Here is a 72,089-nt window from a genome sequence, read left to right on the forward strand (position 1 = left end):
GCAACTTTAGTAACAGGGTTTAACTTGACAAATACAATGTGCATTAAAACTTGAGAAGGAAAGGAGTTAGTTCACCTAAAAATGAAAATTATGTCATTATTACTCACCCGGAAGCTCAGACATGCTTCATAACACACAAGAATGAACCTCATTGGTTACGCAGTTTGTTCTCGTGCATCATTCATCATAAAAAAATGATTGAGTCTTTGAAAATTTTGGACTAAACGGCTCAATTCATATGGATTCGTTTTACAATCTCTTTATGAACTTTTTGAAGCATCAAATTATGTAGGCTGTCTATGGAAGGACAGATAGCTCTCAGATTTCATCAAAAAGATCTTCAATTGTGTTCCAAAGATGAACAAAAGTCTTCTTGGTTTGGAACGATATGAGGGTGAGTATTTTTGGGTGAACTGTCTTTTTAAATGAAATATGTGTGCATACCTCTCTGCTCACAATGCTGTAGAAAATGTCTAAATTATTTCATGCCATGTGTTACAATTTTATGTTTGGTATAGGAGCCTTTATTTCTTTTAAATAATATATTGGTACACCTATTGAAGTCCATTACTGAGATATGCCTTGTCATTTTAAAGCAGAAATAGCAAAGTGTTCAAACAAACAAATGTGAAACAAATGGAGTAGTCATACTATTTACCTGCGTTGATGAAGCAAGTGTCTTATCAAATCTCAGTGTTAAACAAACTTGTCCTTATTGTTTGAGGAATTGACATCATTGCTCGTTTCCTTTTTTCCTTATATGTTATCAAGTAAATCCACACCACACAGACAAGCTAAGAGTGATAAGTTTGCATTTAGCTACACTCATGAGGTGATGTGAAAAATGTTTGGAAAGGTGATAAAACCAACCTTCACATCCTAGCAGGATTTGTTTTGGCTGGGTTTAATGCAGCTGTTTGTAATATGCAGCTGCCTTTTCTCAAGACTTGCCATTTTCACTGTTGATGTACCTAGGAGTCTATTGTGGGAAGTGTTTTTGTGTCAGAAGATATCATATCTTTTATAACCACCAGACATTAATGATCAAGCACAATATGAAGAGAATCTCATTTCACATTCACCGAGGAAGGAAAAATACTCTACGTAGAACATCAGCATTTTCAAACCTCAAAAATTCATATCTAGTCACTTTTTAGACAACGTAAAAGTAATCCATAAGAATCAAGTGGTTTAATTCAAATCTTCTAAAGAGACATGATGATTTTATATGACTGACCTATTATGCTTTATTTACATGTTCAACTTTCTTCAGTGTGTAATGTTGCTGTTTAAACATGAAAAAGGTCTGAAATGACAAAGCACAAAGTCACTCCAAAGGGAGTTATTCTCTATCAGTAAGCACAGTTTCTGAACTCCCTGAAACGCCTCGATTGTAGTCTTGCCTTTTCTTCCAGGAATGTCACAATATTCCTTATTTAAATAATTCCTGCCCAAGGCATATGCAAAATAAAGGGACTAGGCCTGTTAGTAGTTCTTGTTGTCGCCATGTCCAAGAAAAGCTATTTTTTTCAGAAGCTGAAACTCGCGGTTATGATAAGGGGCGTGACATTTCTGAAACATGCAGAAAGCAGTTTACCAATCACAACACACTGGTACAGCTGAACAATCAGAGCACATTGCGTTTTTCTGAAGGAGGGACTTCATAAAGACCTCCCGATCTGAGTCGTTTGTTCTTTTTCTTCTTTTTTAGCTGAAGCTATGCAGTTTGTACCACAATTAGAAATGATTAGTTCACCTCCCGAGTCTTCGGGTCTGAATCGTTCATTCATCACGAGTTATGGAAAAAAAACATCATGACGGAAACGCATCATGTAACTGTAAGAGTAAAAAAAAAAAAACTAACTTGTTTGTTATGAAGGTTGGGAATTATTAACTAACTTCTGTATCCACTACAGCCATCACGTCACCTGACAAAATAATTCACGGCTCAGACTCAAAAACTTAAGAGGTGAACTACTCATTTTTGTTTCCTCTACAGAACCTATGGGATGTTGCACATGTGCAGTCAACACAAAATGAACGAATCACTCCCTGAGACAACTCGTTGTTCCCGAGTCATATTCAAGATTCAATTCACGGTCCCTAAGGGCCACCAAAACATTCAAAAGGGGCGGAGCCACTTTTACTAAAATGGCTATAACTCGTGAACGGAATGAGATATTTGCCCCCGTTTCTTGACTCCACCCCCACGTCAAACCAGTGCCATAAAGAGAACCGCACAGAAAAGTGCAGCGCAAAAGAAAACCGGTATCGTGAGCGCACGCTTGACTGAAACGCAGAGTAAAATGAGCGTTGCAAATGATTTAGTAGGTTTGAGCATGAAAAATATGTGGCAAAGATAAAATAGGGTTACAGCTGTCATTGATTTTTGTAATTGATTATATCTTTATTTTTGCACTACTTTATTTTATTTTGCAATTTATTATTTTTGTTTGCAAAACGTATTTTTTTCCGCTCAATACTTTATTTTTCCTTTGCAATTCTTTATTTTTGTTTGCAAAACATTTTTTTATTGCTCAATTATTTTTTGTGTTTTGCAAAACTTTATTTTTGTGCAAAACTTTAAGGCATTAATTTGACTCCATAGATATGGCGATTGGCCACTTGGTGGTGCTATGACAGGAAAAAAAAAAACATGAAAATGGCTACAACTACTTCACCATTAGCTCAATTGACTTGAAAGTTGGCATGCAATGTCTTTGTCCGAGGTGCCATGATTGTCTATGAGGACACTGACGTATCTCAAAAAATATGTCCGTTATCAGCCAATGAATTTTGAGCAGCTATCAAGGTTAACGGAGGCCAATCAGAACAAAACTCGCTGGGCCTGTTTGACTCACGGCCCTTGAAGCCTGTGAGAAATTTGAAAGAAATTATCTATTGGGAGGAGCCTTCACATTTTTTACATGCGTAAAGTATAGTGTATCGGCCGATTTTTTTGCCCACGACATTCATACCACATAGTAGAACTCCTCATTCTGAGCAACTCTAGGACTGCCTCTGTCCATCGAATCATTCCTTAAATATTGGAGATCAGGGGCGGCGCCAGCCGATTTTGAATGTTTTAAGTCAAGCCCCGAATCTTTCAGGTTTGAGGTTTCTTAACAGTGCTGTCAAAATACCATATCTCTCTATTAAAATATGTTAAACAGTTCAATACCGCTTTTCTACAGTACTATCCATACATACAGCGTTAACCGGTAGCACTTTCTCTCTCTTCTCTCCGACAGCGCGTTCACGCACACCGCAGGTTGTACAGAGCCACACCTCCTGTCACTCACTCAGAGCAGCAGCAGGCCTCGAGACTCTCTTTCGGTCCGGTTGAAGGGTTTTTGTTATGATATAACAGCTGATAATACAACTTTGGCACATTTGTCAGCTAAACGTTCATTCAGTGTTTCCCATTAATGACCAGGTGCCACCGTTTCATAATGAACCGAAAATTTAAAACATGTAAATGGTCTCTAACGTTGTATTTTGCCAACGAACTAAAATCGAAACCGTGATATGGCTTTGTGCCTTTATAAAACAGCAAAATATAGTGATTAAGTATATATACAGTCTGTCTGCGCTGCAAGTGCGCACATTTGCTCACGCGATCAAGCTGGTGATCTGGTGAATCAAAATAAAAGCTCAAGGATTTAGGCCTATCTTAGAAATTAGTACAAAAGTCTTATAATTTCTAATAAAAAGTGTAATTTATTTAAAGAGCTTTTTTTTTTTTTTTTTTTTTTTTACAATATATGGATATTAGTCATATGAATAATTATATAGGCCTAAAATATTATTATATTATTATTTCATTGTAATAATTGTTTGACATCCTAAAACACCTAAAACGATGTAGACACTATATCACAACTAAAAAGATGATACTACAGACTAAAAAGAACTAAACCCTCTTTCATGTCGAGGTACAATGCTGTTTGTTTGGTCAATTTGCACACTGTACATGGATTGAAGCTCTTAATTTTGAGCTTCCAAAGTGCCCCAGATTGATGCATTTAACCTTAAAATGTACTAAATTTTGGTTCGACCTCGATAAAACCACTGCAGCACAGTTCTCGGGACTGTCTAGGTCAATAGTTATCAAAAAAAATGTTGAACTTTGGCCTTTGAATAGCTATAAGCAGGGTCTTTTATAAAACAGGCATGGCCAATTCTACCCAAAAGCCTATAATTTCTAAATGAAAACTCAGAACTTCACAACATTAAGTGAGCACATGAGGCACATGATTCTAAAGAAGCATGCATACTTCTATGGAGAATGGCTGATAGGTGGGGCTATAACTGATTAAAAGGTGTAAAAATGATGTATTTCTACACTGTAAAAAAAATCCCAGTAAAATTTGCGTTAAAAAACCGGCAGCTGTGGTTGCCAGAACTTTACCGTAAAAAATACAGTAGCAACGTAAAAAAAAATCTGTTAAATTTACGGTAAAATAACGTATTTCATTAACTGATATAATGTTAATTTACCAACCTAATGAAGTACTAATATCTGTTTTGTACCTTTATAATACATTGACAATCACCAAACACAGTGGTGATGAGAGTCACATGATTAATCAAAGTTCATCACAAGCTGAGGAGGACAACACTAACATATTGAAGGTGCGCACAGTGTCATTCACACACACACACTAAACACCATCATGGTAACATGCATGAAATTTTAAAAATGCAATAAACATTAATTTAACAACATTAGATGTAACATTAAACCCTAATGTACATAACTGATCAGAAAAAAAAAGAGAAAAACTAAGAAGAAACAGAGTTATTTCAACAAAAATGTATCAAATGTGAAGTGTCACGCAGGGAATTGTGGGGAATGTCAATTTACGGTTTTTCACTGTAAATTTTACAATGAATTATTTTCCACTTCCAAAAACTGTGAATTTAACGGTATTTTACCGTAAAATTACATTAAATGTACCGTTAGATCTATTACAGTTATTCACCGTACATAGTACAGAAAACTTTCTGTAAACCAATTGACAGTTTTTCACCGCAGCATTTTTACAGTCTTTTACTGTTAAAATCACGGTCATTTTTTACAGTGTATGTCAAATCCCATGGAATGGCTGAAAGTGGTCCTCTTCCTGCCTGATTTGCATAGAACTTCAAGAAATTGGCTGTGCATATGCGTCACGTGATTCTAAAGAAGCGTGGAAACTTCTATGGACATCGTGTCATTGGTGGGGGTTTAACGGTTATAAAGGTGAAAAATACTCCATACGAAATTACATTTAAATGAAATCAATATCATCAAAAATCAACAAATATAGTCACATCAAGTTCTTGACCGTAAAAGTAATCCATAAGAATTGAGCATTGTAAATGTTAATTACCCTCAATTGATGAAAAAAACTGAGACAATATTAAAAATCTCTTCATTCATGTTTCAAAGATAAACAAAAGTCTTACTTGTTTTGGAACAATATGAGAGAGAGAGAATAATGACTTTTGGGGGGGGAGTTCTTACTCCCCTAGTGGAGAATGATTATTTAAACTTTATGTTTTGTCCTTCTACCCTGAGGTATGAAGAACAAACTGCTGTGATTATAAAATTATAAAATAAGAATATTCTTGGGAAGAATCTACAAATGCAATAATGCAATCTATGAATGCAATACTTCAGAAGAGTCACACAAGAAGCTCCAGTGTGCCCAAAAGACCCTTAAAAAAATGTTAGGTTGGTTTTGGGTTCACTGATCTGAAATCAGAGCACACAGAGCTTCCTACCCCCACTGGTCACGCAAACATAGAGGTAAACTGAATTTGAACTATCATGAAAGAACATCCACCGATTGCAGAAACGGATCAGGTGACCTGACCTAACAGGTCAGTTCATAAAGCTTTCTCAAAAACAAGTTCTCCATGTTCTTTCTCATGTCTACGTGCAGCCGGCTCCAACCTACACATCCAGACCTCTGCTTCCCTACTTTGTTTTCCTTCTCTGTCTCAGATGTCAGACCTCTGAAGCAGCAACCCCTCCAGTTTGTGCACCGAGTACGTCAAGTGGGCTCAACCAGTGACGTAACGGCCACACAGTTCAGTGTTTGTACATATTTTTATTTGACTGACAGCGAAGTCCGCAATGGAAAAAGTCACATTTGATCTTTAAGGATGGAAGAGGAACAGGAGACAACCAATTTCCTCTTCATCTCAAATGTGTGACGTTGGTGACAGTGCTATTAATATATCTCGGGGGGAGGCCAATTAGAGTTGTCACGATTTGCCTTTGCACAATTCATGGCATGGGAAGACGGCGTGAAATAACTGACCACTGAGCTTGAGATGTGCCACTCAGATAGGAGGAGCATTAATGTTGTGTGGGTGTATGCTGGGGGTGGTGGTCTTAACAAGCACATTCTGTGGAAATACAGACATGAGGCATGTTTTCATCAGCGGGGGGTGGATTGTGTTTGTACATGCTGATGTGTGTGTAAGTGTCAGGCGCTTTGACTAGTCTTGTTCGTGTAGTTCAGTAATAGGGCACTCGTCTGCAGTTCACGCAGTTTGGCTCACACTCTGAAACTGTGATTTCTTATCTACTGCATCAGGTAGGACCCTTTCTGATTTATATATAAATTATATTTAAATGTCATTATGAACAAGCAAAATGCGCTGAAAGCTAACCCTGATTATTGTGTTTGAAATTCACAAACATGCAGCTCAGATCTGAAACCATTATTTAGAATAGATGCTGTATTTTGTACTTATTTCTAAATATTTATAATGCTAAACTAAGAATCACTATACTCTGGTGGGTGTAGTGATTGAGTTGAAATTGTACAAAACCAGCAATTGGGTTGTTTTAGCCCAGCGGTTGGGTTAAATGTTTGCCCAACCTGCTGGGTAGTTTCTTTTAACTCAACTCTTGTTTAAAAATATTGTATTGCTTGCTTAAAATGCACCTAAAGTATTTTGGAAATTAACATTTATTAATATGTATGATAAGTTGATGGATAATAATGAATAATAATTAAACAATAAACATTTATTAAATTGCTTATTAATAAATGTTCATATTTTGGTTATTATTGTTGCCTCTAGTAATTATGTGTCTGATTTTTAATTTCCAACCTATTTTGGGTTCATTTTAAGCCAGCCATATAGTAATAAACAATAGTTGAGTTTAATAAAACTGCCCAGCACGTTGTGCAAACATTTAACCCAACCTCTGGGTTTGTCCATTTACTGCTCCTAGAGTTTGCCCTCACTCCTAAATCTTAAACTTTAAAATGTATTAATTAATAAAAAAATAAAAAAAAAATAAATGAAAGTGCCTATTTCTTTCTGCAACAGACATGAATGATACCTTAATCTTTGCAGCTTGTTGTAGATTTGTGATTTTGAGATGATTTGTGATCTCGTTTTTCACCTGGTGGATGATAAAATGACCTTTTGACTTGGGCCAGTTAGCAACCGCCGAGCAACCACCTAAAACACCTTACAAACAGACTAGCAACACCTTAGAAACCACCAAGAACATCCTACTAACCCCATAGCAATGCACTAAAAACTTCTCAGAATGGCAACCATCCAGTACATGCTAGCAGATTTGCATGAGCAAACACCACTCATATTTTCTTTAGGAAATGTAAAAATCTGCTAATTAAATATTGGTATCAAGAAATTGTATTGTAATTGGAGTTATTGTTATTGTTGTCTGTTCCAGTGAGTTATGTGAAGTTAAATGAAGTTATTTTACTAAAAGCCTGTTATGAGAGACATAGCACTTTGTTTAGTATGGTGTGTTGCTCTCATTTTGCTGCACATACTCTATAAAGTATAGCATGGCTCATTTAAGAAGACGCCATTACACACATTTACCTTGCCACAGGAACAAAATATTGTTTGTTGTTGGAAGGAAATGACTGTCTACAATGTAACTTACAGACAGGATCTTGACTGAAATAATATTGCTTTACTGTAACAAACTACATGAATGCAAAAATAGATCAGGGAAATATATAGTGTACACTGTGAATAATAAGAGCATGCTTAGTATAAAGTGACAGGTGACTGTGTAGTTTCTTTCAATAGAGTTATAGGTTAGCATGTTGCTAAGCTAATTAATAAGGCATAAAATAGTACCAGAGCGCCATTCGACAGCAACAAAGTGACCTGAACTCATTCATTTTTTTAATGAGAGCTGGAGACCCAAGTTCAAGTTCCGGCTCCTTTACAATCCCGCCCCTCTCTCTCTCACACACATTGCTTTCTGTCTGCTCTGGAAGTCCCAGTCTTAGGTTAACAGTCCAATAGTTGTATACAAATATGCCCACTTCCCTACTATATCACAGGCGAAAAACAGTATGTGAAAAGTGTAGTATCTATGAATTCACATTCATTAAACAGAAGATGAAAATGACCTACTACGTCTGCCAAGATACTGAAGTGTGCATACAATGGACACTTTACTATCCCATGAGGCCACGGGAGAGGATTTGTGAATGGCAGTGAAGTGATGCAACTGATGCTGGTGACAAACTATTTGAAAGATTTTATTCTTTCCCCAATCAAGTTAATAGGTTAATAAGTTAATTTCCCCATTCAAGTCAACCCTCTGGGATAGTAAAGTGTCCATCGTATGCACACTTCAGAATCTTGCTAGAAGTAGTAGGTCATCCAGGTACTTTAATTAGTACTGTGAATTCAGACATACATGTTTTTTCTCCTACTATATGATAGGGAAGTATGCAATTTTGGATGCAGACTTTGATAACAGATATTGATAAATTACTCTATTACTTATTACACATATTTATTTTAAAACTATAGTTTTCAGGGTTTCTGCAGGTTTCATCAAATCTGATTTAATGCTTTTTAATGCCATGTATATATACAAACCCGATTCCAAAAAAGTTGGGACACTGTACAAATTGTGAATAAAAAAGGAATGCAATAATTTACAAATCTCATAAACTATGAAGAATATAGATAACATATCAAATGTTGAAAGTGAGACATTTTGAAATGTCATGCCAAATATTGGCTCATTTTGGATTTCATGAGAGCTACACATTCCAAAAAAGTTGGGACAGGTAGCAATAAGAGGCCGGGAAAATTTAAATGTACATATAAGGAACAGCTGGAGAACCAATTTGCAATTTATTAGGTCAATTGGCAACATGATTGGGTATAAAAAGAGCCTCTCAGAGTGGCAGTGTCTCTCAGAAGTCAAGATGGGCAGAGGATCACCAATTCCCCCAATGCTGCGGCCAAAAATAGTGGAGCAATATCAGAAAGGAGTTTCTCAGAGAAAAATTGCAAAGAGTTTGAAGTTATCATCATCTACAGTGCATAATATCATCCAAAGATTCAGAGAATCTGGAACAATCTCTGTGCGTAAGGGTCAAGGCCGGAAAACCATACTGGATGCCCGTGATCTTCGGGCCCTTAGACGGCACTGCATCACATACAGGAATGCTACTGTAATGGAAATCACAACATGGGCTCAGGAATACTTCCAGAAAACATTGTCGGTGAACACAATCCACCGTGCCATTCGCCGTTGCCGACTAAAACTCTATAGGTCAAAAAAGAAGCCATATCTAAACATGATCCAGAAGCGCAGGCGTTTTCTCTGGGCCAAGGCTCGTTTAAAATGGCAAAGTGGAAAACTGTTCTGTGGTCAGACGAATCAAAATTTGAAGTCCTTTTTGGAAAACTGGGACGCCATGTCATCCGGACTAAAGAGGACAAGGACAACCCAAGTTGTTATCAGCGCTCAGTTCAGAAGCCTGCATCTCTGATGGTATGGGGTTGCATGAGTGCGTGTGGCATGGGCAGCTTACACATCTGGAAAGGAACCATCAATGCTGAAAGGTATATCCAAGTTATAGAACAACATATGCTCCCATCCAGACGTAGTCTCTTTCAGGGAAGACCTTGCATTTTCCAACATGACAGTGCCAGACCACATACTGCATCAATTACAACATCATGGCTGCGTAGAAGAAGGATCCGGGTACTGAAATGGCCAGCCTGCAGTCCAGATCTTTCACCCATAGAAAACATTTGGCACATTATAAAGAGGAAGATGCAACAAAGAAGACCTAAGACAGTTGAGCAACTAGAAGCCTGTATTACACAAGAATGGGACAACATTCCTATCCCTAAACTTGAGCAACTTGTCTCCTCAGTCCCCAGACGTTTGGAGACTGTTATAAAAAGAAGAGGGGATGCCTACACAGTGGTAAACATGGCCTTGTCCCAACTTTTTTGAGATGTGTTGATGCCATGAAATTTAAAATCAACTTATTTTTCCCTTAAAATGATACATTTTCTCAGTTTAAACATTTGATATGTCATCTATGTTGTATTCTGAATAAAATATTGAAATTTTAAACTTTCACATCATTGCATTCTGTTTTTATTCACAATTTGTACAGTGTCCCAACTTTTTTGGAATGGGGTTTGTATATATATATATATATATATATATATATATATATATATATATATATATATATGTATATGTGTGTGTGTGTGTGTCGCTAAATGTCGATAGATGACGTCATGCGGCACTTTATTTGCTTCTCTGCTGCTACCCTTTTTGCTCACATAATATATTTTAATACAGCCAAATTCCTAATAAAATTATTTCATTATATATTTTTCTGTTTTTGTTGTCAGACAATATGAAATGGTGACTGAAATGCGGCCCATTAAGACTTCATACAGGGCTCGACATTAAGCCTTGTCATTCACTTGTACGAGTAAAACAGTTGCTTGTCCGGAAAAAAAAAAAAAATAGGATTTCTTTTTGTAGTGTAAATATAAATTACAAATTTCTGAATTTTTGTCCATATTTGTGATAGATTTATGATTCATCTTTCATTTTAAATTCTTAAATTCGATCAATAAATTTAATGGAAAAAATAGGTTACCAATCAAATTAAATCATTTACAATAAAAAAAAAAAAAAAAAAAAATACAACTCATTAAATAATGTTTGGGATTGTAAGAAAGTGAGGGGAAATTATACTTTTAAAAATTAAACTAAACCACCAATAGGTGGCATCAAGAAACCGTCTTAATAAGTGAGAAACGATTCATTCCCATGGCTGATTCATTCAAGAATGAGGCATTTTTTTTTTTTTTGCATCTCAATGAACATCTATCCATTCTAAATAGTATGTAACATTATTAATATTCAATACTATTTAGGTTGGATAGTATGCACGTTGGATGCAGGGTGAGTGTTGCTACGCTATGGTTCTGCTGTGATCTTTGTTTGAAACTATTTTCGCTGCTAAAATAGAACAAAAAAAGTCAATGTTCCTTCTAAAATGTAAGTGACTTAATATTAAATATTTGTTAACTGAACTGTTGTATGAAATCAATGTCATGTTTTTAATCGTGATGGTAGCCTATTTAGGAAAACAGCAGTCTTGGCCGTGTGATATTGCTTAACTGTATCAAGTTATAAAAACTCCACATTTTGAATTTTTACCGCAGTAAGTTTAACTGAGTTTCTTTTTGTGTGTGCTTCACTCATGTTTCCATTTCTCCTCAAGATGGTGTGCGAGCCTCAACAGCGCAACCTTGTTATCATCAGTACATTACACAGCCTATTATGATCCAGTATAGATCGCAACTAACACTAAATGTAATAAAATGATTCTCGCGTTTTTTTTTTTTTTTTTTTTGTATTGAATTTTATTTTATTGTATTTTAATCAGGTCCTTGTTCGGCTGGGCAGATAAAATTCTCTTTCATTTGCCCATTCAAAAAATCCACTTATCCCAGACTAATTGAAAAGCATTAGTGTCGAGCCCTGACATGTTAAACCAGCGCTAAATCCTGATTTATAATCGAGACATTGTCTGACAAAATCACAATACAAATAAGATAAAGACAGTTGCTATGATTTACGTTATATGTACACGTAAAATGATCACTCAGGTTAGAAGCAATAGTATCTATTTTATTTGTTCTCTGACAGAGCGCACAGCCTCAACTGAATGCACTGCTCCTCTCATCCACTCACGGAACAGAGCAGACGCAGAGAGAGGTGCGCCTGCGGCAGCGAGAGGGAAGCAAGATCTTGCGCTCGTGCGGCAGTTCCGGTGGGTCTCGGAAGCTAGATCAGGTTAACAAATATATTTGTCACAATGCGCTTTCTTGCATGGAAAAAAAATCGTAAAAGGGGTCTGAAAAGTCGCTAAATTGGCAACACTGATGCAGTCTTCCGTTTCCAGGTCACAGCCCGCCGCTGTCCAAAATGATATTACGACAATTTTGAACTGGCCGGAGGCAATTACCAAACTGGTTCCGTGTGTGTATCACACCAATGTACATATTTTACAACAGCAAATCAAAGTTATAAATTATGTAGGCTATATTCAATATAAACTAGTAGTATTATTTTTCTTCAAAACTATCTAAAAAAATTGAATGCCTATAGGAATACAATTTAATGCTTTTAAATGCCATTTAAGACCTTAAAGGATTAGTCCACTTTTAAATAAAATTATCCTGATAATTTACTCACCCCCATGTCATCCAAGATGTTCATGTTTCTTTCTTCAGTTGAATAGAAATGAAGGTTTTTGATGAAAACATTCCAGGATTATTCTCCTTATAATGGACTTCAATGGCCTCCAGACGGTTGAAGGTCAAAATTACAGTTTCAGTGCAGCTTCAAAGGGCTTTAAACGATACCAGACGAGGAATAAGGGTCTTATCTAGCGAAACAATCGGTAATTTTCAAAAAAAAAATACAACTGTATATGCTTTATAAACACAAATAATCGTCTTGTGCTTCTGCTTTCCGCATTCTTCAAAAAGCTTACGCTGTATGTCCTACGCCTTCCCTATTCAACTTACGGAAAAAAAAATGAAACTGTCACCGTATTCGTTCAGTAAGTAGAATAGGGAAGGCGTAGGACAAAAAAAAAAAAAAAGTTGACCTTACGTAATCAACATAACATTATTAAGTAAACTGCACATATAAATATTATGTAACAGTGACATTCAAATGATTTGTATGTACTCAAAGAAATGTTGTCAGCTTTACTTGAATTTCTTTTGTTCATTCAACTAAATAGTTTTTTGTACAAATTACTCAATATTGTTGCGTGGAACCACTTGACACTTATTTTTTAAGTAAATCCAACAATTCTTTTTTTTTGAGTGTTGGATGATATGGGGTGAGTAAATTATCAGGAAAAATTTATTTAAAAGTGAACTAATCCTTTAATTTTCGCAAAATCTATTTAATGAATTTTAATGCTTTTTAATGCCCCGCAGATTCCCTGTGTGTATATATATATATATATATATATATATATATATATATTCTGTGCAAACTGAATGCAATGTTTTCAGAAAATTAACTGCATGTTAATTGCATTTAAATGAAAATGTATTATAATTTAAATTTATATTAAAAGCAATTTGTTTAATTTCAGAGTGCTTTTAAATAGGACTTATGAAATATGGTTAAAGTGCAGAATGCACTGACAAGCATTTATGGAACAAACAAAACAAAACATGATTTAAATATATTTGTAATTACACATTTGTAATGATAAAGTTGCAGTTTAGTACATTTAAAATATCTTAACTCTAAATGTAATATCAAATAACACTACAGTTAAAATTATAATCCAAGTACTTTACATGTGCTTTAGTATGCTAGTAACACATCAAATACTAGAGTGCACTTTTTAAGAAACAATCATAAAAGTGCACGCTACTCTCTTTAAGTACACATAAGTGGCCTTTTATTTCATTAATCTACAGGATATTTTTTTTTTTTTTAAATATACTTTTAATATTCAACTTAGTGCACTTCTTTTTCACAAGGGTTCACAGTGCATTTTGGGATTGCCTCCTCTACAAATGATCCATTTCTACCTTCAAATTTGGCAGCATAATTACACTTTTAGAACAGTCTCGGAACACACCTGTGATGCCTTAAAATGCTCCCTCTGCAGGCAGCTCTTTTGGAACAGAGTGATTGTGTAATATCACATTGTTAAAAACATTAACATCTCTTGAGACAAATCCAATGTTTTATTGAGCTGCAGCCTTAAGGCTGACTAATATTTGTTGTCCAGAACTCCCATGGTGGCAGCTTGCATCTATCTGATGAGAACTTAAACACAATAACAGAAGCTATTGCTGTGTTGGGCTAACGTTTGTGCTCTGCTAAACAAAATGTCCGACAGATGTCCATGTTATTCCATCTGCTGTTAATCCAAACAGCAGTTTGCTTTAAAAGCCCAGTCAACAGAAATATATAAACCACGTCTCTGCTGTCCCAGCGTGAGAGGAGAGATAATTGTTTTTTTAGTGGCCACACTTGTGCTGATGAGGTAAATTTCCACGTGGTACCTCTCCGAAGTGAGAGAAGAGCAGACTGAGTGAATCTTTAACTAGATCAGTGATGATTTTAGTGGCCAGTCAAACACTCTTCCAGATGGTGGCGCTCACACTACACTTCTGATTAAACAGAGTACCTGATAGATAGTTGTGTTGTTAGGGCAAGCAAACAATAGTTGAATCTCATGAAAATATATCCAGGTGACATTTCACCTCAAAATCAAGCTTAAAATTAAATAGACATTATACCTCACCACAACGATTCTTATTAGATTCTCATCATAAAAAAAAAAAAAAAAAAAAAAAAATTTTTTTTTTTTGTGTGAGCTTGATGTCACAATGGTTTTAATAGTCCTAAATGTATGTTGCTGCAATAGAAGCCACTGTATATAATAGTTTTCGTATATAATAAATGACATGCACCTCAGACGAAACACAATAAATGCTGTCATGTCATCTTGCATTCAGTTACCTGGTGTTTGTGAATGCAATCATGTGAGGAGCTTCTGGGAGGGAACTTTACTGAACCACTTTAACGACAGATTTGCTCAAGCATTACAGAATGACCAAAACAGCATTAGATGTTGTGCAATGAGATCGGTCCACTGGTTGGTCCAGTTATGCCGCCCCATCATCTTTTTTAATGTGCATCAAGGAATTTATTCAGTAAAAGTGTTTCCATCACAGTTTATGCGCAAGTTTTCATTTGAGCGCATACGTATTTATGTGCATTTTTAGAATTTTATGCGGATCTTAGCGTTTCCATCCAGCGTTTTTTTTTTTTTTTCATGCAATATCCCAAAATGCACATAAAAATAGGTGGATGGAAACATAGCTAATGATAATCCTATCATAAGTGTTTATATTTTTGACCTGACTGGATGGTTTCGGTGGGAAATGGTGTACATACATCACTCACCCGTGCATATCCGTAAATAGAGAAAAGTGGCTCTGGCTACTTTGACATGTGTCTGGTGTGGGATTAGCATAGGTTAGTCGTCACAACGAGTGAGAAAGGTTGACATGGATCAGCTAAATTTCAACCTCTGGGTTTAAATGCAAACAGAGAAAAGTCTGCTGGCAAAAAGAGACCTCGACAGAGCTCGTAATAAAATAAGAATCAACATTGGCTTGGAATAATAAAAGTTCCACTGCTCTCGAGTCGTGTGGCGCGCTCGTCTCTCATTAGCAATCACTCCAGCTGCGTTGTTTCTGCTCAGCCCTGCTTCATTCTACAGAAATGTTAAAGGGATAGTTCACCCAAAAATTAAAATTTGATGTTTATCTGCTTACCCCCAGGGCATCCAAGATGTAGGTGACTTTGTTTCTTCAGTAGAACACAAATTATGGTTTTTAACTCCAACCGTTGCACTCTGTCAGGCGTATAATGCATGTCAATGGTAACAAAATCTATGGGAGTAAAACATGCACAGACAAATCCAAATTTAACCCTGAGGCTCATGAGGACACATTGATGTCCTAAGACACGAAATGATCGGGTTGTGCGAGAAACCGAACAGTATTTATTTTTTTACCTCTAATACACCACTATGTCCAACTTTCCCCTTGAGCGCGCGCACGGCATCCGGTGCGTGAGGTGTGTACGCGCTCTGCTGTAGTTTATATGCCTGTAGTACAACAGTTGTTATATAAATGGAAATTAAACCACTAAAAAACATGTTTTTTTATTACATCAAAACTTCATTTTATTTTGTTACTTTTCGTGAGGGCAGCTTTACAAATAAAAAGGACGCATATAAAGATCTTGTTCACATACCTCAGTTGGATGTGGAAAAACTAGGCAGAGCTGATGGTTTAAAGGATTAGTTCACTTGTCATCCAAGATGTTCATGTCCTTCTTTCTTCAGTTGAAAAGAAATTAAGGATTTTGATGAAAACATTCCAGGATTATTCTCCTTATAATGGACTTCAATGGGCACCAAATGGTTGAAGGTCAAAATGACAGTTTCAGTGCAGCTTCAAAGGGCTTTAAATGACACCAGACGAGGAATAAGAGTCTTATCTAGCGAAACGATCTGTCATTTTCAAAAAAAATACAACTGTTTATGCTTTATAAACACAAATTATAGGCTTGCGAGTGCTTCCACTTTCCACATTCTTCAAAACGGTTACGCTGTATGTCCTACACCTTCCCTATTCAACTTACTGAACGAACGCAGCGTCAGTTTCATTTTTTTTCCGTAAGTAGAATAGGGAAGGCGTAGGACATATGGTGTAAGCTTTTAAAGATGCGGGAAGCAGAAGCACGTGCAAGGCGATACTGCAATACTGTATGTCTTTATAAAGCATATACAGTTGTATTTTTTTTCGAAAATGACCAATCGTTTCTCTAGATAAGACTCTTATTCCTCGTCTGGTATCGTTTAAAGCCCTTTGAAGCTGCACTGAAACTGTAATTTTGACCTTCAACCGTTTGGATCCATTGAAGTCCACTATAAGGAGAATAATCCTGGAAAGTTTTCATCAAAAACCTTCATTTCTTTTCAACTGAAGAAAGAAAGACATGAACATCTTGGATGACATGGGGGTGAGTAAATTATCAGGAACATTTTAATTTGAAAGTGAACTAATCCTTTAACTACATAATACCTGAGGAGAATGTTTTATTAATCTTGTAGTAATCATAAACATTGCAATTTGTAGTTTATTATATAATACAGAGCATAAGCCTTTAATGCATTGTTCTGATGGCCCAGTCTTTCTTATATGGGCCAGCAGTTACCTCAAGAATATTATTCTATTGTTTTTCAGAAGCTTCATTTTGCTTTTGTGATGCATATCATCATCATGTAAAGTTACTGTCTGTTTCAGATTGAGTGCTGAAGTCACTGGTAGCTCTGGCAGTGTGTGATCTGGACAGACATGGAGGCTGTTCTCATTGAGTGCCAAGGCCCTGTTTTAATCATCTCAGACACCAGACATTCACTTAATTTTGCTTTGTTAGAGTTGATGAAAAGCATATAAAAACAATCCAAATAAAACACTAAAAACGATGACACAGGCCTATTTAATCTGTTTACATGCACGTCACATTAACCAACATCAGAGAACAATGAACATGAAAGTGTTGTTGAATTATTGAAATACTAACTTTTATTAATCTCAGCGGGACTTCAAGTAAATATTTTAGTTCAACAGAGTTTGGCTAACAAAAACGTTTGGGAATCCCTGCCCTAATGTTAAAGAGATCAGAAATGGTAGAATTGTAAAATGAGAAGAAATACTTTTGAATAATAACACAACATTATGGATTATTAAATTTTGGATGATTTCACTTACCATTATAAAACACATGACCTGAAAGTAAGTTGTTTTCCAGTGCAACATATGGTCAAAGAACAGACACAATGTATGCTTTATATAAATATATATGTGTGTGTGTGTAAGAAATAATTAGTAATATAATATGTATTATTTCTCTAAATGGTATTTTACTCTTAACTAAATACAACCTGTTTTTGTTAATGAAAACGTCTCGGTTACGTATGTAACCCTCGTTCCCTGAAGGAGGGAACGGAGACGTACGTCAGTAGTGACCGACGAATTGGGATATCGCTTAGAGAGCCCTATCATCTTCGTGTAAACTAAAACAAGCCAATGGAATTGGCGTGCGATATTTGCATAATGCGCACCGCCCCCGACAGGTGTATATAAATAGGAAGCGGATGCAATCGCACTCTGTTTTTCGCTGAGGAGACAACTGGTGTCCGCACTACAGCGAGGGTACAGAAACTGTGGCGACGGGACGTACGTCTCCATTCCCTCCTTCAGGGAACGAGGGTTACATACGTAACCGAGACGTTCCCTTTCAGTCGGTCACGTTCGACGTACGTCAGTAGTGACCGACGAATTGGGATCCCAACTAAAGCGCCACAGTTACGAAACCCCTTCCAGTGCCCAGCGCAAGCTCAGCCGCCCATAGCACCGGCTGGCGGTGAAGGGGGCGAGCTTACACCGAGAGAGTCTACTGCTGTCTAACCAATACCCACTAAGTAAACTAGACTACACTGGGGAAGCGAACCCGTAAGGGACGCTGCGGAGACCACTACCTACCCAATGGGGGAGGAGTTTACGTGGGAAATACACACATATGGACTGGACCCGGGGGGCAGTACGCATATGGAGTCCCTGGGATGGCTCCACCTGGTTAGGGGGAGACTCATCTGACAGGTGACAGCAGAGCTGGCTCTGCTAAGGGAAAGACACGGACTCGGCCCGTAGGGAGTTTTAAACCGTGGAAAATACACATATGGGACCGCTCACGTAGAGGGGTCACGACATATGGGCCCCAGCCAACAGACAGCGTCAGCGACGGATGTAGGCCTGGCATCAGACACTCCGCAATGTCCGAGCCGAAGGGGGAGGCGGAGGAGCTCGACAGGGTTCGCCAAGCGGGGAACACGACTGGAGAGAAGTATGCACGTATCCGGCCAGTGGCGGGAATGGCATTGCAAGCCGACACTTAGAGTGGGTACAACACGTCTACCGACTAGTGGATGCGAGTACACGTGAAGATACCGGCTCTACACGTAGGCTATAAAACCTAGCGAACGTGTTGGGTGTCGCCCAGCCCGCAGCTCTACAAATATCTGTCAGCGAGGCGCCATGAGCCAGCGCCCAGGAAGAGGCCACCCCTCTGGTGGAGTGGGCTCTCAACCCGAGCGGGCAAGGCACACCTGGGATTCATACGCCAAGGCGATGGCATCCACTATCCAGTGGGCCATCCTCTGCTTGGAGACAGCCTTTCCCTTCTGCTGGCCTCCGTAACAGATGAAGAGCTGATCTGAGGTCCTGAAGCTTCGCGTTCTATCCACGTAAACGCGCAGAGCGCGGACGGGACAGAGCAAAGCTAGGGCTGGGTCTGCCTCCTCCGAGGGCAGCGCTTGCAGGTTCACTACCTGATCTCTGAAGGGAGTGGTAGGAACCTTGGGCACGTATCCAGGCCGGGGTCTCAGGATGACGTGAGAATCACCGGGCCCGAATTCTAGGCACGTTTCGTCGACCGAAAATGCATGCAGATCCCCTACCCTCTTCAGGGAAGCCAATGCAACCAGAAGAACCGTCTTAAGAGACATTAGTTTCAGGATCGACTGATTGCAAAGGCTCAAAGGGATGACCCCGGAGAGCTGTGAGAACCAGGGTCAAATCCCAAGAGGGTACGGAGGAAGGGCGAGGAGGATTTAATCTCCTGGCTCCCCTCAGGAATCTGACGATCAGATCGTGTCTCCCCAGGGACTTACCCTCAACTGCATGGTGATGTGCGGCAATAGCGGCAACATACACCTTGAGGGTGGAGGGAGACAGCCTTCGCTCCAACCCATCTTGCAGAAAGGAAAGCACGGATCCGACCGAACATGATCGGGGGTCCTCTCGGCGAGAGGCGCACCATTCGACGAACAGGTTCCACTTCAACGCATAGAGATTCCTAGTGGAAGGAGCTCTAGCGGAAGTGATGGTGTCTACAACCGCTTGCGGGAGATCACTCAGAACCTCCGCATCCCGTCCAGGGACCACACGTGGAGGTTCCACAGATCGGGACGCGGGTGCCACAGGGTGCCCCGTCTCTGAGTCAGGGGGTCCTTCCTCAGAGGAATCGGCCAGGGAGATGCTGTCGCGAGGAGAATGAGGTCTGAGAACCAGGTCCGAGTGGGCCAGTACGGAGCCACTAACAGAACCTGCTCCCCGTCCTCCCTGACCTTGCACATGAGTTGTGCGAGAAGGCTCACTGGGGGAGACGCATGTTTGCGCAGACCCGGGGGCCAGCTGTGTGCCAGGGCATCCGTGCCGAGCGTGCCGCCGGACAGGGAATAAAACCACTGGCAGAGGGCAGTTTCCGGGGAGGCAAACAGGACTACCTGGGCCTCGCCGAAACGCTGCCAAATCAGCTGGACCGCCTGGGGGTGGAGCCGCCACTCGCCCGCAAGTAGATGCTGCCGTGACAGCTCGTCGGCTGCACGGTTGAGCACACCTGAGACACGAGTGGCCCGAAGGGACCTCAGAACCTTCTGACTCCACAACAAGAGATGGCGGGCGAGTTGCGACATGCGACGGAAGCGTAGACCACCTTGACGGTCGATGTACGCAACGGCCGCAGTGCTGTGTGAGCGGACTAGAACGTGCTTGCCTGACAACAGCTTCTTGAAGCGGGCCAGCGCAAGACGAACCGCTAGCAACTCGAGGCAATTGATATGCCAATGCAGCTGAGGCCCCGTCCAAAGACCTGTCACTGCCTGCCCGTTGTACGTGGCCCCCTATCCCGTGGCAGAGGCATCTGTGGAGACCACAGCGTGCCTGGACACTCGTTCGAGGGGTACTCCGGCCCGCAGGAACGAAGGGTCCGACCACCGGACAAGGGTGCGACGGCAGCTCGGTGTCACGGGGACACAGAGCGTGCCGCACTGCCACGCCCATCTCGGGACCCGGCCGCGGAGCCAGTGTTGAAGCGGTCTCATATGAAGCAATCCGAGCAGCGTTACCGCGGCTGCAGATGCCATATGCCCCAGGAGCCTCTGAAAATCTTTCAGTGGAGCCGCTGTCCTGCGCTTGAGCGAGCTCAGGCAGTTCAACACCAACTGGACGCGCGCCTCGGTGAGACGCGCAGTCCGTGCGACCGAGTCTAGCTCGAGACCGAGACAAGAGATCCTCTGCCCGGGGGCGAGTTTGCTCTTGTCCCAGTTGACCTGAAGACCCAACCGGCTGGGAGCTACAACCATGTCGGGTAGGACTTTGTACTGACATGCCCGACCCTCGAACGCAGACCGACCTAGGAAGGGTCTGTGTCGAGGCAGAATCGAGGCATGAAAGCACGCGTCCTTCAGGTCCATTGCTGCAAACCAATCCTGGGGACGGTCCAGGATTGGCCGTAGCCCACCGCCCTTTCTCGGTACAATGAAGCAGGGGCTGTAGAACCCCGACTTCATATCGGCTGGAGGGACCGGCTCGATTGTATCCTTCGCCAGGAGGACAGCAATCTCCGCCCGGAGAACAGGTGCATTGTCCAACGACACCTGAGTGAAGTGGACAGCCCTGAAGACCGGGGGACGCCGGGCGAACTGAATCGCATAGCCGAGTCTGATAGTACGAATGAGCCAACTGGACAGGCTGGGGAGCGTGATCCACGCTTCCAGACACTGAGCCAGCGGGACCAAAGGCACCACAGACGCACCGGGGGTGGGGCAGCAAGGCAGAGAGGGACCCGACCCGGACGGCTTGGGGGCGGCCCGGAGTGGGGTCGGACTCTGCGAGGCAGCAGTGTGCATGGGAGACAGCGCACGGGGCACGGTCTGCACCAACACACTGCCACCTGCTGGCGAATGGGGAGGGAGCTGTCAGCGGCGAGGCGGAGCCTGGCACACTGGCAGACACCCCTTGTTGTGACCTGGAGTTTGAGGAAACTGCTCTTTTTGTGAAAAAGTGGGTACCGCTGGACTCCGGAGAGCCAGCGGCGGTGGACAGACAAACACAAATTCCCCCCGGCCCTCCTCCGGGGGTGGGAGAGATGGTGGAAAACTCTCCCGAAGAGCAAGATCCTTCCCCTCCAGGTTGCCCGTCTCAGTGCCGTGTCTTGCTCTTGCGTTTACCACCGGGCTTAGCGGAGACGGGCTGGGCACCACGCCCGCGACCGGCACCCTGCTGTCTGGCTGGTGTAGGCTGCTGCTTTGCCGTCTTAGCAGGGGCGGAGGACGATGCAGGCGGGCGCCCTCGGCGACGAGCGGGCTGAGGCTGAGCCACGGGCGGCTGGGTGGAGGCAGCAGCGGACCGCCGTGGCATGACGTGACTGATAGCCTCAGCCTGCTTCTGTGCAGCGGAGAACTGTTGGGCGAAGCTCTCCACCGCGTCGCCGAATAGGCCGACCGGGGACACGGGGGAATTTAGGAACCGCTGCTTGTCGGCATCCCGCATGTCCGCGAGGGTCAGCCAGAGGTGGCGCTGCTGGACTACCAAGGTAGACATCGCGTGACCAACAGCGCGTGCTGTCACCTTCGTTGCCCGGAGGGCAAGGTCAGTGGCAGCGCGCAGCTCCCCCAGCAGCTGTTGGTCAGGACCTTCCTGGGGCATCTCCGACAGCGCCTTTGCTTGGTGAACCTGCAAGAGGGCCATCGCGTGCAGGGCGGAGGCAGCCTGCCCACAGGAACTGTAAGCTTTCTCAGTCAGACCGGCTGAGAACTTACAGGCCCGGGACGGGAGACGCGGCTCACCACGCCAGCCGGTGGCTGTTGGACACAACTGCATCGCAACAGACCGCTCGACTGGCGGGATCCTCGCGTACCCCCTGGCTACCCCGCCGTCCAGGGAGGTGAAGGCGGACGGGGGGCCAGGCCTGGTACGGGCACTATACGGTGTCTGCCAAGACCTGGTCACCTCATCATGCACCTCCGGGAAGAAAGGCATTGGGGCGGGACGCTGGGGCTGCCCAGCGCGACCCCCCCCAAGTACCAATCATCCAGCCGAGATGGGCCGGGACAGGGTGGAGGGTTCCACTCGAGCCCGACGCACAAGGCTGCCCGAGAGAGCACAGCCGAGAGTTCGGGATCCGACTCGGCCACCGCTACCGTCCCGGAGGGCGGCAGCGCGTCCGGATCTTCCTCCCCGAATTCTCAAACTCGCCTTCCGACGCAGCGACCGACATCTGATCCTCCGCCGGCGCACCGAAGGTAACGGCTGGACAGTCCGAAGAGGGCCCAGCGGAAACCAACGGGCGAAAGATGGGTTGCGGTGCTGGCGAGGGGGCAGGGGCCCGAGGAGCGTTTCCGCTCGGCGGGGGAGCCCTGACCGTTATCCTCAGGCCGCCCTCCCTATACAGCGCCGTACCGTCCTTCCGGTTCCCAGGGCCGGAAAAAACGGTCGTACGCGGCATAGGAGAGGGGACTCCCGCTTCCTGAGACTTCAGGAAGGAGAGCCTCGACCTCAGCACCGCGATGGTCATGTTCCCGCAATGGGAACATGAACCATCCACAAAAGCTGCCTCAGCGTGCTGAACGCCCAAACACGAGATGCAGCGATTGTGCCCATCAGCAGGGACCAGGGAACGACCGCACCCAGTAACGCACAGACGAAATGACATACTGTCAGGGTTCGTCTGTAAAGCTCTTTTAGAAGGGGAAGTCAACTCACTCGTGCTGAAGCACCCAGGGAGCGACGCGATGTGTCAGGTACACCACTCCCTGACACACCGAGGAACCGGCCCAAATCGCTCACACACACACTCTTTGTGTTGCTGTGAAAACAGCAGTTTTAGAGCTTATAGCTCAGCTCCTCGGACACTCGCGACCTCGCTGAACGTGCCCTCTTCACCAGCACTGAAGCTCGCTGTAACCCTCTTCTTGAGGCAATGTTTTAATTCAGAAACAAACGAAGAAAGGAGTCTTCAAACAGGACACCAGTGAATGGCTCCGAAGCGAAAGACAGAGTGCGATTGCATCCGCTTCCTATTTATATACACCTGTCGGGGGCGGTGCGCATTATGCAAATATCGCACGCCAATTCCATTGGCTTGTTTTAGTTTACACGAAGATGATAGGGCTCTCTAAGCGATATCCCAATTCGTCGGTCACTACTGACGTACGTCGAACGTGACCGACTGAAAGGGAACAGGATGTGCTCTTTTGAGGGTCCATGTTAAAGGGGTTAGTTCATTAAAAATAAAAATTCTGATGCCCTCATCTTATTTCAAAGTTGTATGACTAATTTTTTCATTGGACATATTTTGAAAAACGTATCAGTGTTTTTTTCATACATTGGAAGTCAATAGGCACCAAAATTAGTTTTACTGGTTCCCAATGTTTTTCAAAATGTCTTCTTCACAAATGAAAACATACTGGTTTCGAACGGGTGAGTAAATGATAACAAAATGTTCATTTTTGGATGGACTATACCTTTAATCTATTATAATCGATTAGTACTTGGAGACTAGTGATTTCCAAATAGGTGTGGAAAGATTTTGATGTTACTTTGTTAAAGTTTAAAAAAAAAAAAAAAAAAAAAAAAAATGTGACCGATACAAGTAAATGTGCAATTGTGTTAATTTAATTACAATTTTACATAATATCCAGTATAATATGAGAAAACAGGAAAAATGTGTGGTTTGGTGTTGATAAAGGAAGTTTGAGCCTTACTGACGTGGCTGTGGAGGCTGGGAAACACTGGCTATAAAATAAATTAAGAATTACACAAATAATCACATATATATATATATATATATATATATATATATATATATATATATATATATATATATATATATATATATATATATATATATATATATATATATATACACACATTTTATTAGGGCACAGATGTTTATTTCAGGCATTGTTGTTAACACTCTGCTGTCACCGAATGGCAATAAGATACAGGCTACTAACCAAAATATTCAAATGAAATTGAAAACCTCACAAATGAAATAAAAAAATAAATAAATAAAATATAAAGACATCAGATAGTAATATTCTGTACTAGCTTAGACGAGCAGGGGTTATTTGCTGATTGTTTGCTGTGTCTGTAATCAATCGGGCAAAACAGCACAGACGATTTATCATATTATACAATATATTCATTGTTTTGAAAATGTCAACTGTTGCAGTTAATGCTTAAGATTGAATCTTCATTGCCGTTTCAAAATAATCCATTAAACTGGTTCGATTTGAGCACTAATATTTTCAGTTCCATTCGTCTGTGCGTTGTCTCAAGGCCACGCCCACAACAGGGTAAACTACGGCAGAGCGCGTACACACCTCACGCACCGGATGCCGTGCGCGCACTCAAGGCAGTTGGACATAGTGGTGTATTAGAGATAAAAATGATATAAATACTGTTCATTTTCTCGCACAAAGGGATCGTTTCGTGTCTTAGGACATCAATGTGTCGTCACGAGCCTCAGGGTTTAATTTGGATTTGTCTGTGCATGTTTTTTTTTACTATCATAGATTTTTTTTTACCTTTGACACGCATTATAGGACTGACAGAGTGCAACAGTTGGGGTTAAAAATCATCATTTGTGTTCTACTGAAGAAACAAAGTCACCTACATCTTGGATGCCCTGGGGGTAAGCAGATAAACATCACATTTTCATTTTTGGGTGAACTATCCCTTTAATAATCTTATCCATGAACATGATTTCTGCCTAACCCCCGTCCAGATTATTTTCCGCCGGCTGTAGACATGAAGACAACACCTCCCATGATTCAGCGAAATCAAGGTGTCATCAAGCTACGCCTTTGTTTTGAATAAGCGACCTCAACAGCCTGGGCAGCATTTCCCAAAAGCACCGTAAGCCTAAGTTGATCGTAGCTCCATTGGTTTCAATGGAGCTACGATCAACTTAAGCTTACGATGCTTTTGGGAAACGCTGCCCTGGTCTCATTGTTAATACGTAGTTATTAACTTTCAAAGAGACAAAATGTACATTTTTGTATGTTTTGAAAGGTGCTAAAATGTACAATACTGACGTAACTAGATGAAAAAAGTTTGTCGAGACAAACTTTAAGTTGGCTTGAAAAAGCCGGTCCAGAAAGTTTGAAGTAGTTTTAAGAGTTTTAAAAGTTTCAGTTTGAAAGTTTCCGTTTTAGTTTAGTAGTTTTGTTAGTTAGATGAGTTTATGAGTTTGAATGAGTTTAGATAGATAGATAGATAGATAGATAGATAGATAGATAGATAGATAGATAGATAGATAGATAGATAGATAGATAGATAGATAGATAGATAGATAGATAGATAGAGATAGATTTAACATGATTTAGCATTTTGCTAGCATGGTTTAACACATTGCTAGCATGTTGCTAGCATGATTTAACACATTGCTAGCATGTTGCTAGCATTATTTAACACATTGCTAGCATTTTGCTAGCATGATTTAACACGTTGGCTAGCATGATTTAGCATGTTGTTAACATGATTTAACACATTGCTAGCATGTTGCTAGCATTATTTAACACATTACTAGCATGTTGCTAGCATGATTTAACACGTTGCTAGCATGATTTAACACGTTGCTGGCATTTGGTTGCTAGCATGAATTAGCATAGATAGATAGATAGATAGATAGATTTAACATGATTTAGCATGTTTGCTAACATGATTTAACACGTTGCTAGCATTTTGCTAGCATGATTTAGCATTTTTGCTGGCATGATTTAACACATTGCTAGCATGTTGCTATCATGATTTATCATGTTTGCTAGCATGATTTAACACATTGCTAGTATGTTGGTAGCATGATTTAACACATTGCTAGCCTTTTGCTAGCATGATTTAACACGTTGCTAGCATGATTTAGCATTTTGCTAGCATGATTTAGCATATGTTGCTACCATGATTTAACATTTTGCTATCATGATTTATCATGTTGCTAGCATGATTTAACACATTGCTAGCATTTGCTAGCATGATTTAACACATTACTAGCATGTTTTGCTAGCATGATTTAACATGTTGCTAGCATAATTTAGCACATTGCTAGCACAATTTTACATTTTGTTAGCATGATTTAACACGTTGCTAGCATGTTGCTAGCATGATTTAACACGTTGGCTAGCATGATTTAGCATGTTGTTAACATTGATTTAGCATGTTGCTACCATGATATAACATTTTGCTATCATGATTTTATCATGTTTGCTAACATGAATTAACACATTGCTAGCATGTTGCTAGCATTATTTAACACATTACTAGCATGTTGCTAGTATGATTTAACACATTGCTAGCATTTTGCTAGCATGATTTAACACGTTGCTAGCATGATTTAGCATGTTGCTAGCATGATTTAACACATTGCTAGCATTTGCTAGCATGATTTAACACATTACTAGCATGTTGCTAGCATTATTTAGCACATTGCTAGCACAATTTTACATTTTGTTAGCATGATTTAACACGTTGCTGGCATTTGGTTGCTAGCATGAATTAGCATGTTTTGCTAGCATGATTTAGCACGTTGCTAACATGTTGCTAGCATGATTTAGCATTTTGCTAGCATAATTTACCACGTTGCAGGCATGTTGCTAACCTGATTTAGCATTATGTTAGCATGATTTAACACGTTGCGATTAAGTAGATGAGTAACCTGCTTTCAATAAATTCAACTAAAAACAATGATATGACAATTGAATACAACAGATTTAAATCATTAAAGCCACGATTTTATACATGGGAATTCATAGACATAAACACTTTACGTTAGATGATTTACGTTTTTATTGCTGTTAATACGTAAGTATTTGTACGTTTTAGTGCTATACATAGTGTTGTACGTTTTTGTGTGTATGAAAACGGAAGTAAATGTACGTGTGGTAGAACCACACTTAACGTAAGAATACACACGTATTCTCATGAGATCACGTTGACCTCAAGCAGCAGAAAATTTTACATAGTGTGCCTTTAAAGCACCCAAGAGTGCCAGCAAAAAGAACATGTAGCTTGCTAAATATTACCCTACTCTGATCAAAAAAAACAAAAAAACAAAAACAAACCTCTATATTTGCAGCTGTACAGTCAATTTGGTAAACACCATTGCTCTCCTGTACACCATCTAGCGTTTCACATTCTAGTCCAGTAAATGGTGGAAATACACCATTTTTATTTTTTTCTGCTATTTAATGGCATTTGGCAAACTAATGTAAAGGCAATTTCTGCCTTTAACGGTCTCCATTTAAAGTTTCCATTTGCTCTTCATTTAATGTAATTGCTGTCAGGGAGGAGCAATTGAGAGTAATTATCTAGTTTAAGAGTAGTTAATCTGGTGCTGTGTGTTCACAAAATCAGTTGTGGTCTTGTGTTTACAGACGTATTTGTTGCTATTATTGCATTGAATCCATAGAAACAGCATGAAAACACAATGCACGACTAAAAGTGGTCTAATCTTGCACATTTAGTTTCTGTGTTCCCTGAACAGTCAACTTTACAGCCGCCTACTGTTACACTCATTTAAAAAAGAAAACAGGACTAAATCAAATGGTGACATGTGCGGAACTGCTTTATTGCAGCAGGCCTGAGGAGGAGAAATGCAGGGGTGATATTTCATTATCCTGTTACCCTTGGCACCGCGACATTGTGCTCCTTCTTCAACAATGAACTCCACATCTGCAACTGATATGGCGGGTGCTTTTACAGAAGAATTCATGCTTTTTAAAGTGTCTCGCCTGTGAAACCAAAGAAACCCACGTTCACTTGACAAATAAATGAAACGGCTCTAAAATGCGAGGAATGTAAATGAAGAATAGTATGGACACCTGCAGAGTGATGATTGTGATTTTATTTTATTTTTTATTTTTTTAATGACAGTGTTGTGCATCTTTCAGAATTGATAAAGATCTAAATTCCCGTTTAGTTCCTGAATTTGAACTGAGGTGAGAAACAGGAAACAGAATTGTAATTTGAAATTAAATTGAAGGAAGTTTGTATACCTGCCGTAAGCTTTAGTTTTAAGCTTAGTTTTTATGTTTAATAATTATTAATTACCCGTGAACATGTTATTATACACACAACATATGATATATTGACATATGGGATGTTGTAGATTCCAGACATCGAAATTAAAATGCATTTAAATTAAATTAGTTTTTGGACTATGTACATTCCCAGAATGCTCTAGATTACAAAAGTCTTGAAAATGACTCAGATTCAGAGGAAGTAAGTTTACAAAGTGATCTGTTTTGCCTCTTTGAATATAGAAATCTTAGTGATTAAAAACAAAATCTGCATAACAGGAGATAAATAAGTAAAATTAGTTATGTGAATGCATTCAATTATGTTTTCTCAAAATAGACTTTCTTTGAAATGCAATACAGTAAATTCCCTCTTCATTGTGATTCAAACTGAAATTAATCCTGTGGTGTTTGAAATAACCGAAAGAGCACAAATTCCCAAATTCTGATTTTTTGCATAAGATTGCAGCAGAAACCATGCACAAAAAAACACTTTAGTGCGCCCCCTTGTGGCAAACTGAAGCCTATATGACCTTTGATAATTAAGTATGTAGAAAGCATTTTATTATTAAAGTTTTGGACATTTATAAACAATGTTCTAAATGGATAATTTTTCCTCATTTTATTCTTGTAGCAGCATGCTCATTTTTTTTTTAACTGCAAACAGGTTTGATTTTCTCACAGGCACTTTCCACAGCCTAGACCCCTGGTGACCTGTTTATTTAGGTGTGCGCTGATTAGAAATTCTCATGCTGAGCTCCTTTCAGCACAGTGTGTATGGAACATAACAACTCTGCAATGCTCTAATGCACTTCCCTCTCTCTTTCTATCTCCTTCATCAATTAATGTTGTAGTTAGAAAAGCATGTGTACTGCCATGAGCACAGATACCGTAGAAGCTAACACTAGAACAGTAACTGTTTTTGTATGAATCTAACACATTATATGTGGCATTATTACACATCCCTAAACCTTAAAAAACAACCATCATAATACAACAGAATATAAATAAATTTGTGATGTGCAAAATGTGGTTACTCTTTCAACTCCATCAGATTACAACACAGAAAATCAGCTTAAAACATTTCATTCTCGATTCATTAATTTATTGGGACATTCCGTGTCAAATCAAACACATTTTGAAAACTTCCCTGACTCAAATTTTTGATTTTGTTAATTTTTTTTTTTTTTTTTTTCTGAAGAAAGACAAACATAAATAGTGATGAAAGACAAAATATTAAATGTCACAGATGTATATTTACTGTGTGATCCAATATTTTGTTGAGGGGTCAAAATGACCATTTTCACCAGAGATTTGGAGCCAAATTAGAGGGGTATAAAAATGACTTTAGGAAGGTTTCAGCATCATTATTTGATTTTTGCACAGAGATTGGTAGGTCTATTAGTAAAATCTGTTGACTTTATCAATCTTTGTTTCATTATATGCCAGCAGTGACAGTTCAAAAATGGGCAAAAAGCACTTCTTGTGTTTTTTTGCCTCGAGTTTGCATGCCTGTAACTGAAGAAGTATTAAAGATATCTTAATATCCTTTTAGATTCTGGTTCTTAACAAACTTTCCTTTTGGTATCTTTATTTTAAAGGCCCTTGATGGTTCAATTCCAGAGATATGAAGATCTTAATGTGGCTCAATGAGTAAATGTACAAATGTTCAGTGGTCAAAAGCAAATGTGGGTCACTTTGCATACAGCTGATACTTTTTTTTTTCTTTTAAAGAGGTATTGAAGATATTGAAGAATAAATAATGTTGAAACTAGAAATGTATCTTGTGTTTTTCAACTCAGTTGCATAAAGCATACCTGTCCGAGTGCCATAAATATTCATTTTCCAAAAGTTTGCATGCCTATACCTTTAAAAGCATTCAAGATATCTTAATATCCTTCTAGATTCTCATTATTAATAAAGTTCCCTTTTGAAATCTTCATTGTGAATGCCCTATATAGTTCGGTCCCATAGATATGGGAATCTCAAAACAGCTCCATGTTCAAATTATTGAATTTCATCCATTTTCAGAGATCGAAAACCAAATTTGCTTCATTTTGCACAAAGCTGATACTTGAAAGAGCAATGTTTGAATGTCTGAAGAACAAATACGTTATCTTGTTTCCCTCCATCAAAATAATTGCATAAAACATAACTCTCTGAGTAATCATTGAAAATTGTTAAATTTAGACACATTAACTTGCTCTCTATATTTGAGTCAGTTTTAGGGATATTTGGAAGATGGGATTTTGTTCGATTTAACAGCTTCTGAGGCTGAGTTCAAATATGCAAAATCGTAACTACACGTTACTGCATTATTGGCATCCCTGTATCTATGAGATTGAACCATACGTGCCTTGGTATCATTACATACTTACAGACTTATACAGATGACAATGTGCAATATACATACATATACTCAGTACACACATTGTACTATTTGACATACTTACAGTTATCAATACACATATCATGCACACATTCTACATTACGTGCACATACAGTACAGTCCAAAAGTTTGGAACCACTAAGATTTTTAATGTTTTTAAAAGAAGTTTCGTCTGCTCACCAAGGCTACATTTATTTAATTAAAAATACAGTAAAAACAGTAATATTGTGAAATATTATTACAATTTAAAATAACTGTTTTCTATTTGAATATATTTCACAAAGTAATTTATTCCTGTGATGCAAAGCTGAATTTTCAGCATCGTTACTCCAGTCTTCAGTGTCACATGATCCTTCAGAAATCATTCTAATATGCTGATCTGCTGCTCAAGAAACATTTAATGTGTACAATTGTACAAAATATTTGTGTACAATATTTTTTTTTTTTTTTCAGGATTATTTGATGAATAGAAAGTTCAAAAGAACAGTGTTTATCTGAAATCTAATCTTTTGTAACATTATAAATGTCTTTACTGCCACTTTTGATTGATTTAATGCATCCTTGCTGAATAAAAGTATTCATTTCTTTAATTTCTTTTCAAAAAAATAAAAATAAAAATTCTTACTGACCCCAAACTTTTGAACGGTAGTGTATAATGCTACAGAAGCTTTGTATTTCAGATAAATGCTGTTCTTTTGAACTTTCTATTCATCAAGAAATCCTGAAAAAAAAAGTACACAACTGTTTTCAACATTGAAAATAATCATAAATGTTTATTGAGCAGCAAATCAGCATATTAGAATGATTTCTGAAGGATCATGTGACACTGAAGACTGGAGTAATGATGCTGAAAATTCAGCTTTGATCACAGGAATAAATTACTTTGTCAAATATATTTAAATAGTACACAGTTATTTTAAATTGTAATAATATTTCACAATATTACTGTTTTTTACACTATTTTTAATTAAATAAATGTAGCCTTGGTGAGCAGACGAAACTTCTTTTAAAAACATTAAAAATCTTAGTGGTTCCAAACTTTTGGACTGTACTGTATATACACACAATAATATACAAAGGTGTAGCAGATTATACATAAGCTGGATACGCAAATGTCATGGATGTGCATTGGACGGTATCTAGTGGCAGCAGATAGATTGTTGAAAAGCGTATGCCTGTCGTAGACAGTTATACTAACAACATCCAACACATAAAACAACAAAAAAACAAAACAAGTTAAGTGCAGAGTTTTCTCAGAGCTCGCAACACAGCTGCCATGCTCGGCGCCATCTTGTCTCATCTTAAGAACAAGAAGATATATTTAACACTTCATGAAGATAGATAGATAGATAGAGAGAGAGAGAGAGAGATTGTTTTCATGTTTTCATGACCATGAGAACTTTTTGATAAACACAGTACAATTTCGCTGTCTCCACTCATTAATTAAGAGAGCATTTAAAGGGGTTCCAGGAGGTCCGATCAGTGTTATTTCAAAGGGCCTTTTTGAATGTTTAGTCATCAGGCATCTGTTTTTGATAGCATCTTATTTAACAGAAGTAGCTTGATCAGTGAAGACAGTTTTAATGTGCAGAGCTTAATGAGGGGGCGTAGCAGGAGCTCTTTCATGGCCATGCGGCGTTTACGGCCTGTGGCTGTAGTAATGATGCCTCTTCCTCTGGGCTGTGGCTGACATTTTTCATTGCTCTCTTTTATAGGTGCCATTGAGGCCTTTACCCCAAAGCTGGTGTTGGCTACTCAAGACATACCCTGTTGGTATAGCAGAACCCATTTGTTTTCAAATAAGCAACAATTGTGGACCCAAAATGGAGAACAAAACCTCAGGAATGAGTGAGGGCCTCCACGTGAACTGCAGTATGTCTGGAAGACACGGCTTCATCTTCACTTTCATTCCCGTTGTCTACGGATGCAATTTTGTCATTGGGATCATTGGTAATAGCATGGTGGTGGCGGTCATCTACCGCTACATGAAGCTCAAAACAGTAGCAAACGTGTTTGTGCTCAATCTAGCTATATCAGACCTCACCTTCCTTATTACGCTGCCGTTGTGGGCCGCTTTCACAGCCATGGGTTACCACTGGCCGTTCGGCACCTTTCTGTGCAAGGCAAGCGCCGGAATGGTCATCTTCAACCTCTACACTAGTATATTCTTCCTTACCGCTCTTAGCATCGACCGATATCTTGCTATCGTGCACCCGGTGCGCTCCAGACGGCAGCGCACGCTTCTCTACGCTAACCTCACGTGTGTACTCGTATGGGTGTTCGCTTTGCTCCTCAGTGCACCTACTGCTCTAAGCAGGGACGTGTACGACATTGGGAACTCGACGTTGTGCGCTGTGTTGCACCACAGTGAGCAGATACACTTCCTGGTGACCCTTAGTGTGCTAAAAAGCGTTCTAGGTTTTCTTGTGCCTTTCCTTGTCATCATCACCTGCTATTGCCTTATCGGTCAGGCACTTCTGGGTTCCAGAGGTCTGTTGAGGAAAAGCGTTCGCTCTCGGGAGGACGAAACACTCCGGATGATAGCCGCTACTGTGTTAGCTTTCTTTGTTTGCTGGGCTCCTCACCAAGCTTTCCACTTCATGGAGCTGCTGGCCATGCTTGGCGTGGTGGAAAACTGCCAAACGCTGGATGTTATTGACACAGCCATGCCATTTACCATCTGCATCTCCTATTTAAACAGTTGTGTGAACCCCATTCTCTACGGCTTTGTTGGACAACATTTTCGCAAGAATCTACTGAGGTTGCTAGGCTGTGAGTCTGGACAAACTCGCAGTCACTTTAGCATCAGCTCCAAGATGAATGTCCATTCCCATTGTACCTCTGGACTGCTCAACCTAACGAGCTCCAAGATCGATTCAACATCCGCCGTTAAGACATCTTAGGTGGAAAAGTCATAGCTGAAATTCTGTATTTATCTGTGTTTTGGGATTTTAAGGTACTACAAGATACTTGGCCAGTATTGTTAAATTAAGTAGTTAGTAACAATCCTCAAATGTCTGTGCCATTAACAAAGATGTGTTATCCTGCAGATAGCCCCTTGTGAAAAAAAAGAAGTACAAATTAGCATACATTTAAAAAGAATACTTATTATGGAAATAGTATATTTATTCTAAAAAATACTGGGTTAAAAACAACCCAAGTTGGGTTGAAAGTGGACAACTACAGCAGTTGGGTTAAATGTTTGACCAACATGCTGGGCAGTTTTATTTAACTCAACTATTTTTTTTTAAAATTACTTTATGGCTGGCTTAAAATGAACCCAAAAGTTGGAAATTAAAAATAAGACATACTAGAGACAACAATAATAATCAAAAGGTGAACATTTTATTAATTTAATACATGTTTATTGTTTAATTATTATTCATTAAACTTATTTATAAATGTCAATTTATTAAACATATCCAATTTCCAACATACTTTGAGTTCATTTTAAGCAAGTCATTTTTAAACAATAGTTGAGTTAAATAAAACAGATAATTATATATATATATATATATATATATATATATATATATATATATATATATAATTATCTGTTTTATTAACTCAACTACATATACTGGTGTGTGTATATATATATATATATATATAATTTTTTTTATTTTTTTTTTTTTTATTTACCGCTGGGTTAAAACAACCCAATTGCTGGGTTTGTCCATTTTGCCCTTTTATTTTTTTTTAACCTAGCATTTTTTAGAGAATACTTAAAGTGATAGCTCACCCCCCAAAAAATGAAAATTGTGAGGAAAAAAAAAAAAAAAAAAAAAATCTAGGTGCAATTTATATAGTGAAGACTATGCAGTGTTATTTTGCATTGGATTAGTCTACTTTATTCAATTTCTGTACCTGAAAACTACTGTTAGGCCTGGCTGAAAATCAGTTTATTTCATTTGTATCATTGTTCTACTGTATTTATTTGTGCTATTCCTTGTAATTTGTTTTTGTTTTTATTTTATTATTGACTTTTTACTTGTCTTTAATAACATTTTAAATTTATATCTAAAATTTCTGTGTCATATCTGCCTGTTTTTTTGCAAAAAAAAAAAAAAAATATATATTATATAAATATTTATGGCTGGTAAATTTTCTGTCACTGGCCATTGGAAGGTGTGGCAAAAAAGTTTGTTTTAGGCCTGGTTATGACATTAATTTACTTACTCAGCAAGATTCTCTTCAAACTGAAAGAGAAAACTGACCATTGAAAAAGACTACTCGTTTATGCTAATACCTGTTATGCCAGTGAGAATTCAGCACTTGCATTGTGTAGATGCAGTCTGACACACATATTTAATTTTTTATGTTTGTTTGTTTGTTTGTTTGTTTTCCAGTCATATTCCCCAAGGTGGTGAACTTTAAAGGCATAGGCAAATGAGTAACACACCATTAACATTTTAGTTACTACTATAAACTAACAAGAAACTCTGATTAATGAGAGGTATGAAAAAAATAGTAGTTACAGATTAGCTAATAGTGAACTAACACATTCAGCTGAGCACTATTACTCACTAATTCGTTAATCAGAGTTTCTTGTTAATAGAGTGTTAATATTTCATTACTCATTTGTTCCTGTGTAGTTATTCATTAATGATGGAACGGTATTCTAAAGTGTTACAGATTTAATTTAAGCTTTTTTTCACTCTTTATGTCCTCTTCATTTGTGTTCTGAAGATGAGTGGGAGCAACATGACTGTGAGTAATTGATGACATTTTTTTTTTTTTTTTTTTTTCTCCTCACTTTTGGGTGAACTAACCCTTTAAGTGATCTGGAAACTTGACAATATTGTAACCCATATTACCAATATTGTTTCCAATTGTTTTATGTGTTCATGCAAAAAAGATAATTTCTTGTCACAACAAAATACCAAAACCGCAAATTAAAATAACTAACTAACTAACTAATAAATAAGTAATATAAAAGGTATTGCATATTGCAAAAATTATGTACAGGTGATACCGTATGTATAATTATCTTGGTCACTCTGCTTATTTCTTTGCCTTAAACAAGGTCTATATCTTTAAAACCATAGATGTAAATACAGCTATATGTATTTAACATATTAGGACTGTACTGCTGTATATGTGGCATGTTAAATATTATATTTGAGATTCCACTTTATATTAAGTGTCTTTAACTATTTACTAACATTAGAATTAATCATTTGATACAATGCACTTGTTGTGTACATACATGTCTTTACATTGTACTTGTATTTTAAAAATACCTGCATGTACAGCTGTAATTCATTTCTGTATTTACAATTATAATTACACTTTTCTTACCCCTTAAACCACCCTTAAACCTAACTATACCACCAAACCTGCCCCTAACTTTACCTGTATTCCACCACAATAGCAGCAAAAGTGTTTTGTAATATGAACACAATAAATACATTGTAAGGAATAATCCATGGCTATCTGTGCATTAAACAATTATAATGCATGACGTGGAGGCAAAGAACCGCCAAAAGCATTTTTTTTTTTTTTTTTTTTTTTTTAAGTATATAAGTTGATAAAAGTTGTAAGGTAATTCTATGAGATATGAATGTGAAAACTGTACACTGAACACACACACACAAAATAATTAGTTTTAGATTGTCTGTTGAATGTTTTTTGTTTTATAATATATTTTCTGATGTTGTAACATTACATAAAAAAATGTAAAAAATAATGTTTTGTACATTTCTTTCTTTTTCCTGTGTACATTCCATGGAAATATTTTGTACTCATTTACAATGAACATTTAACAGCAGTACATATAGTATAGTTTGTGTTTGGGACTCGTGCAGTTAAATAAAATTATTATTTTTTTAAATGATGGTCTTCTGTTAAGGTTTTCTTTTCTTAGTGAACATTTAGGCGTCAGCCTTTTAACAGGTTAATGATTGAAAGAGGTGCATTTTTGAAGCTGTTGTCACCTCAAATCATAGCTAAAAATATCTTTAACACCATGTGCAACAGGTGAATAATAAATGATGCATATGAAGGCATTCTGGAGGTCAGGATTGGGCGGCCCTTGAAGGCCCGGGATTATAAAAAGAGATCTGTGTGCGCAGCATAACCATACAGGCAAAATGAAGGTCCTTTTGCTCCTGGGATTGGTGGCTGTTGCTCTCTGTGAGCATACCAAATTTGTGGGGTAAATTCTTAAACATATTTTTCTCTGTTTAACCAAAAAAAATTACACTATGTGGAGCTAATATCTAAGATGGCAAAGAATATCTCTCTTCACACTTTTCTAGAGATAAAGTCCTCCGTCTGAAACCTTTAAATGATGAACATGTGACAATCATCAAGGAACTGGGCCAAAAAGTCAAGGTAAAATTTAAACTCTTTTTAAATATTTATTTATTGTGTGTGTGTGTGTGTGTGTGTGTGTGTGTGTGTGCGTGTGCGTGTGCGTGTGCGTGTGCGTGTGCGTGTGCGTGTGCGTGTGCGTGTGTACCTATATGTGTAAAAAATTTTACCATTTTGTCCATAAAAAATTCTGGTAATAAACAATGACCATGTAGGACCAACCTTGGCCACCAGGTGGCACTATCAGAAAGCATGAATTCTAATGCTTAAAAGGCGAATTTTTGTTTCTTTATCTGTTGATTTGATAATCTAAATTAAGACAAAACGTTACAGTGTCTTCTAATACAGTATATCTCTCAATGAAATTAATTTACCTCAGGCTAATGGTATTAACATTCCCATTGATGAAGATCATTAAACAACTAGAAATAACTCCACTTGTCAAACATTAGATAGAAAAATCATACAGAGAGAGAGAGAAAGCGAAAAAGATTAAATTAGAGGGATTTTGGTAACACTTTATTTCGATAGTCCACTTTAGACATTCTACTAACTACAAGTAACTTACATCAACTTATTCTACTACCCAAAACTTAAAAACAGTCTACTAATACTCTAATGACTGTTAGTTGATATGTAGTTGCAAAGTCACTTGTAGTTAGTAGAATGTCTGGTAACACTTTTTTTTAAGGTGACGTAGTTACACGTTACTACATGTACTAACTAAAGTAATAACAGTACATTATGCATAATTACAAGTAACTAACCCTAAACCAAACCCTAACTGTAACTCCCTATAGTAAGTTAAATAATATTACTTACTTATTTGAGTAAGTACAATGAAACTGTCACCTTAAAATAAAGTGTAACTGAATGTCTAAAGTGGACCATTGAAATAATTTAATTTAATTTAATTTAATTTAATTTAATTTAATTTAATTTTATTTTATTTTATTTTATTTTATTTTATTTTATTTTATTATTTTTTTAATTATTTAATTTTAAGACACAACAATACTTTATTCACCTTGCGGTTAAGAGCTTCTGGAATTTTGAGATCAACAGACTGTATAAAAATCTATTGATTCTAAAATCCTCTATGGCCATTTTGTTTCCACAGACGGAAGCTAACAATTTTCACAATATGGCAGCAATTTACTTGTGTAAAAAAAAAAAAAAAAAAAATAGCATGCAGTATCAATTATACAATTTAAACAAAAATATCTGGACACTAAATGTCATATTAAACCAATTATTACTAGAAATGTTACATACATGTTTAATAAACTATGCACTTTTTGCTTGAAATCATTTTGAATGATATTTGTTTTAAACAATGTCTCTGGGGGCCTATCATACACCCGACGCAATGTGACTCCAGGTGTTTTTTGTTAGTTTCAGCTCGACACAGTTATCATTTTCACATCCAGCGCCATGTTGTTTAAACAGCAAATGCACTCGTACCCATCTGTTCACCCATGGGCGTGCTGGTCTGAAAATGTGGTGTGTTCAGGTGCATTGTTGGCGTGTTGCTATTTTGAAAACGACTGCGCCATTGACCAACTGAAGCTGGCTTTTAAAGGGAATGGGAGATGAGAGTCTGATTGGTTCATTGCACGTTACACCCAAAACACACCCATGACTCATTAAGAAAGTGGGGAGAACTCTTTTGGACCATGCACCTGGCACACCAACCATTTTTTTCTGTCGTTAAACTAGCAAAAGTGGATTCGGACATGCCCTAAGTGCACCTCTGCCATGTGCTTCAGACCATGTGCTTAGATTGTTAAAATAGGGCCCTAGTAGCTAGTTGGATTTCATCAGGACACATGGTTGCACATCCGCAATTTCAGTAAGTGTACATGCTGCACCCCCTGCAGGTGGATTTCTGGAGGCCTGACAGTTCTGACCTTGTGAGCATTGGCATGAATGTTGACATTCATGTTCCTGCAGCTGGGCTTGACATGGTCTTCACCATTTTACAGCAGACTGGCATGGAAGCTAAGTAAGTATATTTCACAAACACGTACGTTGCGTTCGACTTTGAAATGAACAACACAGGCTCATGCCTGGCACTTATATTATGGTTCAGAATGAGTAACAACATACAATGACATGGTACTCTAAAGTACTGTACTTCAAAGAAAGCCATGTTTGATTTCCCCTCCCAAAATAATGTATTTTTGACATTCTTATGATTTATTAGCTGGTGTAAAGCTTTAAAATAACTCATTGTCTTTGCAGGGTCATGTTTGAAGATCTTCAGGAGGCTGTCGAGGCCCAGATGGACAACATGAGGGTGACAAAAGCCCATGACTACACAAAGTACAACAGCTGGGCGACAGTATGACTGCCATAATTCCCCTTAAACTTTTATTCATTTATTTATTTATTTTCCATTCCAGTTGTGTAATTAGTTTTTTTGTTTTTTCTCACCTTCAGATTAATGACTGGGCAGTCTCCATCAGCTCTGCCAACGCTAACCTGATCAGCAGGCAGGTGATCGGGAACACGTATGAGGGACGCCCCATGCACCTTCTGACGGTAAAGTCCTGGTAAATCGGCTTACAGAACTCTGTATACCCTTGTGAAAAAGTAGTGCACAGCATACTTTTAAAAAGAGTACTTATTACAGAAATAATAAACTTTAAAATAATACACACAAGTGTGAATTGAATGTAATGAAAATGTAATAAAATGATTACGGCAAGTATAGTTATTTTATATATATATGGTTACACTTATACACATGGTTACACTTTATTTTAAGGTGTCTTTGTTACACTGTAATTATACATTTAAGTACTCAGTAATGTTAAGTAACTACATGTACTTCCTATAGGGTTAGGATTAGGGTTTGGTTTGGTTTGGTTTAGGGTTAGTTGCATGTAATTATACTTAATTTATAGTTATTACTATAGTAGCTACATGTAACATATGTAACAATGGCACTGTAAAATAAATTGTTACCACACACGTTTTAGATTTAAAGTACACATTGATTACAGTTAAGCACACTTTTTTTCACAAGTGTATGATCAACTCAGCATCTATCACAGTGTATAGGACATTTTCTTAAGTGATGGACCAACCAATGTATTGGCCAGATATATTAATTGGCTGATATATGACAATTTTGAGATTATCTGCATTGGTTACCAATACAATAATATTGTTCAACTCAATACTAAATATGGTTGTTTTAACAATAAAACACTTGAAATTTTCCTCTGACAGGTTGGAAAGAAGACAGGCTCTGCTAAGCCAGCTGTCTTCATGGACTGTGGCTTTCATGCCAGAGAATGGATCACTCATGCTTTCTGTCAGTGGTTCGTAAATGAGGTACAGGATAAACAATTTATTTCTCTCTCTCTTTTTTTTTTATTAATGTCTTTCATTCAAAAGATCTATCAATCTAAATTTAATTTTACTCATGATCAGGCTGTCTCCACCTATGGAAGTGATCCTGAGATGACCAACCTTCTGGATAGAATGGATTTCTTTGTTCTGCCTGTCTTCAACATTGATGGCTATGAATACACCTGGACCAAGGTCATGACATTTATATTGCCAAAATATATTATTCATATTGTAAAGTATATTGAAATATGTTCTTAAAAAAATGTTTTGATCTAAATTCTTATCCTTAAAAGCACTTTATGTTTTTCTTTAGCCAACGTTAGCATTGTTATTCTTCCTGTATTGCCTACTTATAGTACCGACATTTTTCATAGAATACAGTCTTCATGTAAGTGACTCAGATGACTCATCATAAACCTTTTAAATTGGCATAAAAACTACTGAACGCTCCTTTAAAAGCTTGTAGACAGATATAGCCTATATTACCCATACTTCAATTTGTATTACTTCATTCCTTATTTGTATTGTTTCGTATTATTTCTCTCTATTAATTCTACAATGTGGAGGGAAAGTAACAATAAAGAACTAGTGGGTGTGCCCAAACACAGAGTGTGCATCGATTTTGACTTTAATGTATATAGTAAAGAGTGAAAAACAATGATCTGCAAATTCTTGTTTTGATCACACAGGACAGGATGTGGAGAAAGACTAGATCCAAGAACAGTGGCTCCAGCTGTATTGGTACTGACCCCAACAGAAACTTTAATGCTGGATGGTGCAGTGAGTACATGCTTCCTATTAAATCTATTGTGATAAACTAATACTATATATTAGAAATCAAGTCAAATGTCAAGTCGCACAACATTGCTTAACAAGCAAGGCTTCCTTGGTCTACCATTTTCACCACAAAGAACATGCTGGTTGATCACCAGTTGTTGGTGAAAAACAATGCTATGCCAACTAGACCTGGACCAAACCACACTGCTCTAAGATGGACTTTTCAGCAGGGATTTTTAAATAAAGTTTGTTTGAAATCTGATAATATGGAATAATTTAGGAACCTTGGACAGTGCTCTATAAGTAGAGTAACATATCAGGGCATATTACCCTGTAATTCATTAAATATGTTCAGGTTATTTTCCAGTAAACACACAGCTAAAGTAGTTCCAGGCAGGTCTTGACCGTATCTTCCATATCACTTCAGCAAATAATTTCAGTTATTTCAAAGCTCCTTACAGCCTACAACAGCAAATGAACCCAAACCAACACAGATAAACTAACCAAGCTAATAAATATAACAAACATTTCCATGACAAACTTGAAATGAATTAGGTTTCATTATCTATGTAAATCACTCTCTACATCATTGTACGTGTGCAAAACTTTACAGTTTCGGATTTCAATCAATCAAGTGTTTATATGTCCTATTGAACAGATTACAAAAGGTTTAAACATTAAAGGTTTAAACAGGCCATTTAACTGGTGGTTACATGCACGTGGTTACATGCAACTTTTTTTCCCCCCGACTGTGCTACTAGTCTGATTACAAACGGATTATTAGGTAATTTATAAACGCAGCTAGTGTTAAAGGTGCCCTAGAACTTTTTTTTAAAAAGATGTAATATAAGTCTAAGGTGTCCCCTGAATGTGTCTGTGAAGTTTCAGCTCAAAATACCCAATAGATTTTTTTAAATTATTTTTTTTAACTGCCTATTTTGGGGCATCATTATAAATGAGCCGATTCAGGCTACTGGCCCTTTAATTCTCGTGCTCCATGCACACGGAGCTCGCGCTTGCCTTGAACAGCGCATAAACAAAGTTTACACAGCTAATATAACCCTCAAATGGATCTTTACAAAGTGTTCGTCATGCATGCGGCATGCATGCGTCGGATTATGTGAGTATTGTATACTGTTATATTGTTTACATTCGATTCTGAATGAGTTTGATAGTGTTCCATGGCTAACGGCTAATGCTACACTGTTGGAGAGATTTATAAAGAATGAAGTTGTGTTTATGAATTATACAGACTGCAAGTGTTTAAAAATGAAAATAGTGACGGCTCTTGTCTCCGTGAATACAGTAAGAAACGATGGTAACTTTAACCACATTTAACAGTACATTAGCAACATGCTAACAAACATTTAGAAAGACAATTTACAAATATCACTAAAAATATCATGGATCATGTCAGTTATTATTGCTCCATCTGCCATTTTTCGCTATTGTTCTTGCTTGCTTACCTAGTCTGATGATTCAGCTGTGCACAGATCCAGACGTTAATACTGGCTGCCCTTGTCTAATGTTGGGAACATGGGCTGGCATATGCAAATATTGGGCCGTACATATTAATGATCCCGACTGTTACGTAACAGTCGGTGTTATGTTGAGATTCGACTGTTCTTCAGAGGTCTTTTAAACAAATGAGATTTATATAAGAAGGAGGAAACAATGGAGTTTGAGACTCACTGTATGTCTTTTCCATGTACTGAACTCTTGTTATTTGACTATGCCAAGATAAATTCAATTTTTCATTCGAGGGCACCTTTAATATTTGAAATCAACCCAAACAAACACACCACTCCCTTCATTGCTCCACCCCAAAATGTACGAACACGCAGTGCAAGAGTGGGTGTCTCTTTATCATAGCTGAAGCAAAGCAAAATAATGCTTTGCGGGAAATAAAGCGAAGACAGTGAACAAACAAAAAGAAAGAATAAAAAATGAACGTACAGTACGCAAGTTTGTTGTCAGTCGCCAGCAGCACACCAGCTCCAGACAAACAACGACACTCAAAACTCCTGTTACAACAGCTAACATTAAAACAACAGCATATGTGAAACATAACAAAACCAATTTTACTCAAATATGGAGCAGAGTTAAAACAACCTCGGCATCTGTTTTCAGGCCTCCCACTCAGGTCTCTTCAGTGAAAAGCTTTTCTAATATTCTGTAAATCTTCTTGCTCATAACCCTTCTATTTTCCAGTGATATTCTTCTTTTGTAATGTCTCTCAGCCATTTATCTTTCTACAGTCTTTCTTCAAATCTCCTGCTTGCTCACTCTGTATCCTCCCCCATCATGAGTGGACACGCCCCCTACCGCTGATTGGCTACAAGTGTGTTGTGGTGCTTCTGTCCGAACTGCATTTCTCAGAAATCACTTCCTGCATCTTTATGCCTCTGTTACTAGCTCTAAATGACATGTTGAAATAAGCAACAGAGCTTTGGGATGAGATATGTAAGAAATTAGTTTAATTTTAGGACAAAACCTGACAAATATCTTGAAATAAAACATCTGAACAATGTCTTGGTAACCATAGTAGAACCGGAATAATTGACTCTTGGCCATTGGATTATTAGAAACCACCTTGGGTGTACATTATTTTTCCAATAATTCAATGTTTGTTTTCAATTACTCCTTACACACTGTATGCTGTTCACTTTCCAGCCACTGGAGCTTCCAGCAACCCTTGCAGTGACACCTACTGTGGAAGCAGCCCAGAATCTGAGATTGAGTCCAAGAATTTGGCCAACTTCATCCGCACCAACAAGTCTATCATCAAGGCCTACCTGACTGTCCACTCATATTCCCAGATGCTCCTCTTCCCATATTCCTACAAATATGGCCTGGCTGCTGACCACTCAGAGCTGGTACCTGTTCATAAACACATACACACATGCATTGTAGCACATTACAGAAATGTCCATTGCATTTTCATATATTTGAGCTTCTTAGAGTCAGTAGCCCCTCACTGCAGAACACTCGAGATCCAGGGGGTGGAGTCGGGTAGGTTAAGGCATATGTAAAGTGGGAGGAGTTGGATCCAGGGGGTGGAGATTGATAGATAGATCTAGATCCAACCCAACCCCCTGGATCTTGTGTTCTGCAGTGAGGATCATCTCCTTAGAGTGGTAAATCTGGCACAACTCTGTGTATTGACTTGTACTTTGTCTTTTTTTTGGCAGCTGAGTGTGTCTCAGGGAGCTATTGCAGCTTTACGCACCCTGTACGGAACCAGATACACTAGCGGTCCTGGTGCTACGACCATCTGTGAGTAAAAAGAGTCCAAGATAAAAGCTCTGATCCTAAAGCTGTGAAGAGAGCTGCCTGCTTCCATCTAGGCATCTATCTAACACAAATGCACATTGGTCTAGGCATCTTTTAACTTGAATGGAACCTCACCAATCACAGTTGATTGCTAAGTTAGGTTTCAGAGCCATTTTGCAGGTTGTGAGCAGGTTTTTGCTGATTTGTGCTTCCTTAAACCTGACCCTTCTCATTGCAGACCCTGCTGCTGGTGGCTCTGATGACTGGGCTTATGACCTGGGAGTGAAGTACTCGTACACCTTCGAGCTGCGCGACGAAGGTCGTTATGGTTTCCTGCTGCCCGAGTCCCAGATCAAGCCCACTTGTGAGGAGACCATGCTGGCTGTCAAATACATCGCTAGCTATGTGCTCAACAACCTGTACTGAGAGGGAACTGTCTGATTGAATACATCAGGATTTGTTTCTTATAAAATACCGTGATCAGTAAAGCAATAAAACACCAAAGTCTGTTTGTTGAATGATATCTGATGTATGATGGAGACGTCCATTAGATAGAAGCAATTAGTAACTATTTATACTATCCAAAATATACAGTGGTCCCAAAGACTATTTGGACACTCTTTCACACTTGTCTGAATGTGATTGCATTATGTGGAAAAAAAAATAAACATAAATTCAAAAGTGGCATCTGCAAACAAATAAGGTTAGACCTTTTCTCAGAAATCACTTCACTTTTCTGAGCCATTTTGGCAGGTGCTTTTAACTGATATTTTAGTGGATGTATGAAGTCAGTTCTCCTCAAGTTCTCTGAGGTTCAGAGGAACCACAATTCAGATCATGGGGAGAGTGGGGTAAGATGAGCCATTTCTTTTACTGATGTGGTCCTCAAAATAAGGGAAAATAAGGCCGAAGTAATTTCAGGATGTTTCCTATCATTTTAAATGATCAAAGGGTTCTAAAAATATGGCTTATAAAAAAAGTGTTTCTCTGGCTCAATTTACCCCAGGTTAGGGGTAAGTTGATCTAAGTCAGTAGGTGGGTGTAAATTGATCATCTAACTGAATCTGAATCAAACCCATGTGAAATTTTAAAGATAATTTACCTCTTTTAAAAACTAATTTAATAATCACATTTCCTTTTACAAATAGTCATATTTCTTTTTTTAAAGCTAACTTAAACAACATAAAACCAACCAAATAAAGTTTAAATTTCAGTATGTTTAATTGATTGCATTTCTGAAACAATATGTTGAACACCAAAGACCTTCCCATAAACAGACTAAACAGAGAGTTTGAGTAAAATTAAATAAAAAACTAAGTAAGAATGAATAAATGTCACTGAAACTAATAAACATTTTAGTCAAAAGGTTCTTGACATGGTAGTTTTTCTGCAATGTCGAACATGTTAGGCCATTAGAGACTACAGGTGGAAAGATATAAATGATTAAACATCCTCTGGTTCGTATCAGAGAAGGATTTGGTGTACTTGTACACTGTTCCTATCAAATAAACTCAAAAATAAAGATAAACTAAACCAGTTGCATAATAATACATTGAAATAACACCAGTTTATACTTCAGATTCAACTTAAATTCAGTGCCTTATGGTGCAGCATTTGGCTCACTTTGCCCCATAGCTGCCAATTTGGGAAAAGCTAGCTAGCTTACCAATTCAGAACAATATTTAGCTAAATGACTTGCATGGTTTTATGCGTTACTAAATCACCAATATTCATCATACATATTTTTAGACCTGGACAAATTTGCTTTGATTAAACAGCCATTACATCTGTTATGTTAAAATTTTACTTTAACAAGCTAAAAACAGTTTCTAAAGTAAATAAGCGACTTCCACTCCTCCCATGTGCTTCTCCTTTTCACAGTCTGGCAGAAATGATGGGTGGTTCTGAAATATATGGTCACATGACAATAAAATGGTGTGGTTGCCAAGATACAGGGGGGTGGGTCAAGTTACCCACTGGCTCATCTTACCCCACTCTCCCCTATAGCATGAACATGATCCACTAACGACGAGAAAGATAGAAAGACATACATTTTGTCTTAATTTTGATACATCTGTTGTGTTATAATTTGAAACCTAACAAACTTATTTTTTTTCTAAATGGTTTGCTTGAAAAGTGTGTTTGTGCCACTGATCTATAAGATACTATATATAGATAAGTGGGTTGTGCTATATTTATCCAAAATAAATTGCACTTGGTTTGACATTGTTATATAATGAAAAATACATTTAAACATTTTTAGTGTGGCTTGAGAGTCTGAGTATTTTCGGGACTGTTTATACACTAGTATACTGTAATTCTGCTCCACAATTCAATGCCTCACTTTTCTGTAGTGCCACATATTATATATGGCATAAAAAGAAAATGGCCCTTTGGTACCTTGGTTGAGAGTGAATACAGTCCGATTCGGGATAGTCTTTAGAAGTCTCACCACTTGATGTCTCCCTTTCACAACAATCATATTAAGGTGAATAATGGAGATGTTCATTTCCGTCACTGCTATTTGACACATGGACTGCATCTGGAATTGCATACTTCCCTACTATATAGTAGGCGAAAAACAGCACGTGACAAAAGAAGTGTGTCTGAATTCACGAGAGCAGGTAAAAAAGTACCCGGATGATCTACTTCTTCTGGCTAGATCCTGAAGTGTGCATATAATGGACATTTTACTATCCCATGAGGCCATTTGTAAATGGCGGTGATGTGATGCAACTGACGGTGGAAGGTCATGTGATAAGGGCAACATGGCGAATGTAGTACATTCAAATTATATTCATACTATATAGAACGTTGTGAAGTAATTACCTATAATTCAAAATAAGTACCTACTTAAGATTGTATGTGATTTCGGACGCAGCCGTGCTAATCAAGCTAGAAGACTGTCTGAAAGCAGTTTCAGATTACTATGAAGGCACATTTTTATTGAAAGTGGTTTAGGATCCGAGGCCCTTAGGAAACGCGGTTTAGAAAATGGATGGATAGTTTTAGCCTGCCTCTCAAGGGACCATAACATAACGTCTTCTTTATGTTTAAAACCTTTAAATTTAACTGAGTGCATGAAGCAATGCAAACAGTATGGCAGTATGTAGCCTACACAGTACCCTTGAACAGAGATTTCATCAGCCGTCTCTCCTTAGGAACTTAAATCACAGAATGACTGAACTTGTGGACTTGCACCAAAGTCTTTCAAATGTAAAATCTTGACATGGAACACGATGACTTTAATGGGTGCTTCTCTCTCTAACATGACATTGTTTTGTTGATACTCGTTAATGTTTTGCTCCAACACATCACCAACCAGTTTTCTCACAATCACGGTCACCATGGTGGTCAAAAGAGATTAAAGGAAATGTTGTTATTTAATGAAGATTCATTAGGGCCAAACTACATTGTATTTTTGAAACATTCATTTTCTGTGAAGCTGTTTTAAAATTGTATGCTCTGCATAGCATATAATTTAATGAGGTCAGAAAAAATGGAAATAAATTTAAGAAGGCAAGAACTGAGGCAGCTGGCCAGTTCACATTACCGGGCAGCGAATGTTGACCAACTGTTTCCTGTGTTCTTTCTCCAGTGGGTGCTTGATGGCTTAGGCTTTCTTTAAATATATCAGTTTTAAGGATACATTTTCAGATTTCATGCTAAAATCCTTTTACCGTGGGCCACCTTTTGCCATTGGGCAAACATAATTTGAATGCACAGGTCTTGTAAGATACGGTATATGACTCTGGCGCCATCTAGTGTTCCTATCTGACCATTTCCAGGAATGTCCATCCAGACCAGTGCTCAGTTAAAGGGGTCATGCCTATTGTTCTTTGAGGTCCACTTATAATGTGTGCAATATTTTTACATCAAAAACATCATAATTTAGAAATAAGGCTATTTTCTATCCTGTTTTTGAGTCTCTTTTTGAAATAGGCATGCTGTAGTGATGTGAGGATCAAGGTTATATCTGCAGATCTGGTCAAGGGCTGGGTATGTGGTATGTAACGGCTGTGAAGAACTGTATTTATGATGATAAAGTAACAAAGCCTATATCCAGACTGCTTATGCTGAACGTATTTCAACCTATGGTACACAGAGGGGTAATCGCTGGCACGTGAGCAAAAGCGAGAGAGTTGACGCCTATGTATTTCATTCAGATAAAGTACCTTGTACCTGCATACAGATCTACATTTTGAGATAATCATTCCTCATAGTAACACAGCTTGTTTTATTAAGTTAGTAGTTATAAATACAGTTAAAGTGTGAGAATTAAACTGCACAAGTCACATTAGCAATGTTGTGAAATTAATGAATGCATAATAATCATGATAATCGTGAAACCATGATTATTCTTCGGACTCATCAATCATTGCATCCCTAACAATCATTTTTATTTTCACCTGTGTCGAACTGTCTTGTTTAAAAATGAATCTGAAGTAAAATGAAGTGAATAAATTAACAGTTTCTTACTGACGTGATCTGGAACTTTGTTAAAAATAAAGGTCATCCAGTCTTAGGATCACAAGGAAGGCAATGCAATGACTGTGTTTTTCCACAAATCGGCAATGCAAAATGTATTATAATCCTCAGAGCATCTCTATCATCGACTAATCCTGTGTTTGCTCTTTTGTATTTATTACTACATGGCATGCGCAAATCGGTGGGCGAGGCTAAAGAGGCAATGATGTAGAAGTGGGCGTTGCTCTTCTACTGCAGAGGTGGTCTTTCGTTGCACTATTACATCATACTGTGACAAATTCAGAAACCAGTCATTTTGGGAGCTTAATTTTAATACAATTTTAGTACAATGCTCTCGCGTATGTGAAAAGATAAAAAAAAAAAAAAAAGATTTCTCATTTATGACCCCTTTACCTCTTTCCCCACCAGTGCCAGAATTTTCTGGCTTTCTGCGTTTTCATTGTTATATGGTAGCAGGTGCTATTATGCATCTTTTGAAAGAATACAGAATCTAAAATGTTTTGTTGTTGTTGTTTTGTTTAACCTGTTTGTGCCCAATTTTTTTCTAAATGGTTTCATGCATATAGTTGTGTTAATAGTGTCCCATGTGAACATGTTCTGCATTTATTTTCCACGTTTTTTTTTATTATTTTTTTTTTTTTCTTAAAAATTGTATTTGAATGTGCGACAAATATAGTTGTCGGTGGGCAAATATGTTGTAAGCACCCTTTCATTGTCAAATTTGAATAGGAGGAGAACATTTGGCATCTAACTCAATATAACTGCTTTCAACAGATCAATCTCTATTCATAAACACATTTATTATGTATAAAAGTTGAAGAACATTTCATTCAAACCCAAAAAAAGCTCCTATAAAAATAACCTCTTGACTATGAAAACACAACAAATCCATTTGTTTTAAAGTGGGGGAACACAGTGCAGAACAAAGCACAGCCTATTAAGTTGCCCCAATAGGGCATTGTGAATCAAAAAGTTAAATGAAAATAAATAAATAAAAATAAATAGAATGAAGAAATTTTGCATCTATATGTGACCCTGGACCACAAGACCAGTTATAAGTCCCATGGGTATATTTGTAGTAATAGCCAACAATACATTGTATGGGTCAAAATTATCGATTGTTCTTTTATTCCCAAAATCATTAGGAAAGATCATGTTCCATGAAGATATTTTGTAAATTTCCTACCATAAATATATCAAAAATGTATTTTTGTGAGTGGATATGCATTGCTAAGGACTTCATTTGGACAACTTTAAAGATGATTTTCTCAATATTTTGATTTTTTTTTTGCACTTTTAGATTCCAGATTTTCAAATAATTGTATCTCAGCCAAATATTGTCCAATCCTAACTACTACATCAATGGAAAGATTATTTATTCAGCATTCAGATGATGTATAAATCTCAAAAAAAAAAAAAAAAAAAAAAAAAAAAAATGACCCTCATGATTGGTTTTTATGGTCCAGGGTCACATATAACAAATAAATAAATACATAAATAACAGCGCATACAGACAATTTCCTTCAAAAGACATTCGGAATATGAAGTTATGTCATATGTGTCCTCCCTGCTCCCCTTTTCTATCTCTCTTGGGTAGTGTTTTAATGGTTTGCATTAATTTTTTGAAGCACTCATCATGCAAGGCAACACCGCATTTCTCACATGCAAAGGAAGTGCGTCCATCAATATCAAATTAAGCTGTACAGCGGAGATGTAAGTTAAAATGTTATGTTCTAGGTGGGATATTATGAAAGACAAAAGCACTAAACAAGACCAATAACCTTGACTTAATAATCTATTAACACAGTATACCCCATTTCCCCATGATATATGTACTTAAAAGTCATTTGCCCTCCAGCAACTATAGTTGCTGCTTTGACTTTTGACTAAGTGTACAAAAAACTATAGATCTCTTGTAAGATTTGTTTTGTTTGGATGATTCTAGAGACCCTCATGATTATGTAGATATGTATGTCAACAAAAAATACTTATTTGTAACATGAAAATGAGGTTTCCTTGGGAGAGTTTGCCATGCTTCCTGGAAGTAGGGGCAGGAAGTTGACAGCCTCATGTGGCAGGAACCTTTTTGTTGTTGTTGTTGTTGTTGTTGTTGTTCTTGAAATCCTTTATTTGGTTGTTTTCTTGCATGTCATTGAGACATAAAACATGGATGACATCTAGAAAAATACTTACAAAAGGAAAATGACAACTATACACTGCGGCAACTATCAGGCCCGGATTGGCTAATCGGGAGCACCGGGAGAATTCCCGGTGGGCCGGTCAGTTTATTTGGCTGTGAGGGCCGGTGTTGTCATGGCACTGGGTTGAAATATGGATGCTCTAGAAACTGTGGACGCGGCCAAATGTACTAAGATGAGTAGCCTAACTTTTTCCTAAAAACCATTCAGTGACGGATTTAGGCCTGGACGGCCCAGGGAGGCACGGGGCACCCGCGCAAGAAAAAACAAACAAACGTTTTTACCGCTCATTTGCACGCAACGTCAATGATATCATGTTACTCGGTGGGTAAATTAACCTGGTCGGGAAGACAACTCACTCAAAAGTATACGAGAAGAAGGGATGAGGTGACGTCTGTAGGGATAGTGGGACAAGTTCTAAATCAACACTAAATTATGGTAAGGCAAAAGGTCTAAGCCACCGGAGGCCGATTTAAGTAACGTAAACAAATAAAAAGGAAGAGGGGAAAACATGCAAAAGATAAAGGCATGTATGCAGCTTACTCATATCGTAATAATAGTAGGCAAATAATAAAATATGGCCTATCACTTATGTTATGTTGCTTGCTATGCTACATTGGCCAACAATATTCATTTTTCTGTCCAGCTAGCTTAACTAGACAGTAAAATGTGATTTTGTAACATGTAACTTTTTTTTTTAAACAAACGTAATAGCCTACTTTAATATTTTACTGTAAAATTGGGCAATTTTGTAGGATTTATGGTATTTTGTGTTATTTATTTGCCTCAATTTGTAATAATTTAAGTATATACATTTATATAAAATAGCAAAATTGTATGTTAAATCCACTTTAATAAAGATCTACATTTCTACAGAGATAAATTTCATAGTGATAGACATGGAAAATGTGCCTAGGTTTAGTGGACGATTACTGCCATCTACTGGAAAGCAAACACTTAATTAAATTAAAATTAAAATAACATGAATTTTTAACTACAGCCACTAGATGGCTAGAAAATTAATCAATGGTTCACATTATAAAATCATTATTATAACTATAAAAATAACTCTATCAAATTTTAGCATTTTTTTGTACTATCATTTGTACTATCATGGGTATTTGAAGATATTTTTGAAAAATACAATTAATTATAAGGCTGTAGAGAACAGTGCACTATTGCAGACTTATATACTTTTTAAATACTTGATATACTGTTTTAATTACATTATTTTAATATAGTCAGTCGTGAATTAAAGTGGGCATGAAACTCCAGGGCTGAAAATGGGTCCCAATCCGGCCCTGGCAACTATAGTTGCCGGTGGGCTGAAGCAGAGGCAACTTAAAAACAAAACAAAATAAATTAATTAATTAATAACCCTTTCCCTGCCAGGGTTTTTAAGTAACAAATATATGGTAATCAAATTAAAAGTACAATAGGAGCAACCTGAGCTCAGTTGTACTAAGTAACCACCACAAGATGTCTCAAAAACGTGTCCTGCATATTTAATTTCAGATGAAGACAGCAACTGTAACCATAAAGTGAAACTAACATAAAAGTTGCAATTAAGCTGAAGAAAAAGTAGTGAAAACATAACGGTAACACTTAATAGTAAGGTCTCATTTGTTAACATTAGTTGATGCATTGTCTAACCTGAACTAACAATGAGCAATACAATTTTCAATATTTTTTTTTTTTTTTCCAGTCCCTTCTCCAACACACCTGCCTGTGAGACTGTGATTGGCTTGTGGTTCATTATGTTAGGAGCTGTTAAGAGTTTGAAACTCCTGTTGTGGAATGTAAATGTATGCAATTCTAACATCTGACCAGCAGGTGGCACAAGAAGCCAAGAAATAAATGACCGGTCTCCATTGATTTTCAGTCAGCCATGTCTCAATACTTTGCTGATTATTATCCATTTCAATTGCACCACATATGTATGCTTGTTATAACATTTATAATAGATGCATAGCATTTTATGACTCGTTTCGACAGTCATTAATTCTGCTCTGACTTGCACCTGACCTCTGGCACAGAACAACACATGGATATCTGAAATTCTTCTCTGGGCCACCTATCTATTAGATATTTATGCCTTCTGGAGGAGCAGTGCCCACACAGAGTAGGCTACTGTAGTAGCAGCTGACGCAAGACAGAGCAAAACTGTTCTGCAGATGCTAAGTTCACATGGAATAAAAAGATGTTCATGCACCACATTGTGTATTTACATATTAAAATATATCTAAGGAACTAGCATTAGAAATACATGCAAATGCATTGAAAATTTGTATTGGTTCAGGATCCAACACATTCTAGAGATGAAAGGTATCCTTTATGAATTGTTTACCTTGATCTCACCAGATCAGTTTGAAACTCATTCTGCGCCATTTGGGTTACGGACATGAATGATAGTCTTTTCATACTGTGTTTAACCACAGGATATTGTCATTAAACCTCGCTTTTAACTGGAATCTGATTATAATTCCTGAATTATGATTCAAAATCATGTTATGGACTATATTGTTTAAAATGCATTATGTCTTTTAAATTACCTGGTTCATATAACTGAAGCTATAGTTTGTGAAATCAAGCATCAAGCATGTTTCCAGTTTGTTTTATTATGCAATACATAGGCATTCATTTTATGTTTCAGGAATGTTGTTTGTGCACTTAATGTAATAAACATCATACAATAGTGAAATGGGTTATAATTAGTCAAGATATGACAATAACAACTTTTGATCAGGCATTACCACCTGGGTCCTAAAGGAGACCCGAGTACAGTCGACAATATGGGGATGTGCAATGCTAGAGCCTTTATGTAAACATGTCACATGCAGTGTTCGTCCAATCAGTGACACTGACGCCGCAAAAAAACTAGCTCTGTGATCAACAAAAGTTCATGATACTTGCACGTTTTGTCCATCAAGATAATTTTCACAGATGAACACAACTTTTATGAATTTTGAAGCCTAAATGTAGTCGCCAGAATTAAAAAGCTAAAGGTAGGCTATAAACAAACGACACCACAGTCCCACGAGTTTGACGTCACCATCACTAAGCTTCCAAAAACTCTTTCAGTTTTTATTTAAAAACATTTTCCCAGAAGTCTTCCTGAGTTAGAATATTTATAAGAGCACAATTATGAGCATAATGATGCTGTATTTTACCTGTTCGGTGTGATGATCTCTCCGACTGCCTCTGTAGTCCCATTTTGCCACTTGTTAGCAACTGCCTTTTTCAAGACGCGAGAGTCATTCCACGAAACCGGTACGATTTGGACTTACACATTTTTTTTACCAAAATGTATTACTTTTCTGAACAGCCCACAACATTAATGACATATTTAACTTCCAGAAAAACTTATTTCCCATCTCAGACAATCAAATCCCTATTATTATTGGTCATTATTTTAAGTTATGGACACTATAGGAGCAATCTGAATATTATTATAAAATGTATTTGTGATAAAATCAACATTTTCCTATTAATCAGATGTCCCTCACACTAATTGCAAATATAAAAGTTACATAAAATCTCACACTTTTGCTATACTAAAGCCTGAAATGGGCACTTTTTGTGACAGCAACCTCATAATTTTTGATAATTTTTTATCTTAACTTCAGAATTTGAACTAAAATGTCTTATGATTATTCTTATTATTGCTCTGAACATTTCAGACAGAATTCAATTAACTTTAAATTACTTTTGAATGAATGAATGAATGAATGAATGAATGAATGAATGAATGAATGAATGAATGTATGTATGAATGTATGTATGTATGTATGTATGTATGTATGTAGGTGTGACAGGGTTGTGATTTTTTGCCCAAATTGGCCACTGCTCTAAATCTACTGAATAAATGGAGAGTGCATGGCATGCATGATATTAAGAAATCATGAATAATGTTGAAATAACAAAGATAATTTTCACAAGTAATAGTTTTCTATCTTTAATTGTGTTTGTCAAGCTTAATGACTCAACCCTGTTACATCAATTTCACAACATAATTTAGTTATAAATATTAAAGAAGGTGGTAACTTGCCTGTGTCTGCTCACAATGTTGTTCAGAAGACTTCTATGATGTCACTTCCTATTAATGATGTCACATAAGTATCAGTTCATTATGGTTTGTGTAACGGGGTTGAGGGGTTACTGAGGTACGGAACTAAATGATGTGATTTTAATGAATAATCATGAATTTACTTAGAAAAAAAAAAAAACATTACCAGCAGAAAAGCACAGATGGATATTTATGGGAATAGCAAAATTAATTGGCTTTTTTTTTCTCATTTTATTATTCATATCCCAAGTATACTTTCATAGAAGGCCTTGAGGGACATTGCAAAATAGGTGGTGTCAACTGAAAAAAAAAACTAAATAATTTCTAATATGAAGATAAAATATATGTCATGTTTTTAAACATTATTAAAGGAGATATTTCAATTAATACAAAAAGCTTTTAAAAATATATTTTGGTGACCCAATAGATAAAATGCACTGAAAAAAGGTCAGAGGGACTCAAATCGTACCGGTTTCGTGGAATGACTCGAGTAACAGCTTAAAAAAAAATCATGAATGGGTTAAAACTGATGCATTTTATGTCATAGAATAAAACGTGAAAGTGTCTTGAGGTTGTGTTCAGCCATTTAACCAAAATCCCATTAAAAAAAAAACATTGAATTCGGGAAGATGGAACCAGAAGTGCTAAAATGCTAACTTGTTTCTGCATTATGGCCTATAAATTTATGTCATACATGCACCACTCTATTACTTTCCTAACATACTGCATACAGATTTGTACATTTCAGTGCCTTTGAGAGCAGAATATATAGACTTTGTGAGCAGTAGACTGGGCTCTTATTGAAGTGGTTAAATGGACTTTCTCTCTTGTTTTTTCAGGGCTGGTGGTTTCTAATACACTCCTGATTAGTGAATAAACCAGGGCTAAATAATCTTTACATAAGATTTTGGCTGCTTTTGTTGGCCTGTGAATGCAGCCCTCAGTGGTTTGTGAGGTCAAACTGTTTATAAACCTTGGATCCACTCAGCGGGATTCATTCCGCCCAGTTTACCCTTTTAATTCCCAGAGAACCTAGATACACTCTCTAATCATTTAGAATGTGTACATGGTATTAAAAGACAGAAAAGGGGAGGAAAAGCAAAATATTCACTGTACGTGTGCTGTCTTTATGTGTAAAAATACAGTGTCGAACAAATGCACATATAGGCTACGTGTTTTTGTTTTCCCCCAAACAGGTTCCCATACACTTCCACCATCTTCCAATATGCAGAAAACATATAATCCCATTTCATTTAATGGCATTGGCATTGCATAAGGCAATGTTGCTATGACATCTTTATCTGTTTTCTAAATCCATGATATTGATATACTGATTTACCCTGCATTTCATTTTTTATTTTTTATTAATTCATTTATTGACCAAGTAATCTTTAATTAAAATATAATAAATCCATCTTTCGGTGAAACACTTCTCTCTAGTGACGCATCCAATTGTTTAGTTTGCTTATGCTGCATTCCATTTACCTTTACCATTTACAAACCTTTGCAGTGCTTGCTTTTTCAGAATACAAACAAAAATATTTGATTTTTAAACTTCCATCTGTTTATGTGTATACATGTGAATATTTACAAACAAACAGTGCAATCTTTGTATGGGATAGGTGCTTGTTGACATTTAAAAACTCTAAAATGTGTCTCTTTATTAAAGGTGCCCAAGAACATGTTTTCAAAAGATGTAATATAAGTCTTAGGTGTCCCCTGAATGTGTCTGTGAAGTTTCAGCTCAAAATACCCCATAGTTTTTTTTTTTTTTTTATAAATTTTTTTAACTGCCTATTTTGGGGCATCATTATAAACGCGCCGATTTATGCAGCGCTGCCCCTTTAAATCTCGTGCTCTCCACCCACGGAGCTCGCGACTGCCTTAAACAGCTATAAACAAAGTTCACACAGCTAATATAACCCTCAAAATGGATCTTTACAAAGTGTTCGTCATGCAACATGTCTAATCGCGTAAGTAGAGTATTTAATTGGATGTTTACATTTGATTCTGAATGAGTTTGAGGCTATGCTCCGTGGCTAACGGCTAATGCTACACTGTTGGAGAGATTTATAAAGAATGAAGTTGTGTTTATGAATTATACAGACTGCAAGTGTTTAAAAAAATGAAAATAGCGACAGTCTTGTCTCCGTGAATACAGTAAGAAACGATGATAACTTTAACCACATTTAACAGTACATTAGCAACATGCTAACGGAACATTTAGACAGACAATTTACAAATATCACTAAAAATATCATGATATCATGGATCATGTCAGTTATTATTGCTCCATCTGCCACTTTTTGCTATTGTCCTTGCTTGCTTACCTAGTCTGGTGATTCGGCTGTGCACATCCAGACATTTATACTGGCTGCCCTTGTCTAATGCCTTTCATAATGTTGGGAACATTGGGCTGGCATATGCAAATATTGGGGGCGTACACCCCGACTGTTACATAACCGTCGCTGTTATGTTGAGATTCGCCTGTTCTTCGGAGGTCTTTTAAACAAATGAGATTTATGTAAGAAGGAGGAAACAATTGAGTTTGAGACTCACTGTATGTCATTTCCATGTACTGAACTCTTGTTATTTAACTATGCCAAGATAAATTCAATTTTTGAATCAAGGGCACCTTTAAAATAAAAATAGATGTAAAACACTTCTTTGGTGGGAAATGAAAGAGCAAGTTTTTGTGTCTTGTTTATCATATTTATGTCACTTTTATGTCTTGTTTAGTTTCTTTATCACATGCTGTTTCTGTTTTCCTGTGTTCTAGTTCATTGCTGGTTATGGTTACTAATTAGTTCACACCTGGTCCTTACTCCCGTTAATGACCATTCTCTGTATATATATACCGCTTAGTGTACGTTTACTCAACAATGATGTACTAAAAACTGTCAACGTTGTCAAAACGGTCACATGGATCCGTGAAAACGACTAAAAATGCTGTATTCTGCTGCCAGGCCAGTAGTTGGCGATGTCGCTTTGTATAGAAACACTACGCGCCTAGAGACTGAACCCGTAATACCCGTAATTACACAGAAACAATAACGGTATCAATTTCAAAAATGTAGCACGTGTTCAGGCCCCTAAAACAGCGCTGTCGTGTAAATGAATACCAAAACGCATACAAAGATTTCTATGGTTACTAATTAGTTCTCACCTGTTTCTTGTTTCTGTTAATGACCATTCTCTGTGCATATATACCCTTAGTTCCCTCAGTTCATTGATCAGTATCATTAATGCTTGATGTGTAGAGATTAAAGTCTCTTTGTATCATAATTTTGTCACACGCCATCTGTGTTGGATTTACCACACGTAACCATGACAAAGTATTTCTAATTTAAATCAACATAATTTAAATTACTTCTAACATGGCTCATCCAGTCTTATTATTAAAGTTGCAATATGTAAAATTTTCTGTCCGTTAGAGATTCAAAATTCAAAACAAAGGTGTAGCTTGATGACGGCAAATTTGAGCGCTGAATCTTGGGACATGTGGTCTCCACATCACAGCCGGTGGAAAATAATCAGGATAGGACAGGAAACGCTACTGTAGTATGAAGCAGAGCAGGAGCGAGTGTTGTGGAGCTGAACGAGGAGCTGGAGCGAATGATCAACACACGCCTCACGAGCAGCGGGACTTTTATTATGACACAGTCGCCGGCGCCGCTTCCGCTTTTCCGTTACTCTGTGCGTTCGCTCGGCGGCTGCTGTGAGACACTGTTACACACTGCAGTAAGATAGATCGATTTTACAATATCATATTAAATGCTGGATGGCTTGTGTTGATAAATGGCATGGAAATAATTTAAAAACTTATTACTGTATTACTGTTACTAAAAATAAAGCTGCATCTGATTATGCTATGTTAGCTACTTGACAAAATAGTGTTTTTCTCTGAGGCATGGTAAAGCATGGTACTCGCAAAAAATCAAGAAAATTAGATTTAAACAATAAGACTAAACGTGTTGAGCTATATAACAATAATTAGTTTTCTGTCTATAAATTCATCAAAACAGTTGTTCCCTTGCCTATTAAAACATGTAAATATTAAAGCGTCTTTGGTGTTTCCATGGTTACTACAAAATAAAACCGGAAACCGAGGGTAACCCGGATATGACGCAATTGACAGGCGACTCCTCACACGTCCCGGAGCCTTGGTTAAAATTGCAGTTTTCTAACGATTTACAAATAGTTGCAAACATTTGGGATATTGGAAGAACTCAAGTGAACAAAATATATAACACTGGCTTAGTGGTTTTTGGATATTTTACAGCAAAAATCTTACATATTGCACCTTTAATATTCTATTAATGTTAAGCCATGTCTAATTACCCAAAATATTTCATTAATCTGCAGTTTTCTGCTTAGTTCAGTGGTCGCAGATTTCAAGTGGGCCTTGGCTGTAGCTGTTTTTCCTACAACAAGCTTCTGCACAGCAACATGCTCCTGTTCCAGGATTCTCTCTCTCTCTCTCTTTCTTTCTTTCTTTCTCCACCAACCCCCCTCAGTCTCTCCCTGCTCTCCTCCAGCAGCTCAATGGGCAATGACAGCTATTACGAGCCTCATTAGTGTGTTACAGTGGCAGAGAGGTTCAGCGGAGGGGGGCCAGAGCCAACGTCAGCTCCCCAGCTGTCAGGACCTGAGACATGGGGAATAAAGCTCACCTCTTCCCAGCACCACTTCATCAGAGCTCCAAACAGTGGGCCAGGCTTCCTCCTGGCTAATGAGAACGTGCAGGAAAGTTGATTTCATACATTTTGGACCCAGAGCAAGGGGAAAACATTTGCTGAGGCCGCCATGGAGCAACAAAACATCATCTGGAAATGCAGTCGGAAAAAAGCTGCCTGACAAATTTAAAATCCATTTCAGTCTATTATTTATATCTTGCTATCACCTTGTCTAATGCACTTATTATTCATCTTGAAGATTCAACTTTTAGACAACATTTCTCAGTGTTATGTATAATAAACTTGGTTTGAATCCTTGACATTTTGGATCAGGCAAAAGTGGCACAAACATTTCATTGTATGAGGGATAATCCATTCTTACCTCACTAACTGTACAGCTGTTACTGCCTACTGCCTAAATCACATTGTACAGACTGCACACAACCCATTGCTAAACGTTTTACAACACCTCAGTTACTGTAACAAAAAACAAAAAACAAAAAAAGTTGCCACAATAAAGGAAAGGAAATATCTTGATAAAAATGTGTGAATTATTAATTCAGAAATATTATGTTTTTTTTTGGGAAGTACACACACACACACACACACATACATATATATATATGTTTTTTATATGGGGACCTATAATGCCCCTTTTACAAGATGTAATATAAGTCTCTGGTGCCCCAAGAAAGTGTCTGCGAAATTTCAGATCAAAATCCCCCACAGATCATTTATTATAGCTTGTCAAATTTGCCCCTATTTGGGTGTGAGCAAAAACACGCCATTTTTGTGTGTGTCCCTTTAAATGCAAATGAGCTGCTGCTCCCGGCCCACTTTCCAGAAGAGGGCGGAGCTTTAACAGCTCAACAACAACAAAGCTGGAGAATCTCACTCAGCCAAAATGAGTCGACACTGATGGAGAGACTCAGGAAGAAGTTACAACTTTTAGACGTTTCTGAATGGTTAGTGGATAAATTTATATAGTTGCTGTGGATTGATTCAACTCATCCACTAGCATGTGCCGTCATGTTCATCTTTTGTGTTGAATTGACCCTCGTTTGTGAAGCAGTCTGGTGTAAAATGACGGCATGACAACAACACTCTACTACAACAACTCCTCCTCTTCTCTAAAGCAGCCCAACATGGCCTCACCCCATTTGTTGTGTGTCCGTGGGGCCGGGGTTTATGTAAATGATAGGGTTAGTGATGTCATTAACCCAGGAAGAAGCTCGTTGTAGTCCCTACCAGCCGTTTGTTGTAGTCCTTAAACAGCAAATTCTTTAAAAGAAAATATCTCCCTTTGTATTGAACTTTGAGCGTCGTAACTTTGCAGATGTTGTTTATGATCAAACAGCAACATTACACACTAACTAAAGTTAAAAAAGTGAAATTATAATCAGCCACCCCTTTAATACACTGTATATGCAATATAAGATAATTAATAATAAATGATTATGGTAAACTCCAACCCCATTTTTTTTATTTTTTTTATTTATTTTTTTTTTTATTATTAAATTTAAATAAATAAATAAAGTGTGTTTGTCTGTTTAGTTTAGGGTCCAGTTCTCACTTTTATCTAGTTGCTTATTAACATACATATTACTGGTATATTGGCTGTTTATTAGTACGCATAAAGCACATATTAATGCATTATTCTGCATGATCATATTCTACATCCTTTAATCCTACCCAATACCTAAACTTAACAACAACCTTACTAACTATTAAGAAGCATTAATTAGGAGTTTAATGAGGCAAAATTAGTAGTTAAAGGCACAGTTTGTTTTTTTCTTCTCTGCTAGGGGTCATTAAACTCACAAAACAATAACAAAGGCGTAGATTGATGACGCAGTGAATGAGAGTGAATGAACTTGTTGTCATGCCGATGGATCTAATAATGTTTATGGCGAAATAACGTTAATGGATGAGTAAATGCATTCATGTTTTTAACATGACTGTGGTATAAAGCAGGGCGTGGCTGAGAATCGCAGGCCGATTGCTAATGAGAGACATATATCAGTGCTATGTGAGTCCCAGGGGATATAAAGGAATGAGGACATTTCATTTTACCAAACTACTCGCAAAGCTGAAATACTTCTCATACAGGTCAGTTTATTGATATGGTTGTCAATGAATGGGATGCTAAATATCATTTTGGCTTTAATAAGATTTTCCCAATAAATAGGCAAGAATAAACCTGGTGTCATCCATGATTCCTGTTCTCTTTACGACAACAAAGCACTTCAACGCGACAAGCTCGTAATCACAACTTGGGAAGTAGGAAATTCCTAATAGCATGTGAAGGCAGCATTAATATTCTCACATATTATTAAGGATGGATAGTATGCACACTGGGATGCAGGGCAAGCATATTTTCAACAACAACAACAAAAAACAGGATTTCCAAACACACCCTTCTTCTGGTATTGGTTAGATGAACAAATAGCCCCACCCCAAACTCACACCATTGGTTAAGCTGTTGCTGAGTCAGGCAGGTAAGGATGATCAAACAAACAAACTTTGGAAATCACCACAGTGTTTACACTTTCAGGATCTCATTCTGCAAATGCTTTAGTTACACATGTGTCTGCTCATTTAAGATGGGTTAGGAGAAAATAATGAAATAATTACCCACAGCACCTTTAAAAACTAGTAATCTGTGGATTATAGAATTGGCATGAGCCATTGAGTCAAGGCTGAGGAGACAAGGAACGACTTCATCATGGCAGAGAGAATTCCCCCTCACCCCCACTTTCCCACTTCCATCTGCCGACGCTTCTGTTTGAAAGTATGACGGATGGGGCTCGTAAATGTGTTTCAGTTATAAGCGGAGCTCTCTGTTGGGCTGTATTTCAGAACTCCATCCGGCAGAGTCACAGCACTGCTTTAAGAAGAATGTGACTATTTCCTCTCTGGAAAAACGCCAGAGCCATCCATCAGGAGGAAACTTTTTCCACAAGACGACGATTCACTAGTTGTACTCCTTTCTTGTTTCTTGTCCTTTCTTGATCCTTCTCCCTTCCCTATGTTAATGTCAAACTTACCATATGCTAAATGCATTCGCAGTGACAGGTCTTTGGCACGACGAGAGGTTGCAGGAGCGCTTGAAGTGTCTGCGTGCATGTGTGTGTGTCAGTGTGTATTTAGAGTCCTCTCATCAGGGAGGGTGAGAGCTGTTGATATAACTCAAAGCCATGGCCAAGCAGAAGTATCTGCTAACTGTATTAAGCGGAGCTTCCAAAGGCTCCATCCCCCTCCGTTCGCCAGCTTCATGGCTCAGCCAATCCCAGTCAGCCATCAATCTGAATTTAGCCACCAGGGTCTGCCATAGCGTGCAACAAGCTATCTCAGGTTCCCCACGATTCCCTGCTGGAACCCATGCAGAAACTCCAGTAGGAAAAAAGAAATTCCACCCATGGCACAAAGTTTCAGCAGATGTGAGATATTCAGTCAGGTTTCCAGAACAACATGACAGCCCTCAGTCTCCTCCTTGTAAATCACGTCCACGTCAGCATGGACCAAACTGTTTGCATGCCTGAGGGGGGCGAATGCAAGCCTGGTTAACCCAAACATGCACCTACTCTCACAGCCTGTAAGTGATGGAAATATATGCAATTGGCATCAAGAAACAGACAGGGATGGGAAACTGCCTCACGTTCACTTTCCAAGCCTTCACCTCTCCAGTAACAAAGTTGTTTTGACAGTGGACAGAGCCGTGGACGTTCTAGCTCTGCATCTGTAGGCGCCTAACTAACATTAACTTAAACATGATGTCTAACTTGATTAAGGTCCATTGGGTTGTTCTGCACACAACAAACATAGAGCATGATGAGTCAGTCTCACAAATTACTCTTAAGCCTTGTTTCCACCGAAATTACCTGGAACAATTACCAAGGAAAATTGTTTCCCCTCAGAACAGACAGAGTTGCTGTCTGCATTTCCATTGCGGTCTAAAGTACCGTCAAGATTAGTCCGGTGACGTAGGACTGCGCGTGACATTGTCAAAAAGATCCCGGTTCACACGTATCTGCGGAAACTACTAAAAACACTGTATTCTGCTGCCAGGCCAGTAGTTGCACTACATGCCTATAGAGTACCTCAGGGTTCCCTCTATCAAAAGCCATGCATTTTTTCCCATAGACTTTTGGAAAATCACAAAAAATAAGCTCTGTGTTTAACAAAGGGTTATGACACTTACACGTTTTGTCTTTACAAGTTAACACAACATTATACATCTTGAAGCCTAAATAAAGTCGTCAGATATAAAAAGCAAACAGTAGGCTATAAACGGACTACAGCACACCATGGTCGCGGATCAACATCACCAAGCTTCCTCAAACTTTATTTAAATAACAACTTTATTTAAAAACATGCTCACTGATTATGATCTGCACTGAATACTTGTCCACTTTTCATGAGAAATACTGTCCAAATGTCCTGTTTGTCATGATGTTCCCACCAAAGGAAGTAGTCCCTTTTAGCAACTTGTTAGCAACCGCCGTTTTTAATCACAAGCGGGTTAGAACTGGTGTGTTTTATGCCATAGATCAAAACGTGAAAATATTTAGAGGCTTTGTTAACCACAGACTTTATTTCAGGTGATTTAGCAAAAACCCATTCAAAAAAACCCATAGACTTTAGGGCGATGGAATCGGAAGTCCTAAAATGCTAACTCGCTTCTGGGGTTTGCCTACAAAAACACATCATCCCTGAGATACTCTATAGACTGAACATGTAATTCATATGTGTGTGAAGTCATTGCATTTTTGTAGTTTACAAAGAGACTATAACTTATTTCAGGCACTCAAAACATTTACACTGTTGTGAATGACCATAAATGAATGACCAAACTTTAAGAGTTTTTTAAGTTTTTAGTTGAAAACTGTGCCTTGTAAATAGCCACATATATACGGATTGTTTGTTTAAATTTTAATCTTAAACATCCACATTCAGTTTATTGTAATGGAACTTAAATGTTAGCAATTTTTGTTGTTGTTTAGTAGTTATTTTAGTACATATCCATCACCAGTTAACGTGTCTCCTCAAGATCACTACAATAATCATCAATGAAATTACTGTTGGCACCGATGGCCTCATGGACAGCGTGCCGACATGTAGCGCCAATGCGCTTTGGGGCGACCCGAGTTCGAGTCCCAACTCGTGGTCCTTTCCTGATCCTGTCCCCCTCTCTCTCTCCCTCTTCGCTTCATGTCTAATCACTGTCCTATCATAATAAAGGCAAAAACAGCAAAAATAAATCTTTAAAATAAATAAATAAATTATTAAGAACCAGAAATTATGTTTTATTAACAAAGTTTGAGAGGAACACGTTCAAATTATCTATCCAATCAGCATGAAGGGAGGCCTATATATATATATATATATATATATATATATATATATATATATATATATATATATATATATATATATATATATATATGCAACATGATACAGTGCCCTCCACAATTATTAGCACCCTTAGTAATTATGATCAAAAGCAGCTTTGAAAATAAATCTGCATTGTTTATCCTTTTGATCTTTCATTCAAAAAATTCACAAAATTATAACCTTTCATTGAAGGAAAACAATTGAAAGCGGGGGGAAACTCACATTATGAAATACATGTTTTTCTCCAATACATGTTGGCCATAATTATTGGCACCACTAGAAATTCTTATGAGTAAAATATCTCATTCATATTTACATTTTTAGCACACCAGGGTGATCATGAACATGAAATTGTCCAGCCATGACTTCCTGTTCCACAGGAGAATAAACATGAGGAAACACAAAGGCCAAATTCCCGTAATCATTCATCACAATGAGTAAAACCAAATAATATAGTTCTGATGTGCAGCAAAAGATTGTTGAGCTTCACAATATAGAAGGTGGCTGTAAGAAAATAGCTAAAGCATTGAAAATCCCCATTTCCACCATCAGGGCAATAATTAAGAAGGTCCAATTAACTAAAGATGTTACAAATCTGCCTGGAAGAGGACATGTGTCTAAATCATCCTAATGTGAAGTGAGGAGGAGAGTTTAAGTGGCCAAAGACTCTCCAAGGATCACAGCTGGAGAATTACAGAGATTAGTTGAGTCTTGAGTCTCAGAAAGCCTAAAAAAAATAAAATAAAAGATCAAACAGCACCTACATCCCCACAAGTTGCTCAGGAGGGTTTCAAGAAAAATCCTCTGCTCTCATCCAGAAACAATCTCCAGCATATTCAGCTGTCAGACATGACTGGAACTTCAAACTGGACCGGCTTCTATGGTCAGATGAAACTAAAAAAATAGCTTTTTGACAGCAAACCCACCAGATGGGTTTGGTGCACACATGGATAAAAAGTACCCCATGTCCACGGTTAAATATACTGCTGGATCTTTAATGTTGTGGACCTATTTTTTCTGCTGGAGGTCCTGGACATCTTGTTCAGATATATGGTATCATGGATTCTATCAAATACCAACAGATAAAAAATCAAAACCTGACCGCTTCTGCTAGAAATCCAATAATGGGCCGTGGTTGGATCTTCCATCAGGACAATGATCCAAAATAAACATCAAAACCAACACAAAAATGTGTCACTGAGCACAAAATGAAGCTTCTGCCATGGCCATCTCAGTCCCCTGACCTGAACCCTAAAGAAAATGAGTGGAGTGAACTGAAGAGAAGAAGCACCAACATGGAGCTGGAATCTGAAGGATCTGGAGAGATTCTGCATGAAGGAATGGCCTCTGATCTCTCCTCAGGTGTTCTCCAAACTCATCAGGCATTATAGGTGAAGACTCAGAGCTGTTATCTTGGCAAAAGGAGGTTGCAAAAAGTTTTGAATAAAAGGGTGCCAATAATTGTGGCCAACGTGCTTTGGAGAAAAACATTTATTTCATAATGTGAGTTTCCCCTCACTTTCAATTATTTTCTTTAAATGAAAGGTTATAATTTTGTGAATTTTTTGAATGAAAGATCCAAAGGATAAACAATGCAGATTTATTTTCACAGCTGCTTTTGCTCATAATTACTAAGGGTACCAATAATTTTGGAGGGCACTGTATTAAGTTGCTTCTTGCATGTTTCACAACACTTTCAAAGTGAAATGTCCAGCGAGTTGAGCTAAAAATTAGTTCAGTTTAACGCGAAAGAGATGAACAGTGTTTTATTACATTGGTTGTTGTACTTTACAGCAGTTCAGAAATGAAATGTCAGATATGTGGTGCTTAAATATTGATTCTCCATCTGGTTTGAAAATAACTTTAGCGCCTACACTAAAACCTAACCTAAACACAAGTGATAGTGTTAACAAAAGCAAACATGAGATAAAAACACATTTGCTGAAGCAGCCATGTCATATTGGCTTGCTTCTACAAGTCTTTGAGCTCTTTTATCATGTCTCATGTTTCACAGGACAGGTGTGTTGGAGCTAAAGGAAACTGGCCCTCAAGGAGCAGGATTGGACATTCTTGTCTCAAGACAAAACCACATAGCTTTATCTAGATATGTCCACCAGGAGGAAGCATTTCACCACTCTGTGACTGTTGTGTGTTGAATTCACTAATGCATTCATTGTGAATAGGGTGGAAATCCATCAATCTTTTCTGCCAAATATTCCAGCTTTGTTGGGTATAACGAACAAAAGACATTTATTTAAACAGACACGTGTGTTAAGGTGTTTGCTGCTTTGGCATTTATTTGAGGACTGACTTGTTTCTTGCACCTCCGACATGAGCTGAATTTGTTTTGTAAAAGGCAAGGTTTTGTTTATGTCCCAACAGGTTGGTTGAGTTGGCTTCCTGTTTGGGATGCAGGACTCTACTGCTTACTGCCGTGTTCATTCGATGTGAAGGTTTATTCTGAATCCCTGTGGCAGGCTACTAGCTGGCCTCAAGCAAATCAATATATTCAATCAAAAGATCTCCCCAGAGAAAGGTGGATGAGCAAGAAAGTTGGGGAAGGGGGCATGGTTTGTTTTTTTGTATTATTAATCACCTGCTGGCAATAAAAATCTTAAAATGATCTGCTATATGTGTTTGGAATCCTTGAGATGGTCAGTCATGATTTACCAGTTTGACTGAAAAGGGGATGATGTGTAACAATGGTCCAAAATAAACTTTTGTAACAACATAATTAAATATATAAATTTGAAGTTGAAAATGTTTTTCTCTGACAAAATCAGATTCCATCTCTCACTTGTAAATGAAAGAATCCTGCTACGGGATTGATTGTCTTGATCGACCCAATCTCACGGAAAAACGTGACTATTTTACGAAGTGGTGATTTTGTGATTCACATGAAATCATACGATTGTTAGGAAAAAAATTAAGCATGAATATCCACCCCTAACCTTTTATGTGGGGTAAGCAGATCATATGAAAACGTGAATGAATTTGTACAAATTAGCCACTAGTTCATCACAACGTAAACTAGTTAGGAATTGCCATAAGAATGTGTTGGTCTTGATTGCCTCTTGACTTTCGTTTCGATTTACCCTAGATAAACTTGCTGGTCAACTGGTGAGTAGCTCATTTTATTTGGTGTTTAGCTGCATAGTCAACTGGCCTCCCAAACAGTGCCTAAAACTCCTTTAAACCAGCCAATGGAACAATGGAAATTGTTAATTTTGGATCTTACACCTATTCATCAAAGCAGACACAATGGAGGTAAGTGCGTTTGACAGTGACGCGATAACATCGGTCCAGTTGGGCTGAAATGCAATTAACATTTGCTGAAGAAGCACAGAATAAAGCATGGTTTCTTTCAGACAGTCTTGCAAAGAAGGTTGTGCAACTGATACAACACCATCATAAAGTTCAGCAATGATGAGCCATTCCACTATCTACAATCAAAATGAAAGCCTGTTTGTGATATCTTTAGGCATCATAAAACAAATTTAGAAGTTCCAACCCTCAAATGACTCAGATTTATGTGGTGCGTTTTATGATCCTTTGTATAGGTTTCTGTCTGCTTTGGCCATTGGCTCACAATGATGCAACAGTTGGAGCATGTACAAGTCAATCAACAGGCAAACATGGGCGAGAGATCAGTGCTGTGGGTTTGGCGAGACTAATTGTGAACTAAAATAAACATGTCACTCACACCTTTCGCATCGCCTTGCACTTGTTGAATTCAGTGAGTCCAGACAGGGTGTGCGTATAGATCCATGGTGCCAAGTAGAAGATGTCAAGCATTTGTTTGTGTCTAAGGTTTATATTTATTTATATAAAATGGATTTCTTCATCAAAATATGGGTGTAATTAAAATCAGCGCTTTAAAAGTAGCCAGAGACGGGGTTTTAATTGAATTTGAAAGCTAGAATGCAGGTTAGCACAATGCACAATAAAAAAAGCTATTAAAGAGGATCTATTTTGCACTTTTACACAGTCTTGATTTGGTTTTGGGGTCTACTAGAATAGGTTTTGTTGTTACAAAAATGGCTGAAAACTTTTACTTTTTGAATTTGTACATATTTTGGCTTCATTGGAATGGGATGAAACTTGGTGACTTTTGTCATCAGATATGTTAAAGGGTCGTATATATATATAAGTCACACTTGGCTCTTTTGTAATTACTTTGTAATACCCATGTCATTATACACATCAAAACCATGTATACAAGAACACACTATATTATACACAAAAATGAACTGGTGTGGCTGGTAAAATTGAGCCAAAAGACTCAAATAAGAGGTTAAAATCAGAACAGACCCTGATTTATTAAGCTGCGATAAACATACCTGTTTATTTTTTTTATTTTTATTTTTATTTTTATTTATTTTTTTTTCATTTTGATGTTATGTGTTACAAAATGTCCTCTTTATGTGTTCAAGTTTGACTGTAGTAAAATTAATGAAAAAAAAAATGACACTTCAAATAAAAAAAAATCATCAAAAAAAAAAAGAAAGAAAGAAAAAACTGAATCTTAATATATATATATATATATATATATATATATATATATATATATATATATATATATATATATATATTATTTATTTATTTTTTTCCCATATATATATATATATATATATATATATGGGAAAAAAAAAAAAATATATATATATATATATATATATATATATATATATATATATATATATATATATTTTTTTTTTTTTTTTTTTTTTTTTTTTTTTGCCCATATATATTTATGTCTAAAAAATGCAGATATTTTATAAGCCACTTTATATAACTATTTAGGAATCTAGTGGTTACACCATGGCATTACATAAGTTTTTATTTTTTTACTCACACCAGATGGCACTAATCTACCTTCAAAAAATTGGAAATTAAAAAAAACAAAAACAAAACAAAAAAAAAAAAATATATTTTAAAAAAATGTTATTTTCAATGGGGAAAAATAGCTAATATAAATTATATAAACATTGCATAGTATTATAAAATACCTTCAAAAATTTAAATAATAATCAACATTACATTACATTACATTACATTTTAAGGCTTTGGTCACTTTTGACCATGAATAAGCCAAGTGTGACCCCTAAACGAAGAGGACCAGAGGGTTAAGACTACAATGGAGGCGTTTCAAGGAGTTCAGAAACAGTGCTTACAGATATAGAGAATAACTCCCTTTGGACTGACTTTTTGCTTTGTAACTGTGGAGACTTTTTTCATGCTCAAACAGCAACATTACACACTAAATAAAGTGTGATTTTGTTTTAAACATCATAAATGTATATGTTAGCTGGTAGTCTAATATGAAACATGGGAAATGAGCAGCGGTTCAGTTCATGACCACTCCTCAAGCCCCAGTTGGCCCGCTATGGACCAAGGTATTCGGTGGGTAAAACCCCTGGTGGTTGGCCCCAAAGGAGCCCCATGTGAGGCCTTATCAAGCCACAGAAGTGACAGTGGAAACGCGACTGGCCCTGGCATGCACTAGCACGCTCGCTTTAGGCCCAACAGTGGAAACACAGAGGGCCCTAATGGACATATTTCTTTGGAAGTCTCAGCACATTTTGGGCATAATATATTAAATATGAGCAAAGCAGAGTAGTGATGCTTGTCTTAGCAGTGTGTATTTGTATGTGAGTCCACAAAAAAAGCACATTAAGTTCATTATTAGTATTCTCTATTTAAATTCTATTTACAGTATATAAAGGACTAGCAGAAATTGTCTACTTCTTTTGTAAATCTGACATGGGTGACAAACATGATGCATTTGAGTGGTGTAAATAGGGACAAAACTGTCATCCAGCATTACCAAGTTTCATCACCATCTATAAAACAGGCCTACATCATGCCACTTACACTGTACTCACAATAGCAACGTCAGAATCTTGATTAAAGGAAATTCGACTGTCCTGACTTCAAGTTGACAGTCAATTCATCACAGAAGACTTATCAAAGCTCGGTGTGATCTGATACTGGGGCCCGGGCACTGCTCTCAATCATGTGTCACTTTGGGACATCTGTCATCTTCTTCTAACCTTGTTATGGCACCATTTTCAAGCGCAGCTGGGCTTATTTGACATATCTTTCAAAGAACATGAGAACGGATTATAGACCATTTAGGGGCATATTTGATCTCATGCTATAGATCATGATCACTATCTATGACAAACTTATATTATTGAATAATCTCATTGGCATGAACTTACCCCTATTGAGCGTTGGTCTAGATGATGAATCCACAAGTCGTAGCTGGAGAAGCTGGTTGAATAACATGATATTTCTAGTGAAAGTCTTGCTTGTTAATGGGATAGTTCACACAAA

General features: G+C 37.7%; 2 protein-coding genes across 3 annotated transcripts; both read left to right on the top strand.

The window, feature by feature from the left end:
• The first annotated feature begins 6,112 nt into the window (after positions 1-6,112).
• agtr1b (angiotensin II receptor, type 1b) lies at positions 6,113-34,376 on the top strand. Of its 2 annotated transcripts, XR_007182497.1 has the most exons (3): positions 6,113-6,590; positions 11,984-12,107; positions 17,200-17,854. XR_007182497.1 is itself a non-coding variant. In XM_048174835.1 (2 exons), exon 2 carries the CDS (start codon positions 33,027-33,029, stop codon positions 34,104-34,106), a length of 1,080 nt encoding a protein of 359 aa, XP_048030792.1. In that variant the 5' UTR covers positions 6,113-6,590; positions 32,919-33,026; the 3' UTR covers positions 34,107-34,376. The 2 variants fall into 2 exon arrangements, 1 of the variants encoding a protein (XP_048030792.1); XM_048174835.1 differs by lacking the exons at positions 11,984-12,107; positions 17,200-17,854 and adding an exon at positions 32,919-34,376.
• Positions 34,377-37,201: 2,825 nt separating this feature from the next.
• cpb1 (carboxypeptidase B1 (tissue)) lies at positions 37,202-45,432 on the top strand. The gene is made up of 11 exons (XM_048174834.1): positions 37,202-37,360; positions 37,464-37,539; positions 39,399-39,523; positions 39,763-39,862; positions 39,961-40,062; positions 40,756-40,860; positions 40,960-41,070; positions 41,568-41,658; positions 44,329-44,531; positions 44,847-44,931; positions 45,167-45,432. The coding sequence occupies exons 1-11, from the start codon at positions 37,296-37,298 to the stop codon at positions 45,352-45,354; spliced, it is 1,251 nt and encodes a 416-aa protein (XP_048030791.1). The 5' UTR covers positions 37,202-37,295; the 3' UTR covers positions 45,355-45,432.
• The last annotated feature ends 26,657 nt before the right edge of the window (positions 45,433-72,089 follow it).

This window comes from Megalobrama amblycephala, linkage group LG22 (assembly GCF_018812025.1).
Source record: "Megalobrama amblycephala isolate DHTTF-2021 linkage group LG22, ASM1881202v1, whole genome shotgun sequence".
NCBI lineage: Eukaryota > Metazoa > Chordata > Actinopteri > Cypriniformes > Xenocyprididae > Megalobrama > Megalobrama amblycephala.

What these genes read in the sequence shown, in the direction of transcription:
- agtr1b (XM_048174835.1), top strand. Translation starts at nt 33,027, where the DNA reads ATGGAGAACAAAACCTCAGGAATGAGTGAGGGCCTCCACGTGAACTGC.
- cpb1 (XM_048174834.1), top strand. Translation starts at nt 37,296, where the DNA reads ATGAAGGTCCTTTTGCTCCTGGGATTGGTGGCTGTTGCTCTCTGTGAG. An exon ending in GAGCATACCAAATTTGTGGG is followed by an intron (nt 37,361 to 37,463) that starts GTAAATTCTTAA and finishes ACACTTTTCTAG; the next exon opens with AGATAAAGTCCTCCGTCTGA. An exon ending in CTTTAATGCTGGATGGTGCA is followed by an intron (nt 41,659 to 44,328) that starts GTGAGTACATGC and finishes TTCACTTTCCAG; the next exon opens with CCACTGGAGCTTCCAGCAAC.